We start from the raw sequence: 72,089 nt of genomic DNA, 5'->3' as shown, positions 1-72,089 counted from the left end.
GCGACTGGAGTGGGGACGTGTGTGGAGAGTCCCTTCCTCCATCTCTCAGTGGTTCTTTCCCCTTTGTTGCTGGTGCTGGCTGCAGTCCTCGTCGGACTGGCTAGTGTGAGCCGGGAGAGGATGCAGCTGACAGCGACCCCTTTTTAGAACCGGCACTGAGAGTGGACGTCCCCTTCTCCTATCCCCTTGTCTGAGTCCCTCACGTATTTTTTTTTTGGTGGGGGGGCTTTGAGGGGTGGGAGTGTCACGGCCACGGTTATGGTCGTGACTCCTTGGGAGTCGCATACAGTTGCCCGCGGTTTTGGTTGTTGTGTCAACCGCAGCTGAGGCATTATGTAGTTGGCCTCGGTGCGGTTGCCGCGGACAACAGCCTTGTGTGCGGTTCCCGGGGAGTTGTTTTGGATGCACGTTTGTATGTCTGGTGTGCACTGTGTTTTATGTTTGTGTGCGCACGGACATCATTCCCCGCACTGTGGTTACCCGTGGCAACCTTAGGTGGTATTATGTACATGTGGTGGCAGTGTCCCGGCCTTCGGGCTGACTCCCTGGACACGTGTGCCACCCATGTCGTTGCTTGCGGCAACGGCCACAGTGTGATCTGTTGGACACTTTTCCTTTTTGTGAGTTTCCCTTCTGTGGTGTGTGTAGGGTTAACTCCCTTCCCAGTGTGTGTGTGATGTCACTGGGTGTGTCCTTCCTTTGGGTGTGGCCACTTTGGGCCTATATAACCTCTCTCTGTGGCAGGGCTCAGGAGGTTGCTTCAGCATGCTTGCTGATAGCAGCCTCCTGTGTTTTTCCATCTGCCTGTGAGAGCCACCACTGTGGTCATAGATTTAAGTTTATGTTTATGCCTTCTTGTATGTCATGTTGTATGTGATGTTCTGTTGGGACCTTCCTTGTCACTTTTGTGCAGTTTACGGTTCTGGATTCCTGTTGCTCAGGGATCCAGTCAGCAAGGCTGTGGCAGGTTGGAGGAACTTCTAGTTCGCCTGCCATACCCGTAAAACTGTTTGTGTTCCCCTTTTTCCCAACAGCTTGGCCAGTGAGACTCCTGCTCCTCCGCGTCTAGGAGGAGTAGGTCGTCTTACCCTGACTCCTAGCGCAGGGACCGGACGGAGGGTGAGTTAGGGATCCGAGGTTCCTGCGCATGGGTCCTCCTACCTTTAAGGTCGGCCCATGCAGTTAGGAGTTAGGGTCAGGGTAGGGACGCTGTTAGGAGGTGACCTGCTCCCTATCCTGTTCTCCTGGCCGAGTAGGCCTACAGCAACTGGCATTGCACGGCTGAGGATTTCCCCCATCCTCAGCCGTGACAGGTGAGCAGAGAGAAGGCTGTGGCACTACTGCAAGTCCCGGTGCCTTCCCAACCAGCTGATCGACGGGGGTCCCAGGTGTCGGACCCTCACCGATCAGATACTGATGACCTAGGTTTTCAGTAAAAAAAATAACTTTTAAGGCCCCTTTACACTACTCAATTGAGCAGAAGATTGTTGGAAAGGAAGCGTTCCTTTGCGACAGACGCCTGCTCGTCGGTGAAAGAGACCGCTGTTACTACATGCAGCAATCTCCTCCACAGTATGGGGAGTAGTGATCACCAATGCCATTGCTCGTCCCCATACAGAATCATTGTTTGTCGGCTGCAGAGACCTGTTTAGACTCCATGATCTGCTGCCTGCAAACGATGACTTAACCTGTTACAGAGACCTGGTACTTAAGGACACAGGGCGTACCTGTACGCCCTGTGTATTTCCGATCACCGCCGCGCAGCTCATTGAGCAGGCACCTTGGTTCAATGCCGAGGGGGGTCCTGTGACCCCCCCTCCCCGTATCGGTGATCGCGGCGCATCGGGACCTGCCTTCTATGGGAGCCGTCTCCTAGGCAACCTGTTAGCGTTCTACTCACTGTAGTACACGAACAGGCAATGCATTACAATAGAAATGTATTGTAATGCATTGCAGAGGGGATCAGACCCCCAAAAGTGAACATCAAAAAGTGAACATCAAAAATAATAAAGTAAAAAACAGATAATAAAAAACAGGGAAAAAAACAAAAAACACACATATTGGGTATCTCCGCGTCCGTAATGACCAGCTCTATAAATATATCACATGATCCACCCTGTCCGATAAATACTATAAAAATAAAAAAAAGTGTAAAAAAAAAAGCCATTTTTGACACCTTACATCACAAAAAGTGCAACACCAAGTGTTTAAAAAGGCGTATGCCCCCAAAATAGTACCAATCTAACCATCATCTCATCCCACAAAAAATGAGCCCCTACCTAAGCCAATCACCCAAAAAAATTTAAAAACTATGGCTCAGAATATGGAGACACTAAAACATATTATTTATTTTTTTTCAAAAATGCTGGTATTGTGTAAAACTTAAGTAAATAACAAAAAGTAGACATATTAGGTTTCACCGCGTCCGTAATAACCTGCTCTATAAAAATATCACATGACCTAACCCCTCAGGTGAACACCATAAAAAAAAAGCACCTTACATCACAAAAAGTGTAATAGCAAGCGATAAAAAAGTCATACGCACCCCAAAAGTGCCAATCAAACCGTCATCTCATCCCGCAAAAATCACACCCTACCCAAGATAATCGCTCAAGAACTGAAAAAACTATGGCTCTCAGACTATGGAGACACTAAAACATAATTTTTTTTGTTTAAAAAATGAAATCATTGTGTAAAACTTACATAAATAAATAAAAAGTAGATATAAAGTAAATATTAGGTATCGCAGCGTCCATAAGAACCGGCTCTAAAAAAATATCACATGACCTAACCCCTCAGGTGAACACCGTAAAAAAAAAACGGTGTAAAAAAAAAGCCATTTTTTGTCACCTTACATCACAAAAAGTTTAATAGCAAGCGATCAAAAAGTCATAGGCACCCCAAAATAGTGCCAATCAAACCATCATCTCATCCCGAAAAAAATCAGCCCCTACACAAGACAGTCGCCCAAAAAATAAATAAAACTATGGCTTTCAGAATGTGGAGACACTAAAGAATCTTTATTTTTTTTAATGCTTTGTTATGTAAAACTGAAACAAATAACCAAAAAAAGTAGTCATATTTGGTATTGTCGCGTCCGTGACCCTAAAATAGTACCAACAAAACTGCCACCCTATCTCGTAGTTTCCAAAATGGGGTGACTTTTTTGGAGTTTCTACTCTAGGGGTGCATCAGGGGGGCTTCAAATGGGACATGGTGTCAAAAAACCAGTCCAGCAAAATCTGCCTTACAAAAACTGTATGACATTCCTTTCCTTCTGCGCCCTGCCGTGTGCCCGTACAGCAGTTTACGACCACATATTTGCTTCTAAACTTCTAAGCCTTGTAACGTCCCAAAAAAATAAAATGGCATTCCCAAAATGATTCAAACATAAAGTAGACATATGGGAAATGTAAAATAATAACTATTTTTGGAGGTATTAATATCTATTATAAAAGTAGAGAACTTGAAATTAGCAAATTTGCTAATTTTTCAAAATGTTTGGTAAATTTGGTATTTTTTTATAAATAAAAATGATTTTTTTTTACTCCATTTTACCACTGTCATGAAGTACAATATAGGACGAAAAAACTATCTCAGAATGGCCTGGATAAGTAAAAGCATTTTAAAGTTATTCACACATAAAGCGACACTGGTCAGATTTGCAAAAAATGGCCTGGTCCTTAAGGTGAAATATGGTCGTGTCCTTAAGGGGTTAAGATCCCTTTAGACTGCTGGCAAGTTATTGTTACGAACGCTCGTTCTCATTAATCTGCCAGTGTAAAGGTGCCACTGATTACCCAATGATCGAGCTAAATGCTCGTTCATTGGGTAACACGATCGTTGGTGCAGACACCTAAATAATCATTTGCCGGCAGCAGATTGTTCCGTCTTAACAGCCTCTGCTGCCGACAAACAATGATCTGTTGGGGACGAGCGACGGCATTAGAGATCACTGCTCCCCATACTGTGGAGGTGATCACTGCATGTAAATACAACGGTCATCTCCACTGACAAGCAGGCGAATGTCAGGAAGGAATGCTTTCTTCCCGGCAATCACTTGCTACATCGGGCCATGTAAAGGGGCCCATAGATGTCCGAACCGACAATCCAATTACTTGATGAGCGAGCGTTCTTTAGTTCATCAGCACTTTTACACTGGCAGAATATCGAGTGTTCATACAATCGGTCGTAAGCGAACATCAGGCAGTGTAAAGGGGCCTTTACTTACCTGAATGCTACCATTTTAGATATTGTCTACTGTCCTCTTCTAGCCTGCAACTGTTGCTTACCTTGACAACATGACTACTGAGTAGTATGAGCTTGGGAACGTGTAGAGGTCCCAGGGACTTGGTAAATGCTAAATTCGATGATTGTTGACCATCGTAAACATACGGATGGTTGCACTAGATGTTGTGTACAACCTTTCTTTTGTTAGATCTCAATACAATTCATAAACCCTTCCATATGAATAAACTGGATTTGAAAAATGTTGTAGAAATACTTCTTGGGGAAGAGGTTTAAGATCCACAGCGCATTCTACTCCTATGACGGAATTCACCCAAGCATCTCAGGAGGTTTCTAACCAAGATGTAAGAAGGTTGTCGTCAAAGGTTCTAATTCTTTTGATCTGAAAGTTTCTTTATAAAGGAAAAGGAAGATCCTTGCTTGCTTGTTTATGCATGACCTCTGTTTGTTAGAATAGTGGGGGTCTATTCTTAAAGAGGACCTGTCCCCTCTCCTGACTTGCTTTCACAGCGGACAGGATATAAGATACACAGGTAACTAAACAAACAATATTTCTAGGCGAGAAGCTGAGATAAGGTCACCTCCTAGCAAATCCCTAACAGCTCTCCCTATTCTGCTTTGCCCACATTCAGACCCTGAAGGTGGGAATAATGTGTCCTCGTGCCTGGGCTGAGAATACCCTAGAATCCCTGAGATGGTGAAAGGGGAAAAAGGGGCAGCCTGCTCCCTCAGAACCAGGAGGGGACAGATGAAACTCAAACAGCCTAGACAGCAAACCAAAGAAATCAGAAACCAACTTATCTTATCTGAGCAGGAAAAGCCAATCCTTCACTCCTTGCTTCCACAGCCTGACAGAAGCTATAACCCGCACGGAACACTGGGAGGGGAGTAATTTAACCTCTTAAGGACATAGGGCGTACAGGTACGCCCTTGTGCCCTGGTACTTAAGGACACAGGGCGTACATGTACGCCCTGTGTATTTTCGATCACTGCCGTGCGGCTGGCAGTGATCGGAACCCGGTGCCTGCTCAAATCATTGAGCAGGCACCTAGGCTAAATGCGCGGGGGGGTCCCGTGACCCCCCCATGTCGGCGATCGCGGCAAACCGCAGGTCAATTCAGACCTGCGGTTTGCTGCGATTTCTGCATTTTCTGATCCCCGCGGTCCCTGACCGCGAGGATCAGAAACTTTATATGCCTAAAATATAGTTTTATTTACCCCCCCCTGCACCCCCGAATGATTTTATGGTGGCGGGAGGTGCAGGGGGAGGGTTGCGGGCGGTGGGGGCGGTGCGGGAGGCGGGCGGTGCGGCAGGCGGGATCGCGATCCCCCGCCCGCCTCCCCTTGTATAATCGTTGGCTTCTAGTGGGTATACCAGGGTGCCAGCACATTGCTGGCACCCTGGTATAAACGGCTGACATCTGCGATGCAATGTCAGCCGTTTAACCCTTTCCATACAGCGGTCCGTACGGACCGCTGTATGGAAAAGGTTAACAGCGCAGGGAGCTCCCTCCCTCTCCCATCGGGGGGCTGCTGTGCCTTTGCAGCCCCCCGATGGGAGAGGGAGAGAGCCCCCAGAGAGCCCCCCTCAGCCCTGAGCTTACCCTTCCCCGTCTGCGAAGTTCTGAGCAGACGGGGAAGGTTCCCATGGCAACAGGACGCCTCTCAGGCGTCCTGCTGTCCATGGTGCTGAACAGATCTGTGCTGAAGGCATAGATCTGTTCAGTGTAAGTAAAATACAGTCCAGTACAATATATATTGTACTGTACTGTATTATACAGACATCAGACCCACTGGATCTTCAAGAACCAAGTGGGTCTGGGTCATAAAAAGTGAATAAAAGTGAAAAAAAAGTAAAAATCAAAAAACACATTTATCACCGATTAAAAATGAAAAAAATAAAATTCCCTACACATGTTTGGTATCGCCGCGTCCGTAACGACCTGATCTATAAAACAGTCATGTTACTTTACCCGAACGGTGAACGCCATAAAAATAAAAAATAAAAAACTATGATGAAATTTAAATTTTGCCCACCTTACTTCCCAAAAAAGGTAATAAAAGTGATCAAAAAAGTCGCATGTACGCCAAAATTGTAACAATCAAACCGTCATCTCATCCCGCAAAAATCATACCCTACCCAAGATAATCGCCCAAAAACTGAAAAAACTATGGCTCTTAGACTATGGAAACACTAAAACATGATTTTTTTTGTTTCAAAAATGAAATCATTGTGTAAAACTTACATAAATAAAAAGAAAGTATACATATTAGGTATCGCCGCGTCCGTATCGACCGGCTCTATAAAAATATCACATGATCTAACCCCTCAGATGACCACCGTAAAAAAATAAAAATAAAAACGGTGTAAAAAAAGCCATTTTTTGTCATCTTACGTCACAAAAAGTGTAATAGCAAGCAATCAAAAAGTCATATGCACCCCAAAATAGATGCCAATCTAACCGTCATCTCATCCCGCAAAAAATAAGACCCTACTTAAGATAATCGCCCAAAAACTGAAAAAACTACGGCTCTTAGACTATGGAGACACTAAAACATTTTTTTTGTTTTAAAAATGAAATCATTGTGTAAAACTTACATAAATAAAAAAAATTGTATACATATTAGGTATTGCCGCGTCCGTGACAACCTGCTCTATAAAATTACCACATGATCTAACCTGTCAGATGAATGTTGTAAATAACAAAAAAAAAAACGGTGCCAAAAAAGCTATTTCTTGTTACCTTGCCGCACAAAAAGTGTACTATAGAGCAACCAAAAATCATATGTACCCTAAACTAGTACCAACAAAACTGCCAACCTATCCCGTAGTTTCTAAAATGGGGTCACTTTTTTGGAGTTTCTACTCTAGGGGTGCATCAGGGGGGCTTCAAATGGGACATGGTGTAAAAAAAACATTCCAGCAAAATCTGCCTTCCAAAAACCGTATGGCATTCCTTTCCTTCTGCGCCCTGCCGTGTGCCCGTACAGCAGTTTACGACCACATATGGGGTGTTTCTGTAAACTACAGAATTAGGGCCATAAATAATGAGTTTTGTTTGGCTGTTAACCCTTGCTTTGTAACTGGAAAAAAAATATTAAAATGGAAAATCTGCCAAAAAATTGAAATTTTGAAATTGTATCTCTATTTTCCATTAAATCTTGTGCAACACCTAAAGGGTTAACAAAGTTTGTAAAATCAGTTTTGAATACCTTGAGGGGTGTAGTTTCTTAGATGGGGTCACTTTTATGGAGTTTATAATCTAGGGGTGCATCAAAATCAGCCCTTCAAAAACCAAACGGCGCACCTTTCACTCTACGCCCTACTGTGTGGCCGTACAGTAATTTACGGCCACATATGGGGTGTTTCTGTAAACAGCAGAGTCAGGGCAATAAAGATACAGTCTTGTTTGGCTGTTAACCCTTGCTTTGTTAGTGGAAAAAATGGGTTAAAATTGAAAATTTGGCAAAAAAATGAAATTCTCAAATTTCATCACCATTTGCCAATAACTCTTGTGCAACACCTAAAGGGTTAACGACGTATGTAAAATCAGTTTTGAATACCTTGAGGGGTGTAGTTTCTTAGATGGGGTTACTTTTAGGGAGTTTCTACTCTAGGGGTGCATCAGGGGGCTTCAAATGGGACATGGTGTAAATAAACCAGTCCATAAAAATCAGCCTTCCAAAAACCATACGGCGCACCTTTCACTCTACGCCCCGCTGTGTGGCCGTACAGTAGTTTACGTCCAAATATTGGGTGTTTCTGTAAACGGCAGAGTCAGGGCAATAAAGTTACAGTCTTGTTTGGCTGTTAACCCTTGCTTTGTTAGAGGAAAAAATGGGTTAAAATGAAAAATTAGACAAAAAAATGAAATTCTCAAATTTCCTCCCCATTTGCCAATAACTCTTGTGCAACACCTAAAGGGTTAACAACGTATGCAAAATCAGTTTTGAATACCTTGAGGGGTGTAGTTTCTTAGATGGGGTCATTTTTGGGTGGTTTCTATTATGTAAGCCTCGCAAATTGACTTGAGACCTGAACTGGTCCCTAAAAATTGTGTTTTTGTAAATTTCTGAAAAATTTCAAGATTTGCTTCTAAACTTCCAAGCCTTATAACATCCCCAAAAAATAAAATATCATTCCCAAAACAATTCAAACATGAAGTAGACATATGGGGAATGTAAAGTCATCACAATTTTGGGGGGTATTACTATGTATTACAGAAGTAGAGAAACTGAAACTTTGAAATTTGCAAATTTTTCCAAATTTTTGTTAAATTAGGTATTTTTTGGTGCAAAAAAAATAATTTTTTTTACTTCATTTTACCAGTGTCATGAAGTACAATATGTGACGAAAAACAATCTCAGAACGGCCTGGATAAGTCAAAGCGTTTTAAAGTTATCAGCACTTAAAGGGACTCTGGTCAGATTTGCAAAAAATGGCCTGGTCCTAAGGTGTAAAAAGGCTGTGTCCTTAAGGGGTTAAACCAACGACCCCACCCAATGCATCTGAAGGGAGGCGGATCTAGCACGACTCCAAAACAAAACAAATGACTAGACACGTGCTGCTAATCTGGCAGACCTCCGTACATAGTCTGAGCAGGGCATGACAGTACCCCCCCCTTCTACGGGTGACCTCCGGACACCCCGGACCAACCTTATCCGGGTGGGATCTGTGAAAAGCCCTCACCAGTCGGCTGGCACTGACATCCAGCGCCGGAACCCACATCCTCTCCTCAGGGCCGTATCCCCTCCAGTGTACCAGGTACTGAAGGGAACCTCGAAGAACTCTAGAGTCAAGAACCCTGGAGATCTCGAACTCTAAATTTCCATCGACCAGAACAGGAGGAGGGGGCAATGGCGATGGTTCCACTGGTTTAACATATTTTTTCAGTAAAGACCTGTGGAACACATCATGGATCCTCCAAGTCTGCGGAAGATCCAGCCGAAACGCTACTGGATTGATCACCGCAGATATTTTGTACGGACCAATAAATCTTGGACCCAGTTTCCAAGATGGCACTCTCAGTTAAATATTTTTAGTGGACAACCACACCAGATCACCCACACACAGGTCCGGACCAGTCACACGTCTCTTGTCAGCCATTCGCTTATACCTCTCACCCATCTTCTCCAAATTCACTTGGATCCTCCGCCAGATAGAAGACAAGGCAGAAGAAAATCTCTCCTTCTCTGGCATCCCAGAGAAACTAGAACCAGAAAAGGTAACAAACTGAGGATGAAAATCGTATGCGCCAAAAAATGGCGACTTACCCGTGGACTCCTGCCTACGGTTATTCAAAGCAAACTCTGCTAGGGACAAGAATGAGGACCAGTCCTCCTGATTCTCAGCCACAAAGCACCTCAAGTAGGTCTCCAGGTTTTGATTAGTACGCTCTGTCTGTCCATTCGACTGCGGATGAAAAGCCGAAGAGAACGAAAGTTGAATGCCAAGCCGAGAGCAGAACACCCTCCAAAACCTGGAGACAAACTGCGTGCCCCTATCAGAAACCACATCCGAAGGAATACCATGCAATTTCACGATATTAGTGTACATTTTGGCCAAAGCGTAATAAGCCACTCACCACGTCAAGGTCGCCTCTATGAGTGGTCCCTAACACTAGTACCTACCTGTTATGGGCCATGATAGCCACACAAAGTCCAGGGAGCGCAGGTACAGCATGCATGCCAGGCACACTCTGCTTTTAACCCCGTCCGGTGCCGTGACAGCTTTCATTGGATCCAGGGATGCAAGTACCAACATGCATGCTGAGCCCACTATATACTTCTCCTGGAGCCAAATGGCTACTGGTAGGCCCTGTAAAAGCAGACTCAGTTTTATACTGACTTTAAAACCAGCCTCCAGGGCAGACTAACTGGTCAGGTGTGCATGGCTGCATGGAGATCCCCACGCCTCCAATATATACTACAAAGAAAAAATGTGGGGGATTCAGTCAGCACAACCCTGTATGCAGGTGCACATCGCTATGGCGAAATACATATACAAATGCAAAAACACAAATGCAATAGCACTCTGCAACCAGCACTCTGCCCTACCTCTATGCTGGATGTTGAATGAGGCATTGGTGTACATTTTGGCCAAAGCGTAATAAGCCACTCACCACGTCAAGGTCGCCTCTATGAGTGGTCCCTAACACTAGTACCTACCTGTTATGGGCCATGATAGCCACACAAAGTCCAGGGAGCGCAGGTACAGCATGCATGCCAGGCACACTCTGCTTTTAACCCCGTCCGGTGCTGTGACAGCTTTCATCGGATCCAGGGATGCAAGTACCAACATGCATGCTGAGCCCACTATATACTTCTCCTGGAGCCAAATGGCTACTGGTAGGCGCTGTAAAAGCAGACTCAGTTTTATACTGACTTTAAAACCAGCCTCCAGGGCAGACTAACTGGTCAGGTGTGCATGACTGCATGGAGATCGCCACGCCTCCAATATATACTACAAAGAAAAAATGTGGGGGATTCAGTCAGCACAACCCTGTATGCAGGTGCACATCGCTATGGTGAAATACATATACAAACGCAAAAACACAAATGCAATAGCACTCTGCAACCAGCACTCAACATCCAGCATAGAGGCAGGGCAGAGTGCTGGTTGCAGAGTGCTATTGCATTTGTGTTTTTGCGTTTGTATATGTATTTCGCCATAGCGATGTGCACCTGCATGCAGGGTTGTGCTGACGGAATCCCCCACAATTTCACGATATTATCAACAAAAATCTGCGCAAGAGTCTTGGCATTAGGCAGACTAGTTAACGATATAAAGTGAGCCATTTTACTAAAACGGTCAACTACCACCAAAATTACTGTTTTCCCGGAGGAACTCTGCAGATCCGTAATAAAGTCCATAGACAAGTGCGTCCAAGGACGGGACGGAATCGACAAAGGAAGAAGTGAACCAGCCGGTCGAGTATGAGCAACTTTTGACCGTGCACAGGTTTCACAAGCTGCCACGTAATCCTCAATGCTCTTACGTAACCCGGGCCACCAGAACCTCCGGGACACAAGGTCACAGGTGGACTTACCACCAGGATGTCCAGCAAGGACAGTATCGTGATGTTCCTTGAATACCTTGTATCGCAGTCCTTCAGGAACAAACAACCTCCCTGGGGGACAAGAACCAGTAGCCCCCTCCTGGGCTCCCAACACCTCCATCTCCAATTCGGGGTACAGAGCGGAGACCACCACCCCATCAGCCAAAATCGGAGCAGGATCCTCTGAATCACATCCCCCAGGAAAACTGCGAGACAACGCATCTGCCTTGACGTTTTTAACCCCCGGGTGAAAAGTAACCACAAAATTGAACCTGGTAAAAAACAGTGACCATCTCGCCTGTCTAGGGTTCAGACGCTTGGCAGATTGCAGGTAAGCCAAATTCTTATAATCCGTATATACTGTAACGGGGTGAGACGCCCCCTCCAACCAGTGACGCCATTCCTCAAAGGCCAACTTGATGGCCAGCAACTCTCTATCTCCCACATCATAATTCTTCTTGGCGACCGAGAGCTTCTTGGAAAAAAAGGCACACGGGACCCACTTGCCAGGAGATGAACCCTGCGACAGCACCGCTCCAACCCCCACTTCTGATGCATCAACCTCCACCACGAATGGCTGAGACACATAGGGCTGCACCAGAATGGGAGCAGACGCAAAACACTCCTTAATAGTCGAAAAGGCCTGCAATGCCTCATCCGACCAGACAGAGACGTCGGCGCCCTTCTTAGTCATATCGGTCAGAGGTCTTACAATGGTAGAATAGTTCAAAATAAATTTTCTATAATAATTAGTAAACCCCAAAAACCGCATCAAAGCTTTCTGATTCTCTGGTCGGTCCCATTCCAGAACCGCCCGGACCTTTTCGGGGGTCCATACGAAGACCAGAGTCAGAAAGCAGATATCCCAAAAAACGGAAGCTCATGCACAGAAAACACACATTTCTCCAATTTGGCATATAATTTATTCTCCCGAAGGATCGTCAAAACCTGTCTCACATGATCCTGATGGGTCTTCAGATCAGGAGAATAAATTAAAATGTCATCCAAGTAAACTACCACGAGCCTCCCCACCAAATGATGGAAAATGTCATTGACGAATCGCTGAAATACCGCTGGCGCGTTCATCAACCCAAAAGGCATAACCAGATTCTCAAAATGACCCTCGTGCGTATTGAAGGCCGTTTTCCACTCATCCCCTTCCTTGATTCTGATCAGATTGTAGGCCCCTCTCAAATCCAACTTGGAGAACACCTTGGCACCAACAATCTGATCAAAAAGGTCGGAGATCAAAGGAAGGGGATACGGATCCCGGACCGTAATACGGTTCAATTCCCGGAAATCCAAACAAGGTCTCAGCGATCCATCCTTTTTCTTTACAAAGAATAAACCTACTGCCACCGGAGACTTAGATGGCCTAATATGACCTTTTGCCAAACTCTCGACGATATACTTCCGCATGACCTCTCTTTCGGGTTGAGAAAGATTGTAAAGCCGAGACTTTGGCAACTTAGCCCCTGGGATGAGATTAACTGGACAATCATAGTCACGATGAGGGGGCAATTCCTGAGCCCCACCCTCCGAAAAGACATCCGCAAAATCTGAGAGATACTGAGGTAGAGCCGTAGTGGACACACTAGAGATAGATGTGCCAAGACAATTATCCGAACAAAATTCACTCCAACCAATGATTTGTCTTGCTTGCCAATCTATAATTGGGTTATGTTTTGTCAACACGGTAACCCTAAGACTATAGGAGCGGGCAAATCCTTCATGACAAAACAAGACATAATCTCAACATGTGAATCACCCACTCTTAACTGAATACCATGAGCAATATGAGTGAGAATTGCAAAAACCGGAATCTCTCTTTCTAAAGTGCAAGTACTTAGACCCAGATTTTGAAGAAAAAGAAAGTCAATAAGGTTTACCCCAGCACCACAGTCAATGAATACTTCAACAAAAAAAATTCTTGAGTCTAGCGCCACCATAGCTGGAAGGAGAAAACGAGTATTACAGGGAGCTTGCATACCTGCTTGCTCCACCACTCCACGCTACCAAGAGTCAGGATGTTTTTTTTTTTCTCTTTCTTATCATCATGCGGTTTAACAAAAGGACAAGCAAAAACATAATGACCACTTTTTCCACAGTAATAACATATTTTATGCAATTTCCTAAAGACTCTACTACCAGAACGGAAAGATACCTGACCCAGCTGCATGGGTTCCTCCCCTACCCCAGAGTTACCTGTAACATCACCCTGGGAAGCAGTAGAGACGAAACCACTCACAGAAGGGATCCCTTGCGCGGAGGGAGCCTTACACCTCTCTCTAATACGTCTATCTAACCGTACTGCCAAAGACATAGCATTCTCCAAAGAATCTGGGTACTCATGAAAAGCAAGGGCATCTTTCAATCTCTCAGATAACCCCTGACAAAACTGACTGCGTAACGCGGGGTCATTCCACTCTGACTCTGTAGCCCATCTCCTAAACTCAACGCAGTAAACCTCTGCAGTATGTTCACCCTGTAATAAATTACGCAATTTAGATTCCGCCATCGAGACTCGATCTGGGTCATCGTAAATTAATCCCAGGGCTTTGAAAAATTCTTCCACCGACCAGAGGGCCAGAGAACCGGGCGGCAGAGAAAAGGCCCAGGATTGCGCGTCCCCTTTAAGCAGAGAAATGATTATACCAACCCTCTGACTTTCATCACCTGACGAAGATGGACGCAACCGAAAATACTATTTGCATGACTCTTTAAAGCGGATGAAGTCATCCGCACCCCCTGCAAATCTCTCAGGAAGAGCGACTTTAGGCTCCCCACAAATTTGACCTGCACCTGATGCCAGAGCATTCTGACACCGTGTGACCGAACTACGCAGAGATAATCCCCCGCATGCGGTCAACTAGCGCATCAATTGACGCCATCACAAAACCGCTGAGTAATGGCAGTCAAAGTATGGCGGGTTATAATGTCACGGCGGACAGGATATAAGATACACAGATAACTAAACAAACAATATTTCTAGGCGAGAAGCTGGGGATAAGGTTACCTCCTAGCAAATCCCTAACAGCTCTCCCTATTCTGCTTTGCCCACATTCAGACCCTGAAGGTGGGAATAATGTGTCCTCGTGCCTGGGCTGAGAATACCCTAGAATCCCTGAGATGGTGAAAGGGGAAAAAGTGGCAGCCTGCTCCCTCAGAACCAGGAGGGGACAGACGACACTCAAACAGCCTAGACAGCAAACCAAAGAAATCAGAAACCAACTTATTTTATCTGAGCAGGAAAAGCCAATCCTTCACTCCTTGCTTCCACAGCCTGACAGAAGCTATAACCCGCACGGAACACTGGGAGGGGAGTAATTTAAACCAACGACCCCACCCAGTGCACCTGAAGGGAGGCGGACCTAGCACGACTTAAAAACAAATGACTAGACACGTGCTGCTAATCTGGCAGACCTCCGTACATAGTCTGAGCAGGGCATGACACCTGCCTGTTTTAATAGTTTCATGCATTCCCCCACGTAATAACAATTCTGGAGCATATTCTTATGGCTCTATGTTGTGCCATACCTTTATTATTTACACTAGAAGTTATACATGAATTGCTAGCAGTCTGCAGTAAGGGCACAGAGGGGTGGTGTAACGGATCTCCTGGCACCCCGACTGGGTACCTCCGTTGATGGATGCTCCTAGTGCTTCCCGAGGACTCCAGGCACTGCACTTGACACCGTAAGCACTGCCGACCCCACGAACCGCCGCAGCTTGGTTGGGATCTCGTCGTCTTCTACCCACCCTGGACCTACGACAAGGCTTCCAGGTTCCAGTGGGTGCACCTCTCTTCCTTCAGAGAGCGATGCAGGAACAGGAACAGCTCTTATAAGAGCTAGGGATTATACTCTGGAGAGTATAATGAATATAGCTATCCCCAGAGTATAGTTCTCCAATCCAACAAACATGAGCCCAGACTTCATGAAGGGTAGAACAGGACCCTTTATTGGGGCAACATGTCAGCCTTTTATGCAGGTCTTCCAGCAAGGGACACTCCCATGGGGGACCTTGTGGAAGACTGAGACAGTTTCTCACATAAACCAATCACATGCAGTTACAGGCAGAAAACACACACATGTGATACAATTAATAAACACAATGGGATAACGTAATCACTCACAGGCAGAAAACACCCACCTGTGATACAATTAACCAACACAATGGGATAACGTAATCACTCACAGGCAGAAGCTACACACTTTTCCTTTTGTAGAATAATGAGACAGGGGAGGGTGGTGGTCAGGGGTTGGTAGATTCCTCTACTGAACTAATAAAACATAACATGGCCTATAATACTCCACACATAATTCAGGGTTAATAGTTCCTTGTAACCCCAAGAGACTGAAATGGGGAAGTGGGGGATCTCCATAGTTCTGGGTCCATAGTCCGTAGGAAGGAGGCTTGCCCTCAGGCCTCTCCAGCAGCCCAAGTGACGGTTCAGTCCATCATATTTCTCCCCTCCCAACAGTAGACTAACCAGTTACCAGACCCCCAACTGGTCTGAACCTGTGTTAGTCGGACATGTATACAGAACCTCTTCCAACTGGTCCGCTTGACTCTGCTGCAGGAGAGTGATGCCACCCATATCATCTCCTGGGTAACCACACTGCCGTTGGGGAGAGAGGTCGGCTACCTCTTCTCCCTGGAACACCCTCTGCCGCTGGGGAGATCGACCGATTATCTCCTCTCCCTGGAATGCTGCTGGGTAGGGGTAGCGACCATCTCCACTCACAGTGATGCTTGCTGCTGAGATGAGGGACTGACAGTCTCCTCTCTCTGTGACACGGGCTGCCGCTGGGGAGAGAGACCGGTGTTCTCTTCTCCCTTTATAAAACACGGCCACCGGGGATCTGGGCTGGCTGCCCAGCATCCCTGCAGGGCCGATAGAGAGACCTCGTTCCCATCTCCACCTGCCGACTTTGGGTCCTCCCATAGTGCCTGGTATGCATCATCCAGCCAGGTCTCCTGCCATACCAGGGTCTCGCGCTCCGACACCCACCTCTTCAGGGGCTGCTCTCCCAGTAGAGGCATTCGCAGCTCCTATCGCATTTGCAATCTCTGCTCCTCACTGGGGAGACTCTCGCCCCGCCGACACTGCATGTCCTCCAGGGCCTTGTGCCATACGCCTTTCTGGACTGCATCCCTGTAATCTGGGTGATCCTCCTCTTCCTCATGGAACGCTGTCCAAGAACAAGCTTATTCCATGCTGCGGTCACCAGGGTCGCTGTATGAGTACTAGCGTTGCCCTTATAAATCCACAAACGGTGTCTCCGAGCTGCTTCTCCTCGCACTAGGACGCCATCCCACTGCTGCCACCACTGTAACGGACCCCCTGGCACCCCGAATGGGTACCTCCATTAATGGATGTTTCTAGTGCTTCCCGAGGACTCCAAGCACTCCACTTGACACCATAAGCACTGCCGACCCCTCGAACTGCCACAGCTTGGTTGGGATCTTGCCGTCTTCTACCCACCCTGGACCTACAACAAGGCTTCCAGGTTCCAGTGGGTGCACCTCTCTTCCTTCAGAGAGCGATGCGGGAACAGGAACATCTCTTACAAGAGCTAGGGATTATACTCTGGAGAGTATAATGATTATAGCAATCCCCAGAGTGTAGTTCTCCAATCCAACAAACATGAGCCCAGACTTCATGAAGGGTAGAACAGGACCCTTTAATGGGGCAACATGTCAGCCTTTTATGCAGGTCCTTCAGCAAGGACACTCCCATGGGGGACCTTGTGGAAGACTAAGACAGTTTTTTACATAAACCAATCACATGCAGTTACAGGCAGAAAACACCCACCTGTGATACAATTAACCAACACAATGGGATAACGTAATCACTCACAGGCAGAAGCTACTCACTTTTCCCTTTCTAGAATAATGAGCCAGGGGAGGGGGGTGGGAGGGGGGTGGTAGATTCCTCTACTGAACTAATAAAACATAACATGGCCTATAATACTCCACACATAAATCAGGGTTAATAGTTCCTTGTAACCCCAAGAGACTGAAAGGGTGAAGTGGGGGGATCTCCATAGTTCTGGGTCCATAGTCCATAGGAAGGAGGCTAGCCCTCAGGCCTCTCCAGCAGCCCCAGTGACGGTTAAGTCCATCACAGGTGGTAACCAGTTGGATTTGTGTACCTGCACAGTCTGAAAATGACAGCCTTGATTGGATAGAGTTAATCTGTGCAGGTACACACCTCCAACTGGTTACCACCCCTCTGTACCGTTACGGCAGACTGCTAGCAATTCATTCATAACTTCTAGTAGAAATAATAAAGGATTGACACAACATAGAGCCATAAGAATAGAAGATATGACCACACTAGTTAGTATGGTGACAAATTGAATCCTCTGACCCGATTTCCGATCACTCATACTTTTGTTGCATATAGAATCACATTGGCTAAGCTTTGGAAAGCCAAAGTCATAGACTCTAAACTGTTATAATACATTATGGCAATGGCACAGGCTCAGGAGTGGGATCTGCATCATCACTTGTAGAAGTTGGCTATATTATATAGCAGGCACCCAGCTCTCACTGCCGGGATCAGAGATGACTCAAATCCTAGCAGTTTGACCCCCCAGTTAAACAGTAGTGTTGCAGACACATAGGAGCGTAAGTGCACCTATACAATATAATGCCCTCTTCACAGTACTTTTGATGCCTTAGTGCTCCCCACACAGTAGTTTTGGCCTCTTAATACCCCCCTACAGAAATGCTCCCACTTAGTGGCCCAACCTTATTATATTAGAGAAGCTCCTATGGTTGGAAAAAAAAAAAAAAAAGTAATCTTCACCTAGCCCTGTTCCCCCAATGAATAAAACTCCTCATGCTCTGCCCAGCAAGCTTGATGCAGGGACATCATTGTACCTGCTGAGATAAGAGAGAGTGCATGGGCCGAGGACAGGCTGCGGAATGATCCTCGGCTGGTACCCTGTTCTACTTAGCCTAGCAGGCACAATGCTGTCACCGCACAGGCCAGGGAGTGAGGCCCAGCCTGTAATGGATGACAAACATCCATTATGACCCAGGTACTACGTCTACTGCAGGGCCCATAGCAGACGCTAAGGCTACTGTGGTGGTAGGGACCTTATTCACCTAATTATGTGACTTTGGCTATTAATTGGTTGGACCAGACCTTATAGCAAAGGGAGTGAATACATATGCATTCACAACTTTTCAGTTTTTATTTAGTCATTAATATTTCATACAGGGTATTTTTTCCATTTCCTGTAACATTTTGGACAAATTTGTCAGATCCATTACATAAAATTTTAATAAAAATAAATTGTTATTTCAGGTTGTAACGCAAGAAAACACCAAGGTGGCGGTGTGGGGTGAATAGTTACAAGCCACTGTGTAGTACCCCAGACCTGGCGGTCCTACAAATTTCTTATTGTTATGTGTTGTGTATTTTACTGTTTGCTTCGGTCCATAGTTCCCAGCATGGAAAAGATGGCAAAGGTTGGCAGTACCAGGGTGGTTAACCCTCTTGGTGGGTGTGGGCTGGTCCTGCCAAGAGGGAGAGTTGCTGAGAAGCTACAGAGAGGACAGAAAGCAACTTGCTGTGCTCCTGTTACAGATTTCTCTAGCAATAACTACTCGAAATTGTCCTCAAGTAAAGCCTTGAGATTCCAGACATCAGAGTGAATGGCTACTTCTGCATCTGCAGACACTGCTGTATAGTGAGGGACTACAGCCAAGCCACCCATCACCAAACAACAACTAGGCTAGTATCAACTAAGTGCAGAATTGCCTGCAAATCCTTGCTGGTGCCAGAGAGAATTGCACTTAAAGGGAACCTGTCACCGGGATTTTGTGTATAGAGTTGAGGACATGGGTTGCTAGATGGCCGCTAGCACATCCGCAATACCCAGTCCCCATAGCTCTGTGTGCTTTTATTGTGTATAAAAACCGATTTGATACATATGCAAATTAACCTGAGATGAGTCAGAGCTTGAAAATATGACTCTTCTCTGGTCACACAAGTAAGATATGACTCTTTTATGTTAATTTGCATATGTATCAAATCGTTTTGTTTTTTTTTACACAATAAAAGCACACAGAGCTATGGGGACTGGATATTGCAGATGTGCTAGCGGCCATCTAGCAACCCATGTCCTCAGCTCTATACCCAAAATCCCGGTGACAGGTTCCCTTTAAAGTCTGCTACTACTGTATGTATTTCAAGTGCTACATTACACTTAGTAAAAAAAGACTTTGTGGCGTTTTACTGTAGCGTCCTTCTTCAGTACTATATCTCCACTGCACCAATCACCAGGGAGCGACAGCCTGAGGAAGCTCACCTCAGCAGGGCCACTACCACTGTAATTCCTAGAGATATTTTAGAAAACCTTTCCTGGAATACATACTCACCTCAGGGAGACATGCAATGAACAGAAGCCACCTTTTGTATATAGTCCACAGTGTGGCAGATAAAAGAAAGCCAAAGGACGGAAACCACCCTACTCACCCCTCCTTGGTCTTCATTTGGGCCGCACGCTGCACTGTCCTGACTGCGTATAGCGCACATAGGCATGTTCTATGACCTGATGGTAAGTGCAGGAAAAGCACGTCGTTTGGAGCAGAAGAGGTAAGTTGTTTTATTTATTTTACTGTCTGATCTAAGGTCCAATGAGGACTGGTGGGGTCTGAATTGAGGTGTGATAAAGACTGGGGATCTAATCTGAGGTCTTATGAAAACTGGGGGTCTGATGAAAATTGTATTTTCCCCCTCTAAACTCTAAGTGTGTCTTATGATCAGGTGCTTCTTATGATCAGGCGCGTCTTATAAAGCAAAAAAGTCATTTCAAAGTAAATTCTGATGACAAAGGAACAGAAACAAACACTCTGTACATTCTTAGGGATTGATATCTCCAGAAACTATCCAATAAAGAAGCGAAAAACACATCTGTTTATTTACTGTGGAATATTGTTATAGAGGGAAGTAGTTGTTATAAACAATTTTTTAATTAAAATGAGTATGTCTAGCTTAGCTGAATGTAATGATATATTTCACTTAGCAATCCTTTGCTTCATTCATGTAGATGAGCAGTTGAGTGCACCAAGGGCGGGCCCAAGCCATTCTGTGCACCCCTGCTCCTTCTGCTTCCTCTGCTACCTCCTCCCTCTCCTTTTTTTTTTTTTAACTCGCTTTATTGAAGAATAACAAGCAAGGTACGTTATAGAGCATTCAGAAAAGTATGGTGAATTACACATCTCATAATACAGATCAGAATTCTACAACATCGTGACAAGTAAGAGCAAAGATACATCGATAATACAGTACGTTAATAAAACATCCTTGTTAACAGTCCCAAATTGTGTTGTGATTCCTTTAAATGAGTACCTTCCTAAATTCCGGAATACTGAGTGGAAAGATATACAAGGTTACTGCACCATAGAGTGTAAGTGGGCCGTCGTGGCAGTCAACGGAGAGGCACACCACGGTCCCCATATCTTTTGGAATTTTTGAGGACATCCCCTGCGGTAATAGATAATCCTCTCAAAGGGAATTATGTTATTGACTAGGGCTTTCCATTGGCCAACCGTGGGGGGGCCTGTCCGCCATCCATCTGAGAGCAATAGCCTTTCTGGCGAGGAAAAGAGCCTCCCTAATGAAAGTGAGTGTATAGCATGATCGCAAATCATCTTCAAGAATTCCTAGGAGACAAGCTTTGGGGCATACCTCTAGAGTATCTGGGATCAAGGTGGATATGACATCAATTACAGCCCTCCAGTATGGGCGAATGTGACTACAGTCCCACATGAGGTGCCAGAAATCCTCATTTAACTGCGCACACCTGTGGCATCCCGTATGGGGCCTCCTACCCATTTTAAAAAGTCTAGTCGGGGTAAGGTAACATCTATGTAGTATAAAAAGTTGTGTCAGTCTATTAGTGAGGGACGGTGATACAACTACTGGAGCCTCTAAGGCCTCGCTCCATTCTTCAGCTGACAAAGTAGGTATGTTGCCCCTCCATTTGCACTCCGCACCCAAAGGAGAAGCTGAGAATTTGAGATTGAGCAGGTGTGTATAAAGGGCAGATATCAATCCCCTTGGCCCCTGAGTTCTAAAAACCCCAATGAGTGGATATGCCGAGACCGGCCCCGTAATTGGGCCTAGAGGGCATGTCTCAACTGCAAATATCTAAAGAAATGTGGTCTCAAAATTCCAACTTTGGTCTGTAACTGAGAGAAGGAGAATAGAATGCCATTTTCATATAGATCTTTCAGATAGTGTACCCCATATCCTTTCCATACAATTTCCCCTTCACAATGTAACAGCTAAGGAAGTAGTGGGTTATTCCACAGTGGAATATCATCTAGTAGGTCATTATATTGCTGCATCTTTGCAGCTCTCCACACCTGCCGCGCAAGTCTATGGATCTGTAAAAGCGAACCTGATACAGATGCAAGGCCTTCAAGAACGGGCCATAGAGTGGAGAGCCGCAAGTACTCCTGCAAATAATATTCAGAATTGGGAAGCACATCCCGGGTCACCCATGGCACCAAATATCGCAGTTGACCAGCGAGGAAATACAAAAATAAGTCTGGCAAGGCCGTCCCCCCCTTTATCCCAGCTCCTCTGTAGGGATTTAATGGCCAGTTTCCGCCTATTCCTTCCCCATATGAAGGTCGCCATAATCGAGTGTAATCTATCAAAAAATGTACGTGGGATTGGTACACAGGCATGTTCCAGCAGATACAGAGCTTTAGGTTGGAGAATCATTTTGATTAGGTTTATCCGCCCCATGGTGGACAGCGGTAAGGTGTTCCAAGATTTAAATTTATCCACGAAATATGACACCAAGGGGATCGTGTTTAGTTCATGTGAGATAGCTGGGTCTTTCGTAATAATAAAGGGCGATATGACCCGCACTCCAAGGGGTCCTTATCGGGCTTTAGCAGAACTACAATGGAAGCCTCATCCAATGATTCCGGGAGCGCACCACCAGCCAAGGACGCCTTATACATGCGCAGGAGCTGCGGTCCCAGAATGTCTACATATCTGGAAAACACCTCCAACGGGATCCCATCCGGTCCCGGGGCCTTTCCCAGATTTAATCCCGTGATCGCCTTGTTTACCTCCTCCAATGTAATCTCTCCATCCAACAGCTCTCTATCTGGTGCGGATAATTTCGGATAGGAGACCTCCTGGAGGTACTCCTCCAATGTATGAGTAGAGTACTGAACCCGAAAACTATATAAATCCTGATAAAATTCCCCAAAACTGTCTAATATACCTTCAGGTTCAGATATCACTACCCCACTATTGTCCGCAATGCGTAATATCGGTGGAGCCATATTGTTCCTACGTACTACCTGCGCCAATACTCTACCCACTCTACTACCCTGCTCAAAGGTCTGCTGCTGCAAGAATAGCATCTTGCGATCACATTTTTCCTGTACGTGGTTCATGTAATGTCTGCCCTTCAGCATCCAGTCTAGCCTGTTCTCCTCTGTAGGATTAGTGACGTACGCCAGTTCTGCATTCCTGCACTGTGTGCCCAAATCCTCCTCCCTACGACGGGAGAATTTCTTGATATAAGAAATGGAAGATTTAAGGCACCCCCGCAGGAAGGCCTTCAATGTCTCCCATTTTAAGGCCGGGTCAGTGTCAGCTAAGTTAATTGCAAGAAAGGTATGAAGCTGGTCAGGTACCCGACTGTGGCCAGGAGGTAATCAATCCTAGATAAAGCTCCCCTAGAGGGAGTGAAACAAGAAAATTTGATTCGATCCGGATACCTCTCCCTCCATATGTCAATCCATCCCAGCTCAGATAGCAGGCGCGCCAGAGCCGTATTAGATGACCGGCGGATAGAATTGTTGGACGGGTTGCGGAACCTGTCCTTTGATTCGTCCAGGGGCAGATTAAGATCTCCCATGCCGAGAATCCCAGCTGATGGGAATTGGGCCGCAAACCCCGCCGCTGTCTGGAGCAGCGAGAGACTAGCTGGAGGAGGGTTATACATATTTAGTATCACATACGGCATTCCATTAATATGAGCATACACAAAAACCTATTTTCCCTCAGGGTCAATACTCGCGCAGTTGTTGCACATCCTGGCGCAAGAGACCCAAGTCCACCCTAACCTCTTCTATCTTCCCTGTCAGGGAGACCTGGCACCCTGTTATGGCCGCCATTAGTTGTTGGTGTGAGGTTTGCACGGTAAACTCCGGCTCAGGCTCTGCATCGGAGTGTGATTGCTGTGCCGCCTGGCTCCTGCTGCTGTTCGCACGTGTTGGTGAGGGAGCTGCAGCGCCATGTTGGGCGTCTTGTCTGGCGAATTCTTTAAGGCGTTCTGCCGCAATCTGAGCTTTGCTGGGGCTCATGATTCTGATCTGGCACTTTTGTAGACCCAGGGACACCTTTCAGGTCAAAATTCGGCAAGTGTAAAGGTCAGGATGGCTCGGGATTGATGATGGGAGCCGAAGCTGCTCTTAGATGCGTCCAGCCATAACGGCAGTTGACCACGCCCCCCCCCCCCCCTCCCTCTCCTTTTTAATTGGCAGGCTAGGTGGGATGACTGTGCAGGAACCTGGCCCTGTCAGTCAGAAGAAGATCCATAGGCTGGCAGTGGAAGCAGGGGGGGAAAGGGTGCAGAGAGTGGCTTGGGCAAGAAAGACACTTGTGGTAAGTTTTTTTTTTCCACATGGCCCTTAGGGAGCATACAGTACTACTGGGGGCACTACAGGGTGCAGTATTTGGGAAACTATAGGGGTACTTTTTTTTAATACTGGGGCTCTATAGGGGCATTAGTGGTGGCACTATTAGGGCATTATTGATCAAGGAATTCAGGGTGCATTATTTATGCAGTTGACATTATAGGGGCATTATTATTGCTGATGGCACTATAGAAGAACATATTAATATTGGAGGCACTATAGGGGTATTATTATAAGGGGGGGCACTATAAGGGACATTATTGCTGCTGTGATCACTATAGGGAGAAATATTACCACTGAGGCCACTATAGTGGGGCATAATTACTAATGTGGCTACTATAGGAAGCATTATTATTACTAGGGGCACTATAGGGGGTTTGTAACTACTAGGGGGAACTACACTGGGATCTACTCTACTGGGGTCACTATAGGGGGCATTAGTACTACTGGAGGCACTATTGTATAGTATTTAGGTGCAGTAAGGAGCACAGTAGGCATAGTATAGAGGGTGACAACAGGATGACACTGTTGGGGCACTAGCATAGGGAGTTTGTATTGAGATGGTAAGGAGGAGGATGGAGAAATGAGGAATAAAAAATGTCTGTGAGCCAAACTCTGCAGAGATGAGATGTGCCTAAAATAAGTCATCATGGTGGTCTGGGCAGAATGGAGAAGATGAGGAAAGAGAACATTAGAGAACGTCAGACAAAAGATCACTGGATGTAATAGGTATGTAGTGCTATATTCTCCTTATGTTTGGTAGTGCTGGAATACAGACAGCTTGTTGATGGTAGGGATGGGTCAGAGCTATGACCACATCTCACCTGCCTAGCCCCTTCTTCCATATCATAATTAGAGACAACTGGAGGAGGAGGACAGAATGCAGAAGCTGGTACTGAAGACCAAAGATGGGAAGCTCCTTGAGAGGTATTTTATGTTGCCGGGACAGTATTTTGTGCTGTACTGTAGTATTGGATTCTGCTGGAGCAGTAGTTTGTGCTGCACTGTGTTTTTTTGTGTTGCATTATGGTATTGCTGACCCAGTCTACTTGTGTTAGCCCCACCCCCTGTTAATTTGGACCCAACTACAACATGGGGCCACAAAACACGGATGGCGTCCGTGTACGTTCCGCCATCAACGGACAGCCATTGATATAACTGCCTATTCTTGTCCGCAAAACGTACAAGAATAGGACAGGTTATATTTTTTTTTACGGAGCAACGGATGCGGACAGCACACGGAGTGCTGTCCGCATCTTTTGCGGCCCCATTGAAGTGAATGGGTCGGCACCCAAGCCGCAAATACTGCGGCTCGGATGCGGACCAAAACAATGGTTGTGTGCATGAGGCCAAAATAAATGCATTTTGACAGAAGCGTATACTAGGTGCCTCAATAAAGAAGTTTGTAGATTATGCTGGGAGGCAGTGGATCAATGCATGGCATGTGGATGTGGGATCCATGGGGGTCATTTACTTACACCAGTCTGGCATAAAAAAAAGTCGCAAGACCCCTTTTTGCAACCTTTTAACTCCCGTGTGACAATATTTTGGCCCTGACAAATTCACTAACATTTACTTCTGGATACAGGCATAAATGTTGGCAAAAAACTACTCTGATCAGGGACTGGAGTAGTTTTCACTCCTGGCGCATGGACTGCCAGAGGATGTGCCAAATGCATGCGCCTCGTCCTAAATTAGGCTCATCCTCTAGCAGCACGAGCTATCAAAGACCTACGTAAAAAGCCAGTCTTGGATAAATCACCCCCATTTCTTTTTTTCTACAGATTGCTATATTTGCATTCTATCCCCTCATTTTTTTACTTTACTTTTTTTTTTTCATGGTGTCAGCTCTCCTCCCATTCGATTCAGGTGTTTTAATTAGCAGAAGTCTGCTAAGGGTTAATAAGCTCCTAATTGGTCTCAGTTTAGGTTTCTGAGATCACATGGAGAGGTGAGCGTTTGAGAGCTGTTCACATTGTGCGATGCTGTGCCGGTGGGGCCTTGGCCTGATACCAGTGATGTTGTTTGTCTGCTGGGTCTCACCAACTGCAGTGCTGTGTTGTGGTGGTGGTGGATGCCATGTGCCACTGCACCAAATTAGAGTAGGAACCCACTCATGAGAGGCCACCTTAAAATGGTGAGTGGGTGTATGCATTCTGATTGACGCGTATACTAAGGGCTAATGCACACGACCCTTGTGTTTTTTTTGTGGTCTGCAAATTGCAGATCCGCAAAATTACCGGCTGTGTGCATTCCGCATTTTGTGGAACGGCTGGCCCATAGTGGAATAGTCATATCCCAGTCCATAAATAATAGTAGGACATGTTTTATTTTATTTTTTTGCGGAGTGAACATATTATACGGAATGCACACAGAGTCATTTCTGGGGGGTTTTTGATCCCGTTGAAGTGACTGGTTCCGTATATGGGCTGCAATAAAACTGAACTGACACGGGCAAAAAAATACTTTTATGTGCTTGAGCCCTAAGTGCTTTAATGGAGATGTTTGTAGGTTATGCTGGAGGCAGTTGATCAATTCATGGCATGTGGGTGTTTGCAATCGATCCATGGCCCTGATTTATCATGCCTTCACTTCAAAATTCTGGCTTCAAAAAGTTACAAACGTGACGTTTTCAACTTGCACAACAATTTTGCAACTTTTTGGGTTTTTACACCACTCGCTTGAAATGTGGGTGAGACAGTAGGCATGGTTAGCTGTGCTAGGCTACTTTCACACTTGCGTCTTTGCTGAATCCGGCAGGGCTCAGCAAAAAACGCTTCCGTTACTGATCATACCACCGCCTGCATCCGTTATGAACGGATCCGGTTGTATTATCTTTAACATACCCAAGACGGATCTGTTATCAACTCCATTGAAAGTCAATGGGGGACGGATCTGTTCCCATTGACTTGCATTATGGGTCATGCGGGATCAGTTTTGCTCCGCATCCCATGACTGAAAGAAAACCGCAGCTTGCTGTGGTTTTCTCTCAGGTATGGGAATGCAACCAAACAGAAAGTAGTTTTTTTGGAGCATTCCGTTCTGTCCAGTTATGTTTTGTTCCCATTCCTTGTTAAAGCGTTTTTCTCCGGTATTGAGACCCTATGATGGATCTCAATACCGGAAAATATAAACGCAAGTGTGAAAGTAGCCTTAATGGGTTTCACTCCATTTTTTTATTTTTTTTTTTTTTTTTAAGTAGCACAACAAGTTGCAATCTCACTCCATTAGGAGGGCAGAGTAGAAAAACTGGAGAAGCTTTCCTAGAAAGTGTTAAATATTGTCTCTTCCTAAAACCTATCAAACATGAGACATTTGATAAAGTCCACCTAAGCAGACTCCAAATTAGTACCCTCATGATAAATTCTACAGATTGCTAACCCTGACAGGACCTGTGCACACATGTAAACCTAACACTATTGTGTTTGCTACTCCACCCTCTTACTGGAGTCAGATTGCGACTTGTGACTTAAAAAAAAAAAAAAAAAAAAAGTCAGGGATAAATCTGGAGTGAAACTTATTAGGGTACTTTCACACTAGCGTTGTGAGGATCCGGCAGGCAGTTCCGTTGCCGGAACTGCCCGACTGATCCGGAAATCCGTATGCAAACGGATATCTATTTTATTTTTATTGTCTGGATGTGGATCCGTTAGACTTATTCATTGAAATATCGGATCTGTCTTTTTTCATTATCATCCAGAATAACTGATCCGCTATTAAAAAAAAAAATTCAAAGCCAGAAAGAACTGCGCATGCGCAGACCGGAAATTGCTGCATCGCCGGATCCGGAACACTTGGTACCAGATGTGGCATTAATACATTTCAATGGAAATTAATGCTTGATCCAGCAAGTGCGGTAGTGCTGCAGAATTTTGGCCGGAATAAGTACTCCAGCAAGCTGCAGCATTTTGTCCGTTCAAATACCGTACAAGGGACAGAACGGAAGACCTCCTGATGCATACTGAACGGATTGTTTTCCATATAGAAAGCATTGGGACAAAAGTGATGGTTTTTTTTTCCGGTATTGAGACCCTTTACCGAAAAAGAATAACGCTAGTGTGAAAGTACCCTTAGCATAGCTAACCATGCCCGCTTTCCTTCCGATATTGCAAAACTAGAATGAGGGGCGTAAAATGCAAAAAGTTGTTAATTTTTTGCACAAGTCCAAAAAGTTGCAAAAGCCTCATTTGGCAAATTTTTTAAGCCAGAATTCTGGAGTGAAAGTGCTAAATCAGGGCCATGCTTTTTCACCCATCTTGGTGGAGTATTGTTAATTCTGTTACGAAGCAGTAAGCTCACTGATGTACTATTATAAGCGGCTCTGGATCTGCTTCACATGACCACTACGCTCTGTCTTCCAGCAGGAGTCTCCCTAGGTTACTGACTTGTGGTATGAAGTGGATTTTCCAGTTTTAATGAGACTACAAGCTCCGGCCCTGCCCTTTCTCTCGGGGGTATAAAGCATCCTTCGTCGTCTTGAAATTTTTTTTTGTATTGAGCAACTCCTCACCGCAGCAAACATGGCATTTGTACCGGCTCCAGGCTACCAACCCGCCTACAACCCCGTGAGTACTTACTGCTTGGCTATCATATACAGCTGTACTATAATAATTTCCTTTATTTCATTGCATTTATCATTTTTACAAGCCAATATTGGGAGTGTTTCTCTGAGAACAGTATTCAGGACTTTCCATGGACGGTATTAGGATAGGACATGCAGATGGGTTACAGGGCTGGCAACCACAGGTTTGGGGGTGTAAGTGGAAAGGATCTATGCATGTACCATACAGGTATTTTTACCTATGTAGATTGGGGGGGCACATCTCTTCTCTTTCCCTATTGGTGGGGTGAATCTGCACAAGGACCCCCCTTATCGCAGACATCGCAAAGTGGGGGAAACCTGCAGTGAGGATTACGCGGCTCATCTGCTGTATGGATGGAAAGGACGAAGCGTAGGACCACACCCTCTTGGAATGGCGGGAAGTGACTGCATTATACAACAGGAGAGGATCCCCATTTTGTGTTTTTGTTTTTTGAGTCCCCCTCGTATCTGTATGTTCCTGGACCTATGTTACCTGATTAACCTGTACATATGTACAATATCATACCTGTAGGACCTCTACAACCTTCTAAGAGCTGGATATCTGTTTCTAACTTCCTGGTATGGCCCTTACGTATTAAAATCTGAGATGTACAAGGTCTTCTGTACTCGGTCTAGACTTTCCTTCACCTGGGGCAAAGAGTTAGTTTGCCTCGCCCTGTATCTAGATAGCCTGGTCACAGCAGTGCTATATGTTGGTGTCCCAACAGCCCCGGCAACATGCACCTCTCCCCACCCCCTAGGCTACACACTCACAAATTTTTCTTCTGCCTCTTCCAGGTTGTATCATTTTACAGGTCTTCTGGAATTCAACTGACAGGCATTTTAGTTGTCTCGTGTTCACATCATCCATCTCCTTGTGCATAATGTCTGTCACATCTAGTCTACCGATTACAAATAGACTGAGAAAGCCACCATAATGGCAGACTGACGTAATTTGGACTACAAAAAGTTTTAACCCAAAAAATCATTCTAGAATGGTACCAGCTAAATCTACCTACCTGTGTATGGTCCCCAAAAAAAATGTACTGGGTTGTCCTGGGAAATTGAGAGGAATGGTGCTGGACACAAGACAAAGCCTCACCCAGTTATTTCTATGTACTGCATACTGTTGCACTGGGCATCTGTGCCAACCTTCCTGTGAGGACCCATATGGTTTTTGCTTTTGTTTCTATACAGTGGATTTATTCCATATGTTGTAGAAATATTAAGTTGTAATCTGCTCTCCAATATCTTTGTGTAAGGAAATGTAAACCCTCTTTCCCCCCTTTCTTGAATTCTGAGCATCTCCTGTCCTCCCTGCCCAGTCTGTTTCTTTTATTACTCACAAAAGGTGTAAAAGGGGCTGGCCTATAACAAGGATACAGGAAGTGATGACATACAGGAAGTGATGACATGTCAAAGGACAGGGAAGGGCATCAATGTGGCTGGACATACAATGCACACACCCCATCCCTGTATAAGGAAGGATGAGTCATGTCCGTTGTCTGACCAGCCAGGCGGCCGCCCCCTCAGCATGGACCTCATTCAATACTGCTCAAAGCGACCAGTATCTAGTGAAGATCATTCTACTGGTTCTTATAGGTTTGAGATTATCTGCGAGACATTGCTACGGCCATTGTCAGTATACGGTACGAGTATACCGACAAGGCAGATATGCATGTCTTAAAGCAGATATGTATCCAGAAAGGGATAGCGAAGCCGCAGCAGAGGTATAATATGTATCTCTCGTTATGCAGACTTCACTTCTCTAGTGTATAGACATTTGAAGGGAAGAAGCCCAGTGCATTGCACTTAGTGCTCACAAACCGGCAAATGCCCCCCTACACACTGAGAACACGTCTCCAAGCCCATGAGAAGGTTTTCATACTGACTGTTTTACCACTGGTCCCGATTCAACCCAAGTACCCTCTGCTAGAGCGCGCTTTGGCCAAATCCGACACAGGGAGACAGATGACCATCTATAAAAACACACACACATCCAAAGATAAAATGTCCGCATAATTAAATTTCCACAACACATATCCTTCTAGATGTGGTTTTTGCAACAGATAGCATGGTCATTAGGGTAAATTCAAGGGGTGCAGAGATTGTAGTTGGCCTGGAGCCTAAAGGGGTCCAAAATGTCCATCCAGGCCATATGAGGAGAGCAGTACCATAAGGCTGGATTCCAGATTCTGGACTGGTGTCCCAGACTGACCAAAGTCACAGGGTCATTAGCCCTTGCTGGGGCTGGGAAGCATGATACTTTTAGGGCATCATTACAGTTTTTGTGTTGTCTACTGCACCAGTGGGACTGGAGTACATTTCTAGAAGGTGGAGGACATCAATCCTCCATATTGAAGTGCCCACCTCACTAGTATCTCAATAAATGATTTTAAAATTTTTTTCACCTTCAATTTTTGGTGAATGAAAGACTGCATGAGTGGTAGATTGACTGTCTTGGGCCCCTAAATTGGAACTATTCACAAACCCATAAACAGACATAAATTAATGTGACTAAAAATTTGGTGGTCTACCTCTGAAGGTTTTTTTATTTTTTATTCAATGCAGAAAACTTGGATACTGTGCCTAAAAAACACTGCTGAAAGTGCAAGCAGGACAAGCACCAAGCAAGCGATTCATATCTGTGCACAAGGAAGATGGGTTTTGTCAGGGTGTGTCAGCGCGCATTGTGCTCTCGAATTCCACTCTTATTAAAGAGGATCTGTCACCACGCAATGCAGTGCAATCAGCAGGCAGGAGGAGCTGAGCAGATTGCTATAGTTTTGCGGGAAAAGATTTAGTAACACTTGTAACTTATACATTTATAGCTTTGACATTTTGTTTACTTAAAGGGGTTGTCTCACTTCGGCAAATGGCATTTATCATGTGAAAGTTAATATGCTGCACTTACTAGTGTATTGTGATTCTCCATATTGATTCCTTTGCTGGCTTGATTCACTTCCATCACATTTTACGATGCTCCTTTCCAGGGGTTATGACCACCCTGCAATCCAGCAGCGGTGGACGTGCTTGCACACTATGGAATAAGCTCCAGCCTCTCTGGTGCCCAGAAATGTGGAAGCTCGCATAGGTACACATGAGCAGCATCTTCCGTCCTGGCCTCCTCGTATCTGCACTACAGCGTTGGTCATAACATACATTTTGTTGAATAATTGCAATTATAAAAGAATTCAGATCAAGGTGCTGGTTTGAAAGCTGTAGAATATCTTTCGTGGGACAACCCCTTTAAGTTAAAAAAAAAGGCAATGTATAAATCCTAAAAATATATCAATCTGCAGAGCTCCTCCTGCTCTATAGCCTGCAGAGTGCACTGGGTATTGTAGTGACTGGTCACAGGAATGCAGAGGTCTTTGCCTGTCAATAGATGCAAATAGAAATCTCTACTGAACCAAATGTTACTGGATGAAGGCACAGTGAATAGAACATTGTGAAATGAGTTGCAGACACATCATTTACCCTGACCATGAACATTAGCTTTAATCTGGAAGAACTTTAGAATGTAGGCATGATGTGCCAACAACTTAATGCCTGTGTCCTGCCCGAAGTCTGGTGTCGCGGTTAACCCTGGTTGGACTGGATAAATGTCTGTCTGATGCAAGTATTTATCCAGGACATAGTCCCCCTCATCTCCACCTTTTCTTGGCAAACGTGCAAGGGGAAACAATAGGGTAAAATGCAACCTGTCCAATCCATTTTACCCTTGGCTGCAGGTAAGGCTAGTTTCACATATGCTTTAAAGCTATCTGGTGGTCACCATATCCAGCTTAGCCAGATACTGCCATTCACCACCAGAGCCTATTGACTATAATGGGATCCAGATGGATTCCGGCATTGCCCCCCCCCCCCCCCTTCTATTTGATTCTGGCCACATGCAAAATGGGAGCAAACCCGAAAGTGTTGCATTTATAGTTTTCAGTGTAGGTGTCTACTGTGTAATGCAGACCCTGAGTTGGTCTGGCCTGGATAAATCTATGTGATGGGTGTCTAAACTGCCGTTCCTCGCATGCAGCAGGGTTGGTTTAGCTGTGGATTTCTGGTCACTCTGCTGACTAACTACTGTCGTTTTTAGGTTTCCTGGTGGTGTTCCAGTCTCTCTGGAGATGTGGTCTCGCAGGAGAAAAGGTTCCCTTGCTGGTCTCTAAGACCCTTGGGAGTAGGAGCCATTGAACGTGCTTCCTTCCTCACTGCACTAGCTAGACCCCTCCCACCCTCCTGGCAGAAAGTAGGACCAACCCACTCCTACCAATAGGGGAGGAACAGGGTGGTTAACCCTGTCCCTGCCAACCATACCTCATCATTGCTAGTATACAAACATAACCATAAAATATAACATTTTCAGATTTCCCCCCCTTCCCCCTACCCCAGGTCTGGGTTAGTGCACATACTCGGCCTACAACGTGTTGGCATGTCTGCCATCCTAGACCCTTCCGACCAAGTAGGCCTTGCCTTTTATATGGGTTCTCTGCTTTGGACAGTTCCTATTTGTTAGTAGGGTCTCCTGACAATAGACTAAAAGTTTACAGCTGATTGCTGGGGGTCCCAGCTGGGGGAATCTGTGGGGAACCCTGGCAGTAACTACTCAGTTTCCCTGCAGCGCCACCACAGGGGAAGTTAAGCATTACACATTTACCAATTGAAATCACTAGATTGTGTGTAATGCAGGACAGGACAAGGGTGAGATGCAACCCTTCCACACGCTGGTCATTAGATGAAGATCCTGAACAGCGGACGCCCTGTTAATGCAGAATTTTCTAATATGGTGGGTTTTTCTAAACTGCAAAACCTGGTTAAGGTATGCATGGCGTCAAGATGTTTGTCTGCACTTCACATGACATCTAATGCCTTCTGCAGCCTTTCCCCGTGTCCCTCCCTGGATGTCTAATTGGCCTAAGATATCCATAATTTTCATAGGAGTACACACACTTCAGCAGGTTCCTTCCCGCAGGGCAGTCTATAGGCAGAGGACTACTGTGCTTGACGCTAGGCAATCAGACCAGTGGTTCCTCTTAACCCCTTCCGGACCAGACTATGTACATGAATGGATAATGGCATGGTCCCTGTGCCTGCAGCCTTTAATATACTTGGTGCTTTGCATGCTGATAGCCAACTGTATGGGTCCTCAATCCTGTACTGTGACTGGGAAGAAATAATCCCTTCCCTGTCAGAGCCCCTCAACACCTATTAAGTGCTGTTCCTGATGCAGGAGCTCTGCCCAAATTGCAGGTGGTTGCTAAAGAACCCCATGATGTCAGTGATGACCTCATAGGGATCCTCTGTGCAGAGGGGACTTGGAGGCATGCAGAGAAATGTGATCAGCCTGCTTATGTATACAGATCGCTGCTAGCACTGATCTTTGAAATGCCATTAGATCCCTGTTATTAGTGACTGGTATATGGGGAGATTTCTTATTAACTGGTGTAAAGTAGGCCTGCACGATTGCTTTGGCGATCTATCGTATCGCGATAATCGATGATGGCGATTTGGCCGACCCAAAAATGCTACAATTACCTACAATGATACACTGCCGCCGCACAGCGCAGTCGGCGATTCGGCGGGTGTATTAACAGAGGGAGGAGGGGCTTGGCCCCGGCATCTGGATTAGGAATGGCAGCGGGGACCAGTGCGGTCCCTGTATTCTAATGCACCGGCCCCGCTCACTGTTGTATAATCTTATCTAACCTGTAGGCATTGTTAAAATTATAATAATCATGTGTAATCCATCTGTATTACTTACAACTAAATTCCGGAGGCAGGCAGGAGTGCGGGTGGCGCATCACTCACTACGTCATGCACCTGCGCTGCCCACTTTATGAATGAAGCAGGCGGCACAGGTGCCGCCCTGCCTCCTCCTCTGAATTTAGTTGTAAGTTATACAGCTGGATTACACATGATGATTATATTTTAACAATGCCTACAGGTTAGAAAGATTATACAACAGTGAGCGGGACGGTGCATTAGAATACAGGGACCGCACTGGTCCCCGCTGCCAATCCTAATCTCTAGATGCCGGCCCCTGTATTGGGGGTCATTCACACTGCAGGGACACTTATGGGGGGGGGATCTGTGGATGGCACATAGCATAAGATGCTATATGTCATCCACAGATTCCCCCCCCAGGACAGTGTCATCCACAGACCACCATTAGTTCAAAACCACACCTTTTTGGTTCAAAACATTTTTTTTTTTTTTTTTTTTTTTTTTCCCTCCTCAAAAACGTCATATTGCTGCTGCTGACTATGGTGTTCGTTAAAAAGTTCCTGTTTGTTCAGTGTTCGGAAAACCTTTCTGCTGCCTAAGGCAAAAATTGAAACTGCGCCCTCCCCACCCCTCCAGCCTTACTGTTAAAGGCCTACTGTGATACATTTGACTATAGAGAAAGCACTTCCACAATGGAAGCGCTCATTTTTCATAGCCCTGCCACCATCACTACTTGTCTCGCCGCCTGAGGCAATCGCCTCCATTGGAGGGGCACCCCTGGCTGTGGACGAGTGGTCGCATTAGCAATCCCTTGTCCTCATACTGTAAAGGATATCACTGCATGTAAATACAGTGGCCTCCTCCACTAAGCAAGCGGCCGACCTGCTGCTCCTTAGCACATGTAAATGCACCTTTAAGAATCTTCTGTCCTTGGATGATTAGCCTCCATGTCCAGAGGCAGTTTCTAAAGGGAGGGAGAGCCGTGTAAAGTTAGGCATTTGTTTTGGTGCAATTGCTCTGTCATGCGTTATGACATGGGATCCATGTGAGGATTAAAGGGAGTCTGTCATCAAAGTTTCACCTTTTTAACCCTTCCCATAGCTTTCTAGCAGCCTTACAGTTAATAAAAACGTTACCTTTTATGAGCAATCCTGGACTTATAAAACCGGCAAAAAACATCTTGGTAGCATATGCAAATGAGGGCTCGCAAGTGCCCAGGGGCAGCGTTACCCTCATGGGTGCCCAGCTAGCTCAGCCTTATTGTCTTCCCCCCCCCCCCCCCCCCCACCCATTCTTTCCCTCTGACCACCCATCTACCTACTTCTTGTTTCGCCGAGATCCCGCTCCTGCGCACTCAGTCCGTCGGCCGCCGCATGTGCACTGCGATGCCCATTCCTTGTACGGCATCACGGTAAGTAATGCGCATGCGGCGGCCGACTGACTGAGTGCGCAGGAGCGGGATCTCGGCGAAACAAGAAGTAGATGGGCGGTCAGAGGGAAAGAATGGGCCGGGGGAAGCGACAATAAGGCTGAGCTAGCTGGGCACCTACGAGGGTAACGCCGCCCCTGGGCACTTGCGAGCCCTCATTTGCATATGCTACTAAGTTGTTTTTTGCCGGTTTTATAAGTCCAGGATTGCTCATAAAGGTAACATTTTTATTAACTGTAGGGCTGCTAGAAAGCTATGAGAAGGGTTAAAAAGGTGAAACTGACACTGCAGCGTACTCAAGTTGTGTGCAATAGGTGTTTCTGGGTGATGTAGTGCAATATACACTAACCTGGTACAGCTGACTCTCTGCAAGGGCAGGTATAGGTAGAAATAGTTCGTGACGCCAGTGCCAAGTAAACGGTGGCACGCCGTTTGCGGATGCAGGAATAAATTGAGGAAACGTAGTCTTAAAACAGAACTCCAACTTTAGTAGTTTTGCAAGCAGAGACAATAATGGAAATGCAGTTCCTTAGCATACAGTCGATTTTGCAATTCGGTCGATGCAGGCAATTCAGTTATAGCAGGGTAATTACAGAGTGTTGAACACAGGACTTGCAGCACAGGAGCTTGCACTCTAATTCTGTCTGATCCTGGAATACAGCAATTCTTCACCAAGGCCCATTAACCTAGTTCTGGCTTTATATCCTTGGCTATGGCTTTTTATAAGTACCTCCTCTGTCTTTCTGAGTACCTCTGGCTTTCCTGATCTTTGCCTCTGTCTCTCTCAGCTTCTGGACACTTCCTCAGGCTCTAGAAACTTCTGAGCTGTGGTCTAGACTGACTTCTGCACTCCACACTAGATCAGGTTACACTGACTTTCCCTTCCTTGTCTGGCCCTTATATAAACTAGGGCTCCCTAGCTCCCTCTAATGCCTAAGAGCTGGAATGACACCCCTAGCCGGCCTGTACTTGCAAGTTTCATAGCAACAGGGAAATACATGCATTACATTACATGACATTTTATAAAACTGACATATACCAACTTCCCCATAATTAAGGAGGGACGACAGCACACCAAGTGACCTTTGGTAGTGACGGGTATTACAGTTCCCGTACACTACATACCCCACTGCTTTAAGCTGAGTACGACCTCGTACTCCATCCTGGGTCTCCCAACTGGAATCTCTATCTGAAATAGAAAATAGAGACATGCAGGCATACATACATGTAATTCATCTGCATTTACATTCACATCAGGTCCAATTGGCAAAAGTGAAGTGTGGTGACAAGGGGCGTCGTTCTCTTCTCTCAGGATAGTGAATGGAACGGGGGCGCTGACCTGGCACAGCGTAACATTATAACCAGGATAGTCCATAACAATGAATAAGTCCATAATAAAACAGTAGAATGGATAAAACAGTATAAAAGTTCTTGGAGGCTCAAAGAACAAACATGAGTCCGTACCCAGGTTATTTCTTATTAATCACAGAGGCTCTCATGCGGTGGAGTCCATCTCTGGGCACATTTCCTTAGTATGAAGTTGCACAATAAAATGACAGCATAATAACGGAACTACCCAGGGGTTTCCTGTGGGTGTAGCACAGGCAAGGGCTCACGTGGGGGAGTCCATTCTTGCGCACAAATGTCCAACAAGGTATTGCCCGTGGCAACTGTTTGGGAGGAGACACCACCAGAATAATCAAAGTCTCCTAAACGGACTGGTGGGCGTCCCCTGGTCATCCGGGTAGACCTTCTCAAAACAGGGGTCTCCTCTCCCCTTAGCAACGAGGTAGACGAGAGAGGAGCAACAGGAGGGTCTCCATCCGTGAGACCTTGGTCAGGAACAACTGGAACAACAGGAACAACTGGAACAACAATATCCACTAGAGGGGGAACTGGACCCGGAGCATCTTGAACCGGCTCTGCTGGAGGTGAAGCTACAGTAGGTGCCGGAGCAGGCACCAGCAAGTTCAACCAAGGTGTCAGAAGCCAATGCATGGGATCAGCGTCATACCTCAGATTACTAACAGCCTGCATAGGATCCTCGGGCTGTATGGCTGACTCTGACACCGGATATTCTAATCCAGAACTCTCGGCACTAGGTTCTGGCGTCAGGCAGAGTTTCAACCGGTTTCGGTGTACAATTTGGGATCCCTTGTCTTCCCGGGTGATCTCATAAGTGTGAGTTCCAACATTTGGGATTGCAGTGACAACATAAGGACTTCGCTCCCACTTACTGTCCAATTTGCTGGTACGACGGTTATTCTTTAACCATACCACGGCCCCTATGGTCAAGGGTTCTGCATGGGCTGCCTGATCATAGTCTCTCTGCTGTCGGTCTCTAGCAAGGTCCATACGTTCCTGAACAATGGCTTTGGCTGCATCTAATCGCCTTTGGTGCTCAGCAACCCAGTCGGTGTTAGGTAATGGGTTAATGCAATCAGGCACATGTATGTCCAATGAATGATCAGCAGGCAATGTCCCTTGGCGCCCAAACATCAAGTAAAAAGGGGTATACCCGGTGGAACAATGTATGGTATGATTGTATGTGAACATGAGCTGTGGCAACAGACTGGGCCAGTCTCCTCTGTTTTCAGGAGGCACGGCCCTCAGCATCTCTATCAAGGTCTGATTCATTTTTTCACATAATCCGTTACCTTGAGGATGGTAGGCCGTCGTCCGGATCTTCTTACAGTTGTGTAAGCGGCACAGTTCATGGAACAGATGGGACTCAAAAGCAGGTCCTTGATCGGTGAGGATCTTTTCTGGACATCCATAGGGCAGGAGAAAGTGCTTCCAGAACATTTCGGCTGTAGTCTTGGCTGTCTGGTCTCTCACAGGCACTGCTACAACAAACTTTGTGAAATGGTCAATAATAGTCATGGCATAAGCATACCCTGAGCGACTAGGCTCCAGTTTCACATGGTCGATGGCGACAAGTTCAAGAGGACGGGTACTTACAATGGGTCTCAGTGGTGCCCTCTGATCATGGTGCTCACTTCGTTTCAAGGCACAGGCTACACACTCTCGACACCACTTCTCCATGTCTTCTCTCATGCCTACCCAGTAAAACCGCTGGCGGATAGTAGCTTCAGTCTTTTGGACCCCAAAGTGACCGGATTGATTGTGGTACATCTCCAACACCATACCTGCATCTCGTCGGGGTATGAGAATCTGGTGCACTCTCTCGTTGGACACTGGGTCTAGGCTTCTCCGTAGCAATAGGCCCTTTTGTATGAAGAGTTGATGGCGCTGTCTCCACAATTTGATAAGCTCAGGATCTGCACTCTTACGCCGGATCCTCTCAGGGGCTCTGCCACTAGTAATGAAGTCCAACAACTCACCCAGCACTCTACTTTCAGACTGTAGTTTCACCCACCTTTCTTCCTTAGGTTCAGGCCTACTGGAGGGTGAAGGAACTGCAGCTCTGTTATTGGTAGCTCGAGCCTGATCCTGTTGAGCAAATTTGTTATAGAAAGCCGGCATCTCTACATCTTCCCAAGCATCTCGCACATCATCAGGAGCTGTCTCTGTGGGAAGCCTGGATAAAGCATCAGCGTTATCATTAGTACGTCCAGCACGATACTTTACAGAGAAATTATAGTTGGCAAGGCGAGAGGCCCATCTCTGCTCCAAGGCCCCCAATCTAGCTGTATTGAGATGTGCCAGAGGGTTATTGTCAGTGAATGCAATGAACGGGGTGGCGGCTAGATAATCCTTGAATTTTTCTGTCACCGCCCACACTAATGCCAGGAACTCTAGTTTGAAGGAACTATAATTCTGGTCATTTTTCTCAGCTCCTTTCAGGGAGCGGCTTGCATATGCTATCACTCTCTTTTCCCTCTTGGATCTGGGCTAACACAGCTCCCAGGCCTCGCTTGCTAGCATCGGTATAAAGATGGAAAGGCTTGCTATAATCTGGATAACCTAACACAGGAGGCTCGGTCAGTTTCTTTTTTAGCAATTGGAACGCTATCTCTTTTCTCATTCCACTCAATGGGCACAGGAGTTCTAGGACTCTTTTTGGGTTGCCCCCTCAAGAGTTCCTGGATAGGATCAGCTATTTGAGCAAAATGGGGGATAAAACGTCTATAGTAGCCGGCAAAACCAAGGAAACTCCTCACCTCTTTGACGGTAGTAGGAACCGGCCAATTACAGACAGCTGCTAATTTATCAGGGTCAGGTTGCACTCCCTCTCCGCTTACTACATGCCCCAGGTATCTTACTGCCGGCTTGAGCAGGTGACACTTGGATGGCTTTACCTTCAAGCCATATTTGATAAGGATTTCAAATACTTCTGCCAAATGTTTCAGATGGTCTTCATATGTTTTTGAATACACAATGACGTCATCTAGATACAGCAGCACTGTTTCGAAGTTTTTGTGACCCAAACACCGTTCCATTAGTCTCTGGAAAGTTCCTGGGGCATTACATAGCCCGAACGGCATACAATTGAATTCAAACAGGCCCATGGGAGTAGTGAAAGCAGTCTTTTCCCTATCCTCGGGGGCCATGGGTACTTGCCAGTAGCCGCTGGTCAAGTCCAATGTGGAGAAATAGGCAGAAGAGCCCAGAGCAGTTAGTGACTCCTCAATGCGGGGCAGTGGGTATGCATCTTTGTGGGTTATTTGATTTAATTTTCCTATAATCCACACAGAAACGAATACTACCGTCCTTCTTCTTTACAAGAACCAGGGGTGCAGCCCACGGACTACGGCTGTCCCGGATCACATTAGAGTCTTTCATCTCTTGGATCATTTCCTTTACAGTCTGATATGAAGTAGGTGGTAAGGGTCTGTATCTCTCCTTGATAGGAGGATGAGAGCCAGTAGGTATGGTGTGTTGTATGGCACTAACCTCTCCATAGTCAGTAGCATGCTTACTGAAGGCCTGGTGGTGCTCCTTGACAAGCTGTAGAATCCCTTCTTGTTGATGTTGGGGGGGTAGTCTCGTCCCCTACATGGAGCTCTTCCCACCAGGGCACTTGTGGCTGGGTCACCGGCGAACATCCGCTGACTGCAGCTGGCGGCTTTTCTGTCACTGGAAGACGAATGACGTCTTGGAAGGACAGCTGGGCAACACTGCAATGCTTAGTAAGCGCAACAGGATGATTACTCAGGTTAATCAGACGGACAGGTACTTTACCTTGGGAGACGTTCACCAGGCACTTGGCAGCTCTCACATAAGGATAATCCTCCATCTGGATTGGTTCCACCAGGGCTGGATAATCTCGGCCTTCGACTCCCAGGACAGCACGACACCACAAAAGAGTTTGAGAATTAGGAGGCAAAGTCACAGGCTTAATATCACGGATCCTGGCAGTACAAATTTCTCCTTTCCCATTAGCAAACCTCTGCTGGGCACTTAACACAGTGATAGTCTTTTGAATCACCCTCCTGGATGCAGAGGAAGCAGTGGGCAAAGTCTGATGTAATACAGCAAGTATTTCTGAATAACAGTTTTTGAAGACATTGGTGCCTAGAATGACAGGATGTCCTCCTCTGTCACCGGCCTGTACTACGATCACTCCCTGTTGAGGCAGGGTTACTTCTCCCACCTGCAGGGTGGGTTCCCAGTATCCATGAACCTTTACTGGTTTGCCATTGCTGGCGATGATTTCCACCCAGGATTCAGGCGGTTGGGTCAACTGGTTGGTGTCCCAGAACTTTTCAAATGCAGGCAGCTGAATAGTAGTGACCTGAGACCCAGTATCTAATAGGGCTTCAAAGGGGATCCCGTTGATCTCTATATTGATTTTAGGATGGGATCCTACATAACGTGGCATCCAATTTGGATCCTCTGGACCTAGTGTTCTACCTCCCGAGGGGTGGTCCTCAGCCTCAGGGGTTGCCCGTTTAACTGCCAGCACGTGGATTCTGTGTCCCAGCTTTTTGCAGTATGTACACACGGGCTTCTTGCGACCTCTATTACGCCTCCCAGGATCCCTGGGGTGAGTCTCTTGGTAAGGAGGTGGGAACGGCCTAGGAGGTGACAGGAATTCTTCATCTAGCATTATGGGTTTTTCCCATTCCTCTATTTTTCTGCACACTTTCTCTAGACTTTTTTAGTGAGGTGATTTACTTGCTCTGTCAGCATGGCAATAGTATCAGTAGCTGACACTTGAACAGCTTGGCCGGCCTCAGCCTGGTTAGTGACAAGCGTTTTTGGTTTGCAGGCTGATGACTCAGATAGGGCGCTCAACTCAGGAGATACTGTGGACCCCAGAATTTTTATAGCCAGTTCTTTAAAGTCCAGAAAGGCACTGTTAGGGTGCTGGGCGGACAGCATCTTTAACTGGGTCCTTATTTGTTCACTAGACACCCCGGTGATAAATTGTTCCCTCAGGGTCTGGTCCCGGTTATCAGCCTCTTTGGGATCTATCTGAATTACAGCCCCTAAAGCCTCCTGGAGTGATAGGGCATAGTCACGGAGGGACTCACCGGGCTTCTGTCTCTTGCCAAAGAAGTGCATCTTTATCTCTGAGGCAGTCCTAGTTTCAAAAGTGGCCCTGAGGCGGGTGAATATCTGTTCTAGAGTACTCCGCTCAGTAGCAGGCCAGGATAACACTTCCCTGCGGGCAGCCCCCTCCAGTTGCGCTAGCATGATTTCCATTTGCTGGTCGGCATTTATAGGGTATAATCGGAATAGTGCCAGCAACTTTTCTTCAAAGTCCCGTAGGGTATGGGTCTCTCCCCTGTAGCGAGGGAACCATGGAGCCCCGAAATAATAAGGCATGGTAAAGGGCATCATGCTGGGGGCTGTCGGTTGATTAGGAGCCGCAAGCTCTCCTGGGGCCGGCTGCTCAGGCACTCCTGGCTCTGACATAGTAGTCTATTGAGAGGTGACCGCTGGCGACTAAAGGGGCCGATACACTCCCCTTCCCTCCGGTTACAAGTGCTTACCGGTATCGCTGGTCTTGCGCAGGCCAAGTCTCGCGAGATTCCGGACGTCCTGAGACCGCGGTGACGCAGGAGAAGCAGGGCCGCGGCGGTGCGATGATGAAGAGGGGCGGGACTCTCTGTGTCTTTGCAGGGATCCGCCCACGAAGGTCCTCAGCGGCGCGGGAAACTTTACTCCAGGCAGCCGGTGGCCATCTTTAGCAAAACGCTGTCCATTCACTGACAGCAAGCAGGATTGTAAAAAGTCCACAAAACCACACTCCAATGTGGCGATTTTCTTCCTCTGTGTAGCGCAACACTGCACAGCGCTTTTTAGAGGTTTTTGGTACACTTTGGGTACGATTTTCAGTCCACAAAGTCCACTTGAATAAAACAGGAAAATTGTCACTTTGGTCACAGGGCAACTGTATAAGGCACAAAGTTCACGCTTCTTGCACTAGAAAGCGTGCGTATCCTGTTCGTGGAACGCCAAAAGAGATGTGCAGCGTACTCAAGTTGTGTGCAATAGGTGTTTCTGGGTGATGTAGTGCAATATACACTAACCTGGTACAGCTGACTCTCTGCAAGGGCAGGTATAGGTAGAAATAGTTCGTGACGCCAGTGCCAAGTAAACGGTGGCACGCCGTTTGCGGATGCAGGAATAAATTGAGGAAACGTAGTCTTAAAACAGAACTCCAACTTTAGTAGTTTTGCAAGCAGAGACAATAATGGAAATGCAGTTCCTTAGCATACAGTCGATTTTGCAATTCGGTCGATGCAGGCAATTCAGTTATAGCAGGGTAATTACAGAGTGTTGAACACAGGACTTGCAGCACAGGAGCTTGCACTCTAATTCTGTCTGATCCTGGAATACAGCAATTCTTCACCAAGGCCCATTAACCTAGTTCTGGCTTTATATCCTTGGCTATGGCTTCTATAAGTACCTCCTCTGTCTTTCTGAGTACCTCTGGCTTTCCTGATCTTTGCCTCTGTCTCTCTCAGCTTCTGGACACTTCCTCAGGCTCTAGAAACTTCTGAGCTGTGGTCTAGACTGACTTCTGCACTCCACACTAGATCAGGTTACACTGACTTTCCCTTCCTTGTCTGGCCCTTATATAAACTAGGGCTCCCTAGCTCCCTCTAATGCCTAAGAGCTGGAATGACACCCCTAGCCGGCCTGTACTTGCAAGTTTCATAGCAACAGGGAAATACATGCATTACATTACATGACATTTTATAAAACTGACATATACCAACTTCCCCATAATTAAGGAGGGACGACAGCACACCAAGTGACCTTTGGTAGTGACGGGTATTACAGTTCCCGTACACTACAACACTCCCTTTAAAGGATTATTTATTTATTTTTCCCTTTGGTGTAGTAATTTCTTGAATAAACATAGCATGAAAAAAAGGCAATGTTGCTTTTTTATTTTTTTTACCATTTTGTCCCTGAGACTTAAAAAATGAATAATTAGAATCCACTCTAATTTTAAATGGGAAAACCCCATGTGTCACACACAAAAAAATCAATTTGGAGTATGTAGCATTCCAAAAAATGAATATTTGCTCTGTTCATGAAGGGGCAAAAAATCCCTGGTCATTAAAGGGTTAAGACCCCACGCATTCTTGCTTGCATACAGCTATTCTTTCCAACTCCCCCATACACATACACACTCTGACTGGGGGAGTCCCTGTCGGATGCCTGTGATGGAGACTTATTGACTGGCAGAATGATGGATTAGGCAGGATAAAAATCAACATGCCCAATCCTTCCCCGACATCCTCTGTGAGAGGAGACTAGGGAAGCCTCCATACACAGAAGATGGCCGTCTGGTCTTGCCAACTTGTTATATGTATGGGGGGGCCTTAATTGTATGGCCTGACGGTGCTGGTTGCCACATGATTTTGTGGTAGTCGTGCAGTCATTAGTTCCTGTGGGCGGTCATGACCCACCAGCTGCACCATCAGGCCATACCCTTAGACATAACCTGTTACAGAAACTGTCTAAAAGGAAAACAGATTTTGTTGCCCATAGCAACCAATCACAGCGCAGCTTTCATTTTGTAGTCTGAAAGCTGCACTGTGGATGCTATAGGCAACCGTCTGTTTTCCTTTGAGTCTCCCTCAGTGTTGTACAAGCACTATGTGTCCTTCATACCTGCAGCAATGAGACCTGATCTGTGGTTATGAAGAATAGCCTTCTATAGGCAGCTCACAGGTGCTGGGCCATAAATCATCACATGATTTCACAGAGGAAATTGGCACAGTAACCACAAACCTTTACATCTTGGCCCCCAAAAAATGGCGTACATATCAACCATATCCAAAATGTATAACTGAGGCTAAATGCTTCAGTACGTTCTTGTATACCCAGGGCCTGATCAGGGTTTCTGAAGCCTCCTGAGCAAAACATTGGGCCACACTTATTAATGTGAGTGCACCTAATTGTCAGAAATTGGACCAAAATTCTTAAAGCAGGCCAGCAAAACAATACTTGCCAACATTGGGAACACCCCCAAAATTGACTGGAAGCACCCACTTATGGGCAGGGCTTGTATAAGGCGCACCCATTTTGGCCTGACACGGCCTGAGACGTTCTAATTTTCAGGCAAGTCCCTGCAAATTTGGGACTGTTGGCAACTATGTTCTACATGCTTGCCAACGTTTCAGCTGGTAAAATTGTGACTTATAAGCCCTGCCCCCAGGGAACACTCTGAAACCACCCAGAAACACCCACTTGTGGGTGGGGTTTGCATTAGCCTGCCCATTTTTGGCCAGGGACACTGCAAATTTGCCAGAACTGACTCTGAAAATAAGGGCAATCGTAGAAAATTCAGGACAGTTGGCAACTATGCTTCTATACAGTCTAAAGGTGCGCCAGATCAGTATGATCCAGCAGCAGTGTTTCTTGCTAACAAAGCCCACCTACTTTATAGCTCCTCCCACCCAGCTTGTTACATAGACACACCCCTATCACTGCCCCGCCCATGGAAATAAGACAGAGCTGCATGGACATGGTCAGGTGACCACAGCCCAGAATGGGAGAGGAGCAATAAAGGTAAAATAAATTAATTACAAAATTACAGCGATTTAAAGGCTGATGCAAACTGGAAAACCCCCTTAAGCGCCCTCATACAGTGATGCCACCTTATTCCCTCATTGAATACTCATCCTATGTTCCCACACTGAATAGTTCAGGGCCAGTCTGTGCTATCCATGTCTCAGTGCAGCAGGTGTGGCGATGTTGCTCATCTCGCCTGCTTGCACTGAACCGCCATTGGCAGGGTAATGGTGGTGGAGAGAACTTGTGGCTCCTTGCTTCTACACTATATTCTGAGGAACGCAGAAACAGTTGAAGCAGAGCTACAGAGCTGTACAACCTGTTATAACCTGTGGAGGACGGCGACAGATTCTCCTTAAATTTAGACCATTTAGAAAACTTGCCTCCATGGCCAAAAATTGCTGGATTTTTGCCCAGAAAATTAGGTGTGAGAAATTGCCGCCAAAAAACACACGTACTTCCAAGGATAAATGTTCTTTCTAAATCTATCTTAACTTTTTTTTTTTCTCATGTGAGTCAGTAGTTGGATGAATGGGTAAAGACCTGCACATGCTCAGTGACACCCTGTCTGAAATACCGTCCATGAGAAGACCGATCACAAGGACTGCATTGTGAAGGCAGCAATGAGTCACACCCAACATGTGGTGCATAAACCATGGCCAAAATTACAGTTCCTGGTCTGACCCGTGTGTAGAGACGATTGACTAATGATTCCATGATTTATATCACGCAAGTTCGAGAACTTAATGACTTTCATGGTCTAAATAAGCCTTCTGGTCCTCTCCTCCTAATACTGTGTGAGGTCCACTGTAGGGTTTAGGGAGGGCACACAGCCATAGTTGAGGGGTGCTAATGTAGGTGCCAATAAGCTACCTTAGAGTGTTTAGATACAGGGTTGGGACAGGACAAAACTTCAGATCACTAAGGGAAGGAACAGTTTGGGTTTTGTTTTTTCAATGGCTTTAGTCTGAGGCCCATTGGTAGCTAATGACTTTTGTTTTCAGGATGCACACAGGTCATGGTGAAATTTTGAAAAAAATATCAAATTATCTTGTGAAGGGTTCAATAAACAGGGCTGGATTTTTTATTTCATTTTCCAGAGCATAGGAGCTCCTGATCCGGTTTTCTTCAATAAGAAATCCCTTAGGTTATGGTAGTCCAGCAATTTTTTGTTGCCTCCATAGTCCAGGTATAGGTGCTTTTTTTTTTTTTTTTTTTTTTTTTTTTTTTTTTTAGGGTTTATGTAATGTTTTTGTCCATATAGGGGCTCTATATACTCCAGTATATATTGGTCCAGAAGAAGCTGAGGATGTAGACTTGTATGGATTGCATATCATTCCTGTTTACCGTGTGGGAGACAATGTTAGGCAAATACAACACTGGGGACTGTGGTCTGCTGCTTTTGTTCTAAAGTTGAACAGATGTCCTCCTCTGCATTAGCAAATCTGTAGGCTACCACCCACAAGATGAGACTTCCTAGGGACACAACCAATTTTGCAATGCTAGAAAAATACCCCTCCTGCCATGAGGTCAACTGTTCTAACAAAGAACGGGTCTCGTTTCCAAGTCATGTTTGTATTCAGGCCGGGAAACATAAGGTGTTGTACAAAGCACATCATTGACCCTTGGGGGACTTTACAGAATACCCCACAGTGATCACCATTGATTCCTTAATAAATTCTCTTCTCATTTGATTTGGTAGAGATGGGATCAGGGATAAGCATCTGGCAGAACTGTTTCTGCTAAGAAAAATTTGTCGAGTCCCTGTTTCTCCTAATGGCAAATGAGAGAAGTCCCCATAAACCTGAGACTTGTGGAAGACCCTGCCAAAATTGGTGCCAACAATATGTTCAGGTCTATGTCCATCTAACCCAATCTTACATTAATAGAGCTCTTTTGACTGGCATAATCCCACAGCCTAAACTGAAGGGAATGGATTTCACATTCGCTTGCTTTCATCAGAGGTGCCTTCAGGATCATTCTGGAGGCACCTCCTGACAGCTCTTGGCACAAGGTACTTGAAGATTCTTTCCGTGTATATCAAAAGTTTGGTTAGCAAATCTGAAACACTCGAGGAAGTTGTCACCAGTAAGACATCAGAGTAACTGGACTGTATTTCTTCTTGAAGGCATTTGGGGCTTTCCCAATTAGAGAGAGCCCATCAGATGACTATGAAAATGTCCTGGATGAATGAGAACCTTCATACATTCAAGGAAGGTTGAACCTAGTAAGAGGTCCCACTAGCTATATAATGAGAAGAGATTGAGTATGTGGCCTACTCTCCTCACACAGTTAGGGTCCCAATGGTTGGTCCTCACTGAACAATGTTTTGTGGCCTATCCTGCTGCTGTATTTGTTAATGTAGATCAGGGATGCCCAACCTGTGGCCCTCCAGCTGTTGCAAAACTACAATTCCCAGCATGCATGCACAGCCTACAGCTATTAGGGCATGCTGGGAGTTGTAGTTTTGCAACAGCTGGAGGGCCGCAGGTTGAGCATCCCTGATGTAGATTAAGATGGAAGAAAGCCTGTTCCTAAATTTACTGCAAATTGTGTGATTGTATTGTATGTTGGACCCCAGAGACATCCAAAATATGACTGTTTTGCAAAACTGTCCTCAAGAAAAACAATGTTTAAAGGGAACCTGTCACCAGGATTTTGGGTATAGAGCTGAGGACATGGGTTGCTAGATCACCGCTAGCACATCTGCAATACCCAGTCCCCATAGCTCTGTGTGCTTTTATTGTGTAAAAAAACCGATTTGATACATATGCAAATTACCCTGAGATGAGTCCTGTATGTGAGATGAGTCAGGGACAGGACTCCTCTCGGGTTAATTTGCATATGTATCAAATCGTTTTTTTTACACAATAAAAGCACACAGAGCTATGGGGACTGGGTATTGCGGATGTGCTAGCGGTGATCTAGTAACCCATGTCCTCAGCTCTATACACAACATCCAGGTGACAGGTTCCCTTTAAATCCCCTTAACAAAAGACCACCACCTCTCCTGACCTCTTGCCCATTTTAGTAAATTCCATTATTCCCCATGAAATCAGTTCTGCAGCATTTTTATTTATAACTCTACATTGTCGCTCTTCTGTTATTCCTCCTACAAAGTTTAAGAATAAACTGACAACTGGGTGTTACTGTTCTCCTTGTTAAAGGGGTGTATCCCTACAGTCTGACAATGGTAGCACTGATTTGACAGTCAGCTTGTGCAGGGGACACACACAACACCCAGTTGCCTGTTTAATTATTAAAAATTCTAGTAAGAGTAACCTAACATACTAGATTATCCAGAATTGTTATATTATGGGGAAAGCAAAGTATGTATTGAACCAGACATGTCAAAAGATAAGACTTCTTTAAAGAGGACTTTTCACCCCTCCTGTTTAGTATCTACTTGCATCCCCCATGTACTGACAGTTCTGGAGCATCTATTCTTATGACTCTATGATGTGCCATTCCCTTATGATTTCTACTAGAAGTTGTGACTGAATTACTAGCAGTTTGTAGGGAAGGTCCAGATGGGTGTTAACCACACCCCAACTGGTAACAACCATCTGGACCTTAACTAAAAACTGCTAGAAATTCATTAATAACTTCTAGAAGTAATAATAAAGGAATGGCATAAGTCATTAAAATACCTTTTTCAGAATTGGTATTACATGGTGGGGGGATGTAAGTAGTTACTGAAACAGACCTGTCCGGCAAGGGGACAGTTCCTCTTTAAGGAAATCCTCAAGATAGGGTTCCTTTTAGGATAAGTTTGGGAAATACTTTCCTGACCTTTACACACAGTTTATTTGATGTGAAAGAAATTCCAGATTCTTATAACTTGTATTACTGTGATTTGTTGCAGCCCATCCCATTTACCTCTATAATTGCTGGTGGCCTGCGCCCCGGGATGATTGTGTGTGTTCAGGCCACGCTCCCTAGTAAATATAACAGGTAAGTCCAATCATACGGCCTTATGTAAGATTTGTTCAAAATGAATTTTTATTTAATAAATGAAAAGAATCTCATCGGGGTATACACAAAAATACGTCTGGAACACAATAGCTGAGCCTTTGGTAGCATCATTGTCAGTGTGTTGCCCACAGGTAGCAGTGAGCATGCTCTGGATAAGCTTTCAATCCATAAGGGAATACAGGCGTCCATTTTACTGTGAGGCTTATAGTTGACGATTGGTCTATGAAGGGTGCTGTCTTTAACAACCATGCCGTAAGTTAAACCAACAGTTCAGCCAAAATGACCCATTGGTCTCTGCTGTGATCTGTGGCCTGGTCTGGACCTTCACTGAAGGGATACAGGTCTCTCAATTACAGCGTCCAGTAGTCGCTGAAATAAATCCAACTTGGCTAAGCAACTTTTCATTGGTCTGCATCTGTCACCCTTGTATGTTAAAGGTTGGCAGGAAATGGTTTCCATTGACCTTTTTGGCTGACCAAAATCTCTGGTGTATGGCCACATTTAGAAGCTACTTTCTTTGCCTGGCACTGAGAATCTGGCCAAATCATGTAGTGGGGAGGGTTGGAGGCATGACCTTCTCCACCATTCTGGGAACGCATCATCCCACCCACTGCTTATCGGAGGTGTGGTTTCTACTTCTTTGCCTTCCTATCTTGCTTGCGCTACGATTTTGGTTTTATGTATTGGTATTTTTCATTTTTGGTTTGGTTAAGGTTTGCTGTCAACTTGGCTGCTGGACAGGATGAGCCTTCAGACATTGGCTTCCACATGAGCGCTCGATATGATGGCCGTGACCGCGTCGTCTTCAACTCAAAACAAGGTGATGTTTGGGGAGAAGAGGAAATTAAGCGAGACATGCCTTTCAAATCTGGGAAAGTCTTCTTCATCATGATCGAGGTGACTCGCAACAACTATCAGGTAAGATGCACACAGGCATCATATTGAAGATATCGCTCTGAGACTACCTGTCCGTGCACATCTTCCTCATCCAATCCCATGATGGACATCTTGGTCTGGCCAGACTCAAGTTTGTTGACCTCTGGTGCAGTTTGTCTTGGGACAAACAACCTATCCACAGGATATGTGTGACGAATACTATACACGCGCCCCCCCCCCCCCCCCCCCCCAACGCTATGCTGGGTACCCCTGACAGTCCGTGTTGCTGCTTTCTGGAAGGAATGGTAAGGCATGGTGCTCCCCAATGGGAAATATGTCCAGACAGTCAGGGTCTGCAGTAAACCAGTGTGCTGCTTTTAATGGAGGAAAGGTGCTGAGCTGGCTTCTCCAGTCTCCTCCTGGGCAGAAGAAGGCTTTGTGCTGAGGAAAATCCACCAGTCGTCCATCTGGAGCCCTGGTCAATGGGCTGGTGACCCAGGGTCTGTGGCTCAGCATCCTTATCGGAGTCCTCTTCTGATGGTCTCTTCTACTAAGCACTGGTCCCTATCGACAGATGACTAGGGGCTCTGAGTGATATTTATTGAATTTGTCGGAGGGGGGCGTGAAGAATCAGAGCCTAAACAGATACAATGTTACAATTTCTGTCATAGACTTGTATAACGCTTCAATGCAATAACCAATAGAGCTAAACCTGAAGTCTGAAGGTCAATTTATTTATTCCCCTCCCCCCCCTTCCACAGTGCAGACAAAGTGTAATACCAGTGCAAATGAACAGGATATGTTACAATAAACATATATAGTGCACACAACAGCATAAATCGCAGTGTAAATAAAGTAGAGAGTTGATGGATTTGCATAGTAGCAAAAAGGACAAATGTCCAAAGTACCCTACCCTTGCTCCAGGGCACTACAGTGGGCATGCGTAGACCATGCTCCATTCAGTGTGTATGGGACTTTCTGAGATGGTTGAGTACAGTGCTTGGCTAGCAACATCAGGCCTGGTAGTGAATGAAGGGATGGCCACACATGCGCACTACCATAGGGTATGTGCAAAAAAAACATTAATGGAGGAGTCGCCCTTTAACTACAAAGCCTCTGTACGTGATGCTGAACATGTGACACAATTGCTCATTCCTGCGCATTCTCCTCCACATTATCCAGGTGTTTGCTAATGGTGAGTCTTTCTACGAGTTTGGATACAAAATTCCTCTGGAGAGAGTGAACTGGCTGCGAGTGTCTGGAGATATCACCGTCCAAGAGCTGAGCATTGTGGGCAGTGGACCTGGTGTAAAGGGCGTAAGTATCAATGAGCAATTGTGACTCCAGAGTTATCATGGAGAATGTAGGTACGCAGCTCAAATATTAAATCCACAAAAATGTGACTGAAACAAGCATCCATCCCTGACCATATACTAAGGGCAAATGCAGCAAGACTCCCAAACATACACAGCCAGAAATGGTATCTGGACCTCCATGTTCTCACTTTCAGCAGAGGTCCCTGCAGTCAGACATTCCCCCACCAATCAGACTTTTACTGTCTTTACGTCATCTTTTATACACGGGCAATAGATTATCTGTCTAAGGCAACCCCGATTACATTAGAGTGACTTGTCTGCCTCAGTATCTACTCACATCCCCTATGTAATAACCATCATTTAGCATCTATTCTTTATTCCTGCTAGACATTATCAATGAATTACTAGCAATTTGAAATGAAGGTCCAGCTGGATGTTACTAGTTGGGGGTGGGGTCCCTGCACGGTCTGACACTGGCAGTCCCGCCCTCAACTGGTAACGCCGATCTGGACCTTTTATTGCAAACTGCTAGCAATTCATTCATAACTTCTAACCGGAATGATAAAGGAACGGCACAACATAGTCATAACTCTGGAGAAGATATTCTCATTACAAGGGAAATGCAAGTAGTTACTAAAATAAACATGTCAGGAGAGGTGACGGCTTCTCTTTGAATGACCTTGCTTGGTACTTCTGTACCGTCCAATTCTAAATTCATTTTCACTCAGGTTATAGGGTTACCTGGAGTCACTCTTACATTCGCCAGTTATCGAGGACGAATGCTTGTTCCCTCTAATTGCCCTGTGTAAAGGATCTATCAATTGCCTAATAAATGAGCATTTCATCAAGTGAGAGCATCTTTGATGCAGCCCTTAATTCTGTGCAGCAGACTGTCCTGTGTAACCAGCAATCTGTGCCTCCGAAGCAAAAAATCTGTATGGGGACAGTAACGATGCATGTAGTACAGGTGGTTGCTGCACCTGCAGCTCTCACCTCCACTCAGTTCGGCACTTTATTGGGAATGAATTGTTCGTTCCTGATAATTGCCTGGTCAGTCAGCTCGTGTATAGGGGCCATGGCCTGAGGATCGGGGCAATTATCTGGGAAGAGTATTAATACAATGTATATTTCGCATAATTGCTTCATGTAAATGTGCCACCAGTGACTGAGCAAACTCTGCCAATAAAATCTTCATTTGTGGGCATCTCTGTATCTGATCAGTGGTGGTCAGACTCCTGGCACCCCTACTATCCTCAGCCTAAATAAGGGCTCATTCAGACGGCTGTATGCTGTCCGCAAAAATACTGAATGCTATCCGTTTTTTTGCGGATCCGCAAAAAAACAGATCTGCAAAAAGATAGCATTCAGTATTTTTGCGGACCCATAGACTTCAATGGGGCCATGTCCTGATTTTCACGGACAAGTATAGGACATGTTTCATTTTTTTTGCGGAACTGTGGAATAGAAAAAAGCCCCATAGAAGTGAATGGGTCAGCATCTAATCCGCAAAAAACGGATCCGCATTTTTGCAGACAGCATACGGCCGTCTGAATGAGCCCAAGGTCATAGGGTTGGGGGGTCCTGCCTCTTAAACACCTGGTGGGCTCTGTGTGTAAAGGTAAACTGCTGCCTTGGAAAGAACAGCTGGTTCCATAGGGAACTTGTTTTTTTTTTTGTTTTTCTGGAATGGGCGTCTGAATTAGAAGAAAATATTAATCTGATAGGACAATGTGGTGTGTTTTTTTTTTTTTTTTTGTACTAATCATTGTGTATTCATTTCAGAGTCTCGTGTTGTCGGCTGCACAGTCCAATCTCGTGGTCAGTATATAGGGGTAGTAGGTGGGAGGGGTAACTATTGACGTCATTTTATTTAGAAATTGGGAACAATAGTAAAAAATGTGCCAGACTGTTAAAGAGAATGCCTAGATAATGGAGCAGCAGATGTAAGGCTTCTCACGGTTTTTCCTTATTTTCATACAGCCTATGATGGGACCTCCTATTGCAAATCCAGTAAGTACTCAGTTCTTCCTATTAAAACTCTTAGGCTACATTCAGTCTAGTGTTATGTGGATGCATTTTAGCATCTGTATGTCGGCCACAAATCCCGGCCTGACCGTCAATTTATTAATTTTAACTTATGAGGCAGTTAGCTTGGGTCATTAGACCCGCAGTCGGGCAGAGATTTGTGGCTGTTGTACGGACGCATAGGCTCACATTGCCATCTGAATGAGGCCTTGGTTGGTATTCGCATCAAGAGTTGAGTATGATTCTCGCCACTGAGTGAACTTGTAATGTTTTTTTTTTCCCAGGCAGTTCCATTCTCAACATTCATCAGAGGTGGGATGATCCCAAAACGCACTGTGGTGGTGAAGGCAATGGTAAAATCTAAAGCCAAAAGGTGAGGAGCAATGATGTTACTGATTGTGTGATAAGAGAACGCCATGAAAGACTGATGCCTAGTTAAGGCCATGTTCACATGCATAGGGTTTGCAAATCTGACCTATCGGGGGCAGAAGTTCATGCTTGCACTTGGATGTCCTCTGGATTTATTTTTTCTGTGCAGAAATATCTAAACATGGGTGTGGAAGACCTGCATCACATCTAATTTGGATTGTTGCACAAATCCTGAACCAAAAAAACCTTGTGAAATCCAAACAGATCGTTATGTATAAGTGAATAGGGTTTTTACTTAGACTGAGTTCACCTTTTGGAGATGATAGAATAGATAGATACTCCAGAAAGTGGACGGTTTATTCACCCAACCAGCAGCAACGTTTCAGCTCTCTCTATGGAGCCTGTGTGTATGTATGTATGTATATGTATGTATGTGTGTATGTATGTGTATATATATATATATATATATATATATATATATATATATATATATATATATATTTTTTTTATTGGCCTTTATTAAAAGTGTTGAACCCCTGTCTCTGTGCAGCCTTGAGTTTCTCTTGTAGCAGGATCTGCATTTTCACTCTGCTCCGTCAGGCAGTTCAGCTGATGGCTCTCTAACCTTATAAAAAAAAAAAGCATTATAGCTCAATTATCTTCTTGCTGATAAGGATGTGGCTTAAATAGGTGTTTATGAACTTTTTATTTTTTGTCACAAGTTAGCGGAAAATAATGATTTATTTTATTTTTTTTCCTTACAAAGTCTCATATTCCACTAACTTGTGACAAAAAATAAAAACTTCCATGAACTCATTATGCCCATCAGCGAATACCTTGGGGTGTCTTCTTTCCAAAATGGGGTCACTTGTGGGGTAGTTATACTGCCCTGGCATTCTAGGGGCCCAAATGTGTGGTAAGGAGTTTGAAATCAAATTCTGTAAAAAATGCCCTGTGAAATCCGAAAGGTGCTCTTTGGAATGTGGGCCCCTTTGCCCACCTAGGCTGCAAAAAAGTGTCACACATGTGGTATCTCCGTATTCAGGAGAAGTTGGGCAATGTGTTTTGGGGTGTCATTTTACATATACCCATGCTGGGTGAGAGAAATATCTTGGCAAAAGACAACTTTGTATAAAAAAATGGGAAAAGTTGTCTTTTGCCAAGATATTTCTCTCACCCAGCATGGGTATATGTAAAATGACACCCCAAAACACATTGCCCAACTTCTCCTGAATACGGAGATACCACATGTGTGACACTTTTTTGCAGCCTAGGTGGGCAAAGGGGCCCACATTCCAAAGAGCACCTTTCGGATTTCACAGGGCATTTTTTACAGAATTTGATTTCAAACTCCTTACCACACATTTGGGCCCCTAGAATGCCAGGGCAGTATAACTACCCCACAAGTGACCCCATTTTGGAAAGAAGAGACCCCAAGGTATTCGCTGATGGGCATAGTGAGTTCATGGAAGTTTTTATTTTTTGTCACAAGTTAGTGGAATATGAGACTTTGTAAGGAAAAAAAATAAAATAAATCATTATTTTCCGCTAACTTGTGACAAAAAATATAAAATTCTAGGAACTCGCCATGCCCCTCACGGAATACCTTGGGGTGTCTTCTTTCCAAAATGGGGTCACTTGTGGGGTAGTTATACTGCCCTGGAATTTTCCAGGGGCCCTAATGTGTGGTAAGTAGGTAAATGACCTGTGAAATCCGAAAGGTGCTCTTTGGAATGTGGGCCCCTTTGCCCACCTAGGCTGCAAAAAAGTGTCACACGTGGTATCGCCGTATTCAGGAGAAGTTGGGCAATGTGTTTTGGGGTGTCTTTTTACATATACTCATGCTGGGTGAGAGAAATATCTCGGCAAAAGACAACTTTTCCCATTTTTTTTTTTTTTATACAAAGTTGGCATTTGACCAAGATATTTCTCACCCAGCATGGGTATATGTAAAATGACACCCCAAAACACATTGCCCAACTTCTCCTGAGTACGGCGATACCAGATGTGTGACACTTTTTTGCAGCCTAGATGCGCAAAGGGGCCCACATTCCTTTTGAGGGCATTTTTTAGACATTTGGATCCCAGACTTCTTCTCACGCTTTAGGGCCCCTAGAATGCCAGGGCAGTATAAATACCCCACATGTGACCCCATTTTGGAAAGAAGACACCCCAAGGTATTCAATGAGGGGCATGGCGAGTTCATAGCAATTATTTTTTTTTTTTTTTTTTGGCACAAGTTAGCGGAAATTGATTTTATTTATTTTTTTCTCACAAAGTCTCCCTTTCTGCTAACTTGGGACAAAAATTTCAATCTTTCATGGACTCAATATGCCCCTCACGGAATACCTGGGGGTGTCTTCTTTCCGAAATGGGGTCACATGTGGGGTATTTATACTGCCCTGGCATTCTAGGGGCCCTAAAGCGTGAAGAAGTCTGGAATATAAATCTCTAAAAAATTTTACGCATTTGGATTCCGTGAGGGGTATGGGGAGTTCATGTGAGATTTTATTTTTTGACACAAGTTAGTGGAATGAGACTTTGTAAGAAGAAAAAAAAAATTTCCGCTAACTTGGGCCAAAAAAATGTCTGAATGGAGCATGACAGGGGGGTGATCAATGAGTCTATATGGGGTGATCACCCCCCTGTCATTGATCACCCCCCTATAAGGCTCCATTCAGATGTCCGTATGTGTTTTGCGGATCCGATCCATGTATCCGTGGATCCGTAAAAATCATACGGACATCTGAATGCAGCCTGACAGGGGGGGTGATCAATGACAGGGGGGGTGATCAGGGAGTCTATATGGGGTGATCACCCCCCCCTGTAAGGCTCCATTCAGACGTCCATATGCGTTTTGCGGATCCGATCCATCTATCAGTGGATCCGTAAAAATCATGCAGACATCTGAATGGAGCTTTACCCCCCTGTCATTGATTACCCCCCTGTAAAGCTCCATTCAGATGTCTGCATGATTTTTACGGATCCACTGATAGATGGATCGGATCCGCAAAACGCATACGGACGTCTGAATGGAGCCTTACAGGGGGGGTGATCACCCCATATAGACTCCCTGATCACCCCCCTGTCATTGATTACAGGGGGGTAATCACCCCCCCTGTAAGGCTCCATTCAGACGTCAGTATGCGTTTTGCGGATCCGATCCATCCATCAGTGGATCCGTAAAAATCATGCGGACGTCTGAATAGAGCTTTACAGGGGGGTAATCAATGACAGGGGGGTGATCAGGGAGTCTATATGGGGTGATCAAGGGTGAGTAAGGGGTTAATAAGTGACAGGGGGGGGGAGTGTAGTGGTGCTTGGTGCAACATATTACTGAGCTGCCTGTGTCCTCTGGTGGTCGATCCAAACAAAGGGGACCACCAGAGGACCAGGTAGCAGGTATATTAGACGCTGTTATCAAAACAGCGTCTAATATACCTGTTAGGGGTTAAAAAAAATCACATCTCCAGCCTGCCAGCGAACGATCGCCGCTGGCAGGCTGGAGATCCACTCTCTTACCTTCCGTTCCTGTGAGCGCGCGCGCCTGTGTGCGCGCGTTCACAGGAAGTCTCGCGAGATGACGCGTATATGCGTGACTGTGCGCAGCGCTGCCACCTCCGGAACGCGAATCTGCGTTAGGCGGTCCGGAGGTGGTTAAGATCTTCACGGGATGTTATTCTTCTGCCACATTGCAATGGATCACTTCTACCATCCCTTCATACAAACTCCTCCAGGTGAATGGTACAGAGCCCAGCAGCGGCACTACATTCATCACCTTTCTAATGGTTAGGGGGGGCCATGCCCTTAGAGGAAGATTCTCATATCAGACTTTTTGCTCTGCTTGGACAAGGGGGCTGATGACCACCTTTTTAGGGGTCAGAAGAGAGGCTTACATGAGGTCCTGTAGATGGCTATGCCATAAATCTTTGGATATGTCCTCGTGTAGCAGAAATGCTGTGGATCTTTCTGTAATGGATTTCCATGTGGACAACAGTGGAGAATTTTACAGTAGCAGCCAAGTGGATGGCATTTTAAAGACCTTTACATGCGGTGGAAAATGTTGACCTTGGATGTGGCTATTAAATAGCTTCTCTTTAACCCAACTACACCCCCCCCCCCCCTTCCCAAGCTAAAATAAAGAACCCAACTCACTTATTCACCTGCACTGTGAACCAGAAGTGCGACGTCTCCTACGTGATCGCTGCTGCAGACATTGACTGGCCGCAAAGGATCAGTGGTCACATGCCACACGGTGACATATCACTGCTGAGGCCAGCGAATGGCTGCAGTAGTGCACTTGACCAGACGGCACACTTCCGATGCACTGCAGCGGGGACTGGAACGCTGGTGAACAGGTGAGCGTATTCAGGGCCATAATTAATTTTAGCTGGGGGGATCAGACATCTCTACTCTTAGTAAGGCTCCATTCACACGTCCGCAACCTGTTTTGCGGATACACGGATCCGCAAAACACGGAAAGCGGCAATGTGCGTTCCGCATTTTGCGGACCGCATTTTGCGGACCGCATATTGCCGACACTAATAGAATATGCCTGTTCTTGTCCGCAATTGCGGACAAGAATAGGACATGTTCTATTTTTTTGCGGAAACGGAAGCACGGATGCGGAAGTGCGGATCCGCAAATGTGGATGCGGACAGCACATTCCGTCCCCATAGAGAATGAATGGGTCCGCACCCTTTCCGCAAAATTGCGGAAAGGATGCGGACCCATTTTGCGGACGTGTGAATGGAGCCTAATGCAGACTATGGAATCTGCAGCAAAAATGTAGCATTTTCACGATTAATTCTGCAACAAAATCCACAGCGGAGCCACAATATGTGGCTGTACCCTTTAAAATGGCTATACTCGGATTGTGCATATGTTATCAACAAGTAGAGGCGAACAAGAGGAAATAAAGGATCGGACATGCTGAAATTCAATCTGCCATTCAGGGAGTTTAGCCGGATCCCCATATATATTTGATGGATGATGGCACCAAAATCGCCACCATGACTATGAAAGGACAGTCCATGACTTCAGTTTTCAATACGCTCATTCTAGGGCTCCCAAGCTGTGACTTTATTTAGGGACCACCAGTATAGGGTCTCCTAACTGGTGTCAGGGTCTATTTCATGTTTTGATAGGTTACTTTTGGAGCATGCCGATCAATTATAATTTACTAACCCATTTATCATGTTTCTCCAGCTTAATCATTAATCTTAAATCTGGTTTTAACAACGACATCGCTTTGCACTTGAACCCTCGTCTTAACAAGAAGACCGTGGTCAGGAACAGCTTTGTAAATGGAGCCTGGGGACAGGAAGAGCTCGAACTGCCGAAAAATCCCTTCAAAGAAGGAGAATTCGTTGATGTGAGTCACTGGGGAAATGAAATCTAACGTAGAAATGAATAGGAGCTAAGCTGCAGTACCCCCGCACAGCCACTACACTGGGGAAGGAACCATGTGCTTCTGGTTCGTTGCCTGAAACGGCTAAATGTTGGACCCCCCACTGACCTGACACTGAGGACCTAGCCTGAGCATAGGCCACCAATATCTACATACCAGAATACCCCTTTTAAATGATAAATTCACGGTTATCTAAATCCACCACTAGAGGGAGCCAAAGAACTTCCTGCATACTGATTTTATTATTGAGCTTAATGTACAGTATGATGTAAGCGCCATCTAGTGGTGGCTGCAGGTAGCTAGCATGGTATCCTTTTTAACTATGGTTTTGTGAAAGGATGTAGGGATTTGGAACTTTGCATTATCGTACAAATCAAGAAATGAAATACAAAATGTGGACCTAAGCAGGACATGGTGTTAAAAGCTTTCCTCTCCAAAGAAAAGTGCACATCTGAATGATTTTTGGTTCGGCCAAAGTACTAGTTTGTTTGTAGCAATAAATAACTTGAAGGGGTTGTCCCACTGCAGTAACTGGGATTTATCCTGTAGAGGAAGTGAATACAAGGCACTTACTAATGTATTGTGATTCTCCATATTGTTTCCTTTGCTGGCTTGATTCATTTTTCCATCACATTATACGCTGCTCGTTTCCATGGTTACGACCACCCTGCAATCCAGCAGCGGTGGTCGTGCTTGCACACTATAAGCAAAAAACACTACCCCATGTCCGCTCCAATGGTCCCAGCCACCCGAGATGCTGACTTTTTCCTATAGTGTGCAAGCACGACCACCACTGATCGCAGGGTGGTCGTAACCATGGAAACGAGCAGCGTATAATGTGATGGGGAAAATGAATCCAGCCAGAAAAAGCAATATGGACAATCACAATACATTAGTAAGTGCCTTGTATTCACTTCCTGTACATGATAAATGCCACTTACTGAAGTGAGACAACCCCTTTAAGATTTGTCTTGTTTCTTCCAGATTTCTATCCGCAGTGGAGAAAAGCAATTTAAAGTCTTTGTGAATGGCTGGCACTGCTTCGACTACGCTCATCGGCTCTGGAATTTGCAGCAAGTAGACAAGTTGGAAGTGGAAGGAGATGTTAAAATAATTTATATCTATATCTAAGTCTTTTCTCGGTCTCTGCCCATCACCTATATCTTCATATGAATGATTAATGTGGGCACAAAAAATAAAAGAATCACTTTACCTTTTTTATGGATCCTGAAAGCAGAATTTTCTTTCCTTGCCCATAATGTTATGGGGAACGTTTTATCTTCCAGCAGATCACCAGTCAATGGCCCAGGTCCTTAGTACAATCAATCCCGGGTTTTTCAGGTCGGCTTCCACCTAGTTGGTGACGCAATGAATACCTAGAGGTAGAGATGTGGCCATCATCCATACAGATGTTCTCCTGGATTGTGTAACGCCTGGCCAACTGCGCATTCATTTATATAGAGGATGGGGTGGGGGAAGCAAGAAAGAGAAACCACAGATTCTGAAACTCATAGTGAATAATATTTTAGGGGTAAGAGACCCCTAAAATGGGTTGCCTCCTAAGAACACCCATTAAAAAAAAATAATGGTCTGACTACTTTACTTTTATCCGCAGCGGTCGGCTACAGTATTTTCACCAAGAGAAGCTGGATGACTGTCCCATAATGGATGAATGGGCTGAGTCTACCAGAGCAGCTCTTCATGGCTTCATCTATAGCGTCTTACACAACATAGCGGTAATAGTGACCATTTTAGGACATTTCTAGGAACTTTTTGTACTTTTTACCTATAGCCTTACATCAAAAAGTTTAATCCATTCAAACCTGTTTGCATCAGGCTCTCGTAAGGGTATAGCAAATTGCAACACACAAAACCATAAGAGGGAAAATTCCCAGGCGCTCCATATTCCCTGCATGTAACGCAATTGGTAATTTGAGGATGGCAAGGGTATGACCACGTGGCACGGTGACTGTTTAGTTGATTGCACGACACCAGCAATACTGCATGAGCGACTAAACGGCTCTGCTGCATGGTACCCAAGTGCAGAGTGGCTATGTCCCAACCAGGACAGGAGCGTGCTGTCTAGTCGTACCCTCAGGGGTGCACCATCAATCAGGCCACGTGGGCACCAGGAAGGGGCAAGAGAGGGGCAGCAGAAGTGCCATGGCGAATGATCGCTTTCATTGTGGCAAAGGGGTTAGGTTAAGAAACTGGCATTTGAGGGGGGGGTGGGGGCTCTGTTTCAGTTTTCGCCTCCAGGCAGCAGAAAGGCTAGGTGCACCCCTCCGTATCCTTATGCTCTCTACTAACGTTGGGGCTTAATGAATCCAGTTCTGGCTTTCCCGAACAAAAAACCTGCGGTGACGTTTTCCAAAATAAGCGTTTTTAAACCACATTCAAACATATATCTGAAACTTTGAGACCTTTCAAATAGCTGTGGCAGAGGCAAGATTCTCATGTCAAGTCTCTCTCAGCCACTAGGTGGCAGCATTGCTATATGACTGATAGAAAGCTCATTCAGATAAGCGATGTTCAATGTTGCAGCTCTGGTTCATTCAAATGGAGCTGAACTGCAATACCAGACGCAACCTTCGTATAGGTGTAGTGCTCTTTCTGGGGAAAAAAAAAGCAGCCATGTTTTGCTAATGTTGGACATCTCCTTTTAAAAAGGTATTCTCATCCTGTAAACTGATGGTATATTGCTCGTATGAGCCATCACTTTTTATAGTGAGTAGGGGACCACTTCTGAGACCTCATACCCTCCCTTCTCTTAAGGATGTAGGGGACATAATGCTGCTTTAACACTGCATTCCCTTCACATTTTTCCCTCTGCACATCAAGAGGGACATAATTTAGAAGGTGACAACCCCACCACCAAACTACAGCAATGTGGTTGTGGTAGTCCCCAAGATTTGATCATAAAGCGCTTGGATAGCCTAGTGATATATTCATTTTCTGGATCCAGCCACACTTGATGTGTTTTTTAGTTTAGTTTATTTTTTAAAGCTTTTTTTTTTTTTTTTAGGGTGGCATTTTGTAGCCACACAGTTTTAATTTTTTTTTTTTTTTAGACATTTATCTTTCCTACTATGGGAAAACATCTGTAAAAAAAACGCCACACCCAGAGCATGCTGTGATTTGAACAAAAAAAAAAACACAAAGTTAAAGCTAGGAAATTTGGGTATTACAAAAAATGCTTTTTTGGTAGGATGTTTTATAATTTTCTATTGGCCAACATGTAACCTCTGTCCACAGCATTATTTTTTTGCTAAGGTCCTATGTAGGGAAAGATTTCCCTCCCTTGGTACCATCTATGCCCCTAGCCACTCATTCTGGACAATTATTCCACCGTTTTATGTATTGTATCTTAGAATTGTGAACTTAACTCTATCTATAGACCCTCACATACGGGTCATTCTTAAGATAATGAAATAAAATTAGCTTTTTAGGAGTCCTTTTAAGTCGGTACATACTATTTCCCTTCCCCTGCACATAAAAAGTTCTCTGGTGTTTTTTGCTTCCTGAAAAAACACCATAAAAACAAATTGTGGTCCTTATCCATATGTGCTGCATTCATGGCATTTTTAGTGACTTTTTTTTTCTTCCCCTAGACACCTGTTTAAACCACTTTTTTATTTCTGGCGTGTTTTTTTTTTTTTTTTTTTTTTCTATAGAGAAATGTAGCTTTTACTGCCATCCTGCTGCATTTAGTTTTTGGTGGTTTTTTTTTTTTGCAGCAAACAACAAAGCCAACTAATTAACAAAAACACTAGTAGCAAAAAATACTTTCACGTGTCCTGCATTTCATATTTCCCATAGACTTTAAAATAACACCTGGAGCTGATGTTTTTACTGGGAGAAAAAAAAAAACTCCAACAAAAACCGCAAATGTGCAGAAAGAAGTCAGTGAAAACTTATGAGTGAACCCTCCCCTACTGTTCAGTCACAGAAATATGTTCAATTAATCTGCCCTTAAAGTGGCCGTAACTGTGCTGGCATTGCCACCAATACTGATGGCGCCTCCCAGCAATCAGTTTGACTATGGGGCAAAACAATAGGAATATGAATCTGTATTATGAAGTCTCTCAAACGTGTCAGTGTTTCTGGGTCACCCCCGAGTTATTGCTATAAATGTGATGTCTGACTACAATAAGCTGAGGATTATCTGTGTGGAGCAGTAGACGCTCAATCATTTTTCCTGCAAACGCGATATTCCATCATCTTCGCATGGATGATGTCTGCAGTCTAACATTAAAGGGTTTATCCTGTGCAAAAGTATTACGGTGCAATGAAAAGTTTCGCAAAAAGAAAAGTATTAGTGCAATATGCATGCAATAAAGATTTTATTTTTTAATGTATATCACATTTCCCTTTCTGTTAGCGCTATATAGCCCTCTGGAACACCCACTGCATTCAGAGGTGGACTGACATGCTCAGTAGCTTCCCTGTATGTAGTGATCTGCTCTCGTGGATCAGACCTGCTGGCCTTCCGCTGCTCCTTCTCGGCAGGCCAGGCCATTCCTCCAAGCCGCCTGCTGGCAGTGCCTCTCATGCCCATAGGGCATGTGCGCGCTTCCTCTGGCACTTAAAGGGTCAGCATGCACAACTAAATTTTCCACAGCCTATGGCCAGCCAATCAGGAGTACTTAAGGCATCTTCCCTGATGGGAGGGCATCTGAACAATAGGTTCTAATCCGCAAGTGTACTGTTTTAAGTTGATCTGCCCGTGTACCAACTTCTGCCTGTTTTCTGGATTTGACCCACTTGTAAATACTGGACTGAAATTGCGGTGAGCTGGACCAGGTCATGCACTCTGATGCCAAATTATGCAACGGCTGGGTCAGATCTAGGTGATAGTTTATAGTTTTGTTCGTGACGCCAATTGCAGCGTGCTCAGGGCCCTTTAAGGGTGTTGTAACGCACGCACTAGGTTAGGAATGCCAGAGTGGTGTAATGTCTCTGTATGGTAGTGGTAATGGTGTCAACAGTGTCTCCTACCTGGGTACGGCTGGACTCCTGGATCCTGGCTCACTTGCAATAAAATGAGTGTGGTGCTAGTAGGAGTAATAGAGGGATTTGCAGCAGTAATTGAGATACAGACCTTTGGTAAAGTTCAAACTTGTCTTTACTGAGAGTAGCTTTCATCCAAGCAAGATACAGCTTTTTGTCTTTGGTCCCAGCAGGTATTGACAATGGTTGGCAGGAATTTATCTTCTGCTCATGTACCTGGAGCTTGCAGGAAAGGACGTCTGCTTGTTAGCACTATACTGTGGCAAGAATTTGGCTGCTGCACTTTCTATCTTCTGCTGTCTGGGGACTGACTAGCTGAGGAGGAATATGGCTTCTCCTGGGGTCTCTGGTCTCTGACTCAGTTATCTTCATAGGGTATGCTTCTTCCTGGAACTGGAGTGGTCTGCTTGCTTCTACCAACTGAGGCTGATGATCAAGGTCTCAGACGAGACAAGATCCTGGCTTGATTCCCTATATCTGGGAGCTCCTAACATGCACAGCCTTCCCCTAGCAGGGGTGGCTGGCACACTGACTCTAACTTCCTTCTCTCCCCATGAGGCAGGATGTGGGAGCTAAACTGGAATGAACTATTCCAGCCTAGAAACACTAAACTGAACTTAAATCCTTGCCAGAACATTGCTGCCACCTGCTGGTGAACATGAAGAATGACAACAATATACATTTAACCCCTTCCCGACCTTTGACGTACTAGTACGTCATGGGAACCACTGAGTTCCCGCAATTTGACGTAATAGTACGTCATAGTGATCGCGCTGGCACTGGAGCGGTGCGAGCGCGATCACTGCAGGGGCCCGGCAGTTCGTGGTAGCCAGGCCCCTGCTGTATCCGCCGGCATCGCTGTAAAAGCCGATGGCATATTAACCCCTTCTATGCCGCGGTCTGCGCTGACCGCGACATAGAAGAGGTTTGTGTCGGGTGAACGATCTCATCAAGTCCCCGCGCTGCTGTGGCGGGGACCCGATGCGACACAAGGCAGCCCGATGCCGTGCACGGGAGCCGAGAAGATCCAGCCTCAGGCCCGGTCTCCTAGGCAACCTGTTAGTGTATGACTCAGTGTAGTACACTAACAGGCAATGCATTACAATCCAGATGTATTGTAATGCATTGCAGAGGGGATCAGAACCCCAAAAGTGAATGTCATAAATAAAATAAAAAAAAGTGTTTTTAATAAAATTTATAAAGTAAAAAAATTAAAAAAGTAAAAAAGAAAAAAAACGCCCCTTTCCCCTTATTTTATAATAAATAGAAAAAACAAACAAAACCCACACATATTAGGTATCGCCGCGTCCGTAATGACTGGCTCTATAAATATATCACATGATCCACCCTGTCCGATAAACACCATAAAAAATAAAAACAATGTAAAAAAAAGCCATTTTTGTCACCTTACATCACAAAAAGTGCAACACCAAGCGATCAAAAAGGCGTATGCCCCCCCAAAATGGTATCAAAAAAAAAAAAAACGTCACCTCATCCTGCAAAAAATGAGCCCCTACCTAAGACAATCGCCCAAAAAATAAAAAAAATATAGCTCTTAGAAAATGGAGACACTAAAACATCATTATTTTTTTTTTTTTTTAAACTGCTATTATTGTGCTAAAGTGAAATACATAAAAAAAATATACATATTAGGTATCTCCACGTCCGTAACAACCAGCTCTATAAAAATATTACATGACCTAACCACTCAGGTGAACACTCTGGCTCTCAGACTATGGAGACACTAAAATATCATTATTTTGGTTTCAAAAATGCTATTATTGTGTAAAACTTAAATAAGAAAAAGTAGACATATTAGGTATTGCCACGTGCGTAATGATCTGCTCTATAAAAGTCACATGACCTAATCCCTCAGGTAAACGCTGTAAAAATAAAAACTGTGCCAAAACATAAATTTTTTTGTTACCTTGCCTCACAAAAAACGTAATCTAGAGCAATAAAAAATCATATGTACCCCAGAATAGTACCAATAAAACTGGCACCTTATCCCGTAGTTTCCAAAATGTGGTCACTTTTTGGAGTTTCTACTCTAGGGGTGCATCAGGGGGGCTTCAAATGGGACATGGCATCTAAAAACTAGTTCAGCTAAATTTGCCTTCCAAAAACCATATGCGTTCCTTTCCTTCTGCGCCCTGCCGAGTGCCCGTACAGCAGTTTACGATCACATGTGGGGTGTTTCTGTAAACCACAGAATCAGGGTAATAAATATTAAGTTTTATTTGGCTGTTAACCCTTGCTTTGCTACTGGAAAAAATGGATTAAAATGTAAAATCGGCCAAAAAAGTGAAATTCTGAAATTTCATCTCCATTTTCCATCAATTCTTGTGGAACACCTAAAAGGTTAACAAAGTTTGTAAAATCAGTTTTGTATACCTTGAGGGGTGTAGTTTCTAAAATGGGGTCATTTTTGGGTGGTTTCTATTATGTAAGCCTCACAAGGTGACTTCAGACCTGAACTGGTCCTTAAAAAGTGGGTTTTGGAAATTTTCCGAAAAATTTCAAGATTTGCTTCCAAACTTCTAAGGCTACTTTCACACTAGCGTTCGGAGCGGATCCGTCTGCATTAAAACTTAGGCTACTTTCTGACTTAGAAAATTTTCTGAGCGGATCCGTTCAGACTTTACATTGAAAGTCAATGGGGAACGGATCCGTTTGAAGATTGAGCCATTTGGTGTCATCTTCAAGCGGATCCGTCCCCATTGACTTACATTGTAAGTCTGGACGGATCCGCTCGCCTCCGCACGGCCAGGCGGACACCCGAACGCTGCAAGCAGCGTTCAGGTGTCCGCTCACGGAGCGGAGGCTGAGCGCTGGCAGGCGGATGCATTCTCAGTGGATCCGCTTCCATTGAGAATGCATTGCGGCCGGGCGGCTGCGTTCAGGACCGCTCGTGAGCTCCTTCAAACGGAGCTCATGAGCGGACACCTGAACGCAGGTGTGAAAGTAGCCTAAGCCGTCTAACGTCCCCAAAAAATAAAATGTCATTTTCAAAATGATCCAAACATGAAGTAGACATGGGGAATGTAAAGTAATTACTATTTTTGAAGGTATTACTATCCATTATAAAAGTTGAGAAATTGAAATTTTGGAAATTTGCAAAGTTTTCCAAATTTTTGCTAAATTTGGTATTTTCTTTATGAATAAAGTTATTTTTTTGTTTGTTTTTTTTTTTACTTATTTTTACCACTGTCATGAAGTACAATATATGACGAGAAAACAATCTCAGAATGGCCTGTATAAGTAAAAGCGTTTTAAAGTTATCACATAAAGTGACACATGTCAGATTTGCAAAAAATGGCCTGGGCAGGAAGGTGAAAACAGGCCCGGGGTTGAAGGGGTTAACAAGGCTTATAATGCACAGTTGTGAGGATATTATGTAAAATTACACAAGATGACAAGGTAAATGTTCTTAACAGATTGTAGCGGGGTAAAAGAGTTTAGTAACACAACTCTGGGGTGTTACAAAATTCCTTTAACGCCTTGTCCACATTTCTGTTTTTTCACTGACGTATATTGTCTGTATTTTCTGCGGACAACATATGTACCCATTGATTTGAATGTGTCTGTTCACACACCAGTATTTTTTAATGACTGTGGGTCAGTAAAAAACATGCACTACTTTGGTCCAATAAATTTTCAGCTGAGAAACGTCCGTTGGATTACGGATGACACGGAGGCTAAAAACGGACACGCGGACCAAACACGGATTCTTCAAGGATGAAACAAGGATGCTTTTTTCACGGACTTGAAAATGACACGGAAATGTGGACGTGGCCTAAATGAGCTGTCCAGGATTAGAAACACGTCTGCTTTCTTCCCAACACAGTGCCATGCCTGTCCATGAGATGTGTCCGGTGTAACAGATCAGTTCCATTGATGTGAATAGGACTGAGCCTGTACCAAAGAAACTTGTGGACAGGTGCGGTGCTGTTTTTTGAAAAAAGTGGGACATGTTTTTCTAAAATCCTTTAATCTGTCAATTGCAGTAACAAATTTTGTGTGAATATTTTATTTTGGCCATTCTTTCTGGAGGCTCTGTACTTTTACAGAGTACAGTGAGTAAGTCTTATATAAGTTTACATGCGGTTTGTTAACAAGGGCGACTAGTACCTCTGCACCTCCTACAGCTACACCCCGGTTTATTGTATGTAAAGGCGGTGTGCTAACAATATGCAAAGTGAATGGAGGAAGAATGATCGTAATAACGATTGTTAATCCCCCTTCACTTGGCATTGTACTGTGTGGAAGGTTCTTTTGAGTTGGAGATTGTTGTGTAATGTCGGCGCTTGTTTTTAGCCGTGTAAGAAGAACCTTTTTGTGCTGAAATGCTGAATCTTATACTTTTTTTTAAATTTTTTTTTTATTCATTCCTGGTATTGGCTTCAAAAACTGGATTACAAAAAAATCTGGATGTGTAAACCAAGTCTAAGCAGTTGAGAAATCTGGTGTGCAAATGAGCCTCTAGGAGCAACCGGGGGCGTTACCATTACACCTAGAGGCTCTGCTCTTTCTGCAACAATCAAAGTGCAGGAAGTGTGGCAGGTGCAGAGAGAGCAGAGCCTCTAGGTGTAATGGTAACGCCCCCGTTGCTCCTAGAGGCTCATTTGCATATATTAAAACATCATTTTTCTCAGCAATGCGGGCACATATGAACATGGGACCAACACAGATACCTTCAGCTGCCAAGCGCACATGTAACAGGTCAGTCAGTGTCATAGGTACAAATCTGCTGACAGATGGGCTTTAAGTTACATCCAAGAGTGTAGAGTACAGCCCCATTTTCTGCAGTCCATGGAACCTCGAGACAATGCTTACGATTCAGTGGACTGAAATATGTCTTCATCCATGAATGATCTTTGAAGTTCTTGGGAAAGTTGCCAGGTGCACTGCAGCAGCCAAGGTATCTTGGTCTTCTGGGAACCAATAGTCATTAGGAATTTCAGTTTTAGGCCTCATGCACAGAAACGTATTTTCTTTCTGTGTCCGTTCCATTTTTTTTGGAGGACCGTATATGGAACCATTCATTTCAATGGGTCTGCAAAAAAACAAACGGAAGTTACTCCGTAATAGAATATGACCTATTATTCTCCGCATTACGGACTAGGATAGGACTGTTCTACTAGGGGCCAGCTGTTCCGTTCCGCAAAATATGGAATGCACACGGACGTCATCCGTATTTGTTTGCGGATCCATTTTTTGCAGACCGCAAAATACATACGGTTGTGTGCATGAGGCCTTAGGGCCATTTGTCCCAGAGTGGCATACATGGAGCGCACAGCATCATAGGTTACTATGATACTGTGCGCATCGGCCCGCCCGCGGGACTATTGTCCTGCACTCATATGGTGGCCCGATGCGCACAGTATCATAGTAACCTATGATGCTGTGCGCTCCCTTTCGCACGATGTATGCCGCTCCGGGACATATGGCCTGCTCACGGACGTTATGTCTCGGAGGGCATACGGTCGTGTGCATGAGCCCTTAGACTGTGGACAAGATTTACTAACATCTGTGTCTAAAATGAGTCTTGAAAATGGCACAATTTGGCGCCACTATGATTTTGACACTGTTTCTTGATGTGCTCAAAAAGAGGAGTAGATTATTGGAATGGGACAAAGTATGAAAGGGGACATGGCCGTGTACCTGACTTACGTAAATATCATTCAGCCTCCCTGCTCCAAAGGATAGTGGATTGGTGTAGGCATTCACAGCTCAAGCAGTGGGTATCAATTGAACAACTATGCTCGAACTGTCCGTTAGCGTCCCTGCCCTGGGTGGATTTGAAACCACCTTCAGCCCTGGCTAATCATCCCACAATCGGACCCACTATCTCACAGTTCCATAGAATTAGAGATAACCCCCTGATCTCCCCCTCACCTTTATTTCCCATCTTGGGGAATCCCACTTTCCCAGCGGATTGCAAGGGCAGACCGTTCTTGCAGTGGAGGACTAACGGTAGGTCCCGCGCTCCCTTCTTCAGAACTTCAGGCAGATGGCGCATCTATGACGAGATTTTGAGTATAACAGATCCCTGCTCTTTGGGTTTCTGGAGATCCAGGCAACTGACGCATTTTTTATCCTCTATTCCGACCTCCACGGGGTATGACAGGGCTCTCACCTTGTTTTAAAAAATTTGTGTTGGGATGGGCGCCTATAGACATTCCCTTTCTGAATGTTATCAGTCCTTGGTAGCCCCTCGACAGGACTATCTTCCACCGTTTGTGGCTAAATAATCCCAAGACCTGGGAGTGAACATCCCCCCCGATCACTGGTCAAAACTCTTCAGTCTGCTATACAGGTCATCCACAGCGAGTAGGTTCCAGGAGGCGGGTTATAAGATAATGTCCAGATGGTACTATGTTCCAACCAGATTGCAGAAAATGTTCCCATCCGCGTCTCCTATTTGCTGGCGCTGTGACTCCGCTATGGGCTCCATGATGCACATTTTCTGTGATTGCCCAAAAATTTTTCCTTTTTGGCAGTTGGTCCATAAGACCTTGTCCTCAATTTTCCGATTTCCGATACCACACACCCCTGGTTTCTTCTTATTATTTCTCTCGGATCTGCCAATGAGTGTGCTCCGGAAGTCATGTTTGTGCTCCCTGGTGATAGCGGCTAGATCATGTATCCCTGCAAGATGGAAGCTCTCTGCGCCTCCGACTATCAGTTGTTGGATCTAAATGGTGGAGGAGATCCGGAGAATGGACGAACTCACCTCGCAGCTGAGAGCCAAGCATAAAGCCTTCCTTGATTCATGGGCCCCCTGGTTTTCTTTTCAGGAGTCTCAGGAGTTTCAAGCTGCGGATCTTACTCTGTACTCTGTGGGTTTTACCCCCTATTCAGTACCCCCCCCCCCCCCCCCCCATTAGTGTCTATTGTTTGTATGTATTGTCTCCCTCCTTCTGTTGTTTATTGTCTAAAGGTTGCTCCTTCTAGTCTGTGTGCATTTATGCGCTTTACTCTTCCTGGTAACTTTGTTTTAATGCCAGGATTATGTTCTTATTTTTTTAGCCTGATGTGGTTATGGATCAGTCGAAAGGGTTCCTGCTCAGGCGAGGTTCCTATCATTATACCACAAGTGCCATCAGATGTTGTTATGTTAGTTGACGTATAAGGTGATATCGTTGATGTGCTATATCTCTGATACAATGGTTGTACTGTATGACTTTGCTAATGCACGGTTGGACTTCCGTATTCATTTAAATAAAGAATTTAAAAAAGAGAGGGGACATGCAGTGACGTAGGGATCGCCATAGCAATGGCTATGGGGCCCTACGCCACCGGGGGCCTGGGCTGCCGGCTGAGGATTTAAAAAAATAATAATTCAAGTGGCGGTGCGATAGCCCCCCCACCCCCGGGCCCCTCCTTCATTGGTGGCAGCGGAAGTTCCGATCGGAGTCTCAGCAGTGTAATGCTG

At 45.1% G+C, this 72,089-nt stretch overlaps 1 protein-coding gene across 1 annotated transcript; it reads left to right on the top strand.

The window, feature by feature from the left end:
* Positions 1-28,358: 28,358 nt before the first annotated feature.
* LOC120978268 (galectin-4-like) lies at positions 28,359-60,859 on the top strand. Its single transcript, XM_040406500.1, has 9 exons — positions 28,359-28,561; positions 49,536-49,624; positions 50,359-50,563; positions 51,704-51,838; positions 53,620-53,655; positions 53,818-53,847; positions 54,147-54,235; positions 59,440-59,605; positions 60,626-60,859. Exons 1-9 carry the CDS (start codon positions 28,517-28,519, stop codon positions 60,770-60,772), a joined length of 942 nt encoding a protein of 313 aa, XP_040262434.1. The 5' UTR covers positions 28,359-28,516; the 3' UTR covers positions 60,773-60,859.
* Positions 60,860-72,089: the final 11,230 nt, after the last annotated feature.

This window comes from Bufo bufo, chromosome 8, assembly GCF_905171765.1.
Source record: "Bufo bufo chromosome 8, aBufBuf1.1, whole genome shotgun sequence".
Taxonomy (NCBI): domain Eukaryota; kingdom Metazoa; phylum Chordata; class Amphibia; order Anura; family Bufonidae; genus Bufo; species Bufo bufo.
This window is presented reverse-complemented; position numbering and strand designations above follow the sequence as displayed.

What these genes read in the sequence shown, in the direction of transcription:
- LOC120978268 (XM_040406500.1), top strand. Translation starts at nt 28,517, where the DNA reads ATGGCATTTGTACCGGCTCCAGGCTACCAACCCGCCTACAACCCC. An exon ending in GTGGACCTGGTGTAAAGGGC is followed by an intron (nt 51,839 to 53,619) that starts GTAAGTATCAAT and finishes TATTCATTTCAG; the next exon opens with AGTCTCGTGTTGTCGGCTGC. An exon ending in GTAAAATCTAAAGCCAAAAG is followed by an intron (nt 54,236 to 59,439) that starts GTGAGGAGCAAT and finishes ATGTTTCTCCAG; the next exon opens with CTTAATCATTAATCTTAAAT.